Genomic DNA, 72089 nt, shown 5'->3' with positions numbered 1-72089 from the left:
AAGTTGTTTGAGCTTTGTATAAGAGAAGGTAGCTTTGTTTTTGGACACTTATATGAGTTTGATGTTATCTTAAAACAATTTGATGTTGCAAGGACTTAATTTCAATGAAGAGGTTAAGTCTATCTTCTTTTTATGCTCTCTACTTTCCTCATGGGGTACTTTTTGCACAACCATAAGTAGCTCTACACCTAAGGGAAAGTTTGTTCTACAATGATGTAGTTGGTAGTTTGCTCACTGAAGAGATTCACAGGAAATCTTTTGAGCATGCTTATGTTGCACAGTCTTGCAAAGAGAGAGGTTGCACTTACGATCGTTCCAAGTCTAAGGATAGTAAGAATTATCGTAGCAAGTCTTGTGGTTCCATGTGCAATGTTGAGTGCTACTATTGCCACAAGAAAGGGAGTGTGAAGAATGATTGTTGCACTGCACAAAGAGACAAGAAATATCAAGAGAGTAAGAAGTTTAACAATGATGCAAATGGCATGACAAAGCTTGAATTCATGTTTCTGAGTGGCCTAAGACTCATGATGTTTCTAACACAACTCATACCTCGTACATCTAGGTTCTTACATTGGATTTCACTGTAGTTTCCCTTGTAACACAAGATGCTAGCTATGCATAGAATTGGATGATATCTTTTGGTGCAAGTTTCTATGTCATATCATATAGGAATTGGTTTTCCTCTTATGCAAAGGGCTATCGGGGTATAGTCAAATTTAGTGATTCCATGTGCTTGAGATTGTTAGTCGTGTGGAAACATAAAGTTGGTACTTCCGAGTGGCATGGAAATTATGCTAAATAATATCAGATATGTTCCTAAGTTAGCTAAGAGTTTGATCTATGTTGGATAGCTAGATGACTTGGATACACTACAATGTTTGGGAATAGCTCTTGGATGATCAAAAAGGGAAATATTGTGGTTCTCAAAGGTATAAAAACATGGCACTTTGTACTCCATGCATGTATCTTTTGCAAAAGATGATTTTATTTCTATAGCAAGTTGTTGTCTACTAAATTGTGGCATAGCCAGCTAGGCCATATGAGCCAAAAGGGAATGAAACCTCTAGCACATTTTGGGTATTTGCCAATGTTAGAGTTTGAGTGACTTTTATTTGTGTGAACATTTTGTATGGCAAGCAAACTAGGACTCTTCCTTTTCCATTGAATAGGAGTGTTGAGCCATTAGAGCTTGTTCATAGTTACATATGTGTTCCTATGTTGACCAAGTCTCTAGGAGAAGCCACTTACTTCGTAACATTCATAGATTACTCTACTTGCCAAAGGTGTGGATTTACCCTTTGAAACATAAGGATCGGGTTTTTTTCTATGTTTTAAAAATTCCTCGCACTTGTTGAGAATCAATCAGGCAAACTACGTATGGGCTTGAGTACTAATAGAAGTAGGAAATATGTCTTGAAAGACATGATAGACTTCTATTCAAAGAGAGAGATTCAACAGCAATTTACTATGCCATACACACCTACCCAGAATGGAGTTGCTAAGCATATAAATCACATGATTCAAAAGCATGTTAGTATTATGATTTCTATGGAAAATTTGATACAAGACTTTTGGGGATTGAAGTTGTTTTATCAGTAGTTCACATCTTTAACAAATCACCTAATATGCCATTAAAGATCCCAAAGGAGTAGTGGTCAAGCAAGAAACACACTATGACCATTTATGTGTCTTTGGTTGTGAGGCATATGCTCATGTGCCAAGGGAAGCTTAGAAACAAGCTTGCACCAAAGTCACACAAATGCATTATTGGAATAAAGGGCCAACATGGCCATGGCCTTGACCATGCACCCCCATCATCCTGACCCGCTAACAACTCACTTTATACTATCGGATAATATAGAACAATAAGGAGTGAGTGAGGAGAATCTCACTTTGCAACTCCATCAAACATATATTTTATCTTATCTCTCCACACTCTTCCCACATACATGCATCCCTGCTTCAGCTAATATTAAAGCTTTGGCTTTGGTGGTGCTCTCCTTTTTCAAATCACCTTTCTCTCCAATCAAAGCTAATTCTTGCATCCATAGGTGAATCACACATAGAGATAATTGAAATAAATTATATTCTCTAAATTGTGTGGTGTGCTGGAGAAAAATCTTCATAAGCAAGTGCATTGATGCTCAAAAAAAAAAGCACAGGTGAGTCTGAGAGTTGAGAATTTTGGTATGCATCCATATGAGCACTTTCAAGGTGAATTTTGGTTCCAATTGCTATGACAACATGCTCATCATCCCAAGAGTATTCTTAGGGGTCCTATAGTTTTATCCCACTTTCTACCCTCAAAATATCCATCTAAGTAGCACATCAAAATATGGCCTTTTGGTGGCTATTTTGGAGCCCAAACGAGCTTATACATCACCCGAGCAGCAGTCCAAGACAATTTCTTGGCACTGGTGGATACACACTCAAAGAGAGCTCACGGTATAAAATTAGGAGAGAAATACTATAGGTGGATTTTGTTATCGATTGAAAGACACTTTTTGACCAAGGCGTAGATTTCTACATCAACACTACAAGTGAAGTTACAATTTTCTTGAGGTTCATAGAGAGACACCACTATTGCTTTGTTTATGTATAGCTGATAGCTACATGCCATTTGATAGATTCTCTACAATTTTAAGAGACTCTTTGATTGGCCATATGCGTTCTTTGGCCGTATGTATGCCATGTATGGTTCTCTTCGAGAGATGAATTTCTAGCTTGTCAAAGCCATAGTCAGCTTCAAGTTATTGGCTTATAGGTACTATTGGTGATAGGTGCAGGTTTCCACATCTAGTTAGCAAGGTTTTGCATCATTTAATGTTTTCCAATGAGAGTATGCATATTGCATATTTCTTGAGACTATCTCTGTTGCTGGTGTCTATTGGATTGGAATAATTGCTTTTGCTTATAGGGCACTGATTGCTAAATATTTACTCTTGAACTCTTGAGCATTCCTCTCGATGTGGGCAGCTAGTTTGGCCTGTGCTTTAGCTAGGTGGTCTTTCAAATGCTAGATCTCATGATCCTTCTGAGCTTGAATGGACATATGCCCAGCCGTCATAATCTATCTATCATACTTGGCTTGGGCTAGATCATCTTTCACTGCATTCAGCTCCTCAAGAAAACCAGCTGATGTAGAAGCCGGAGTCAGTGCGTCATCTTGCATGGCCAATAATTGAGACAGGGTGTGTTTAACTACACCATATGGCTCTCCTAGCTTCGTATACTTTTGTTGTTATTTCTCCAATTGTTCCTCAAGTGCTTGCCTTTCCACCTGCATAATCCGACTATTCGCTACAATGTGTTCTTGGAGCATGTTGTAGTAATCGGCAACTTCTTTCTTTTCTTCTTTCATCTCTTCCTGTAGCTTGCTTTGACTTTCTTGTAAATTCTTAATTTGTTGATGCAGCCTTCTGTTCTCTTCTTTTGCCTCTTGGGCCTCCGTCTTGGCATCTTGAACACCCAACTCTAGTAGGATGGATATTTCTCTTTGACACTAGAATTGCAACTTGATAGTGTCAAGGTGTTGCTCCAAATCAAATTCGTTGATGAGCCGATCGGCATCTTCTATTATGGCTCAAGAGTGCCGCAATGTTGGGCCTTGCTCTTGAGTGTTTTGTTTTTGTGAAGTCCTAGCCTCTAGCTCTTTCTTTTTTTGTTGCTCTTTGGACATTCATTGTTGTTGGCCAAATTATGGATAGGATGTGTTTCAAAGTTCATTTTCTTGGAAATTTTGGCCGTGATTGATCTCTTTCTCTTGGTTGAGTCCAATCAATCTTTGTAGCTTCCTATTTTCCTTGATCATCTTGCTTTTTGCCTTGGTCTTTCTCTTTTGATAGGTTATAATCAATCTTCTCAGCCTCCTTGGTCGCTTGATTCTCATTAGTGGTCCCCTTCTTCTCTTGATAAATCTGACTTTCTTCAAGCTGCTTTGGTTTTGAAGGATCCTTCTCTTGATTTGCATCTTTCTTTTCAAATTATTCTTTGTTTTCTTCAGTAGATGGAATTGTTTTTGGCCTTGGAGAAAGGTGTTGCATGGTCTCCATGTATGTATCTTGAGGATCTCTAGCCATCTCCTCCCTTGGCGGTTCTTCAGTTGCTTTGTCTTGGCCCTTGGGGGGAATCTTGTGGAGATTCTAGTTTGTTGATCTTTGGCTTCTTTGACTCCTCCTCGGCTCTTTGCTTTGATTTTCTCTTGAGTATTTTATGAATGTGTTGCCGCATGGTGCCGGCAAGCTCCACTGCTTTGACTGCCTTCCCTTTCTTGTATTGCTTGATCTTTTCAAGAAGCTCGTCTTTCCTTTGCTCAAGGGTCTTGTCACAATCCTCATCATCTTCATTATCAGCTTTCAAACCCTCTTCATCCACTTTTTTCTTCTCCTCTGCAATATTCTTGTGTCTTTCCTCTCTCAACCTTTGAGCTTCCTCCATAGATCTTTGTGTCTGAGTGATGGGGATTTTCTCCTCGTACTTTCTTCTCTCTCACAAAGGGAACAATGATGTCATCTTCTTCTTCATCACCAATAGTAGACTTGAACTCAGATGGCGTGTCCTATTTCTTGGCTTGACCTCACCATTGAATTCCATGTCAGACTATGTTGCCTCGCTGTTTGTTACCTTTGCTTTAGAACTCTGGCCTCTTGTTCTTCTTTTGGTGGGATTAGATGAAGAACATTGTACTGCTCTACAGAGTGTTTAGATTTATGTAACAAATCAAGTTGCAATTTTGCGGGCGATAGCTGGTCGATCATTCCCAGAACTTGGTAATCAATTTGTGTCAACATTGGATTCGCATTCATATATGTCTTGTTGTGGTCGTTGCTCTTGAGGTTGGCTTCTACCAGGTTCTCCGAAATATAATTTTCAAGGTCACATCAGATTACTCTTATTCTATTTGAGAATTTTTCCATTAGATTATTGAGAGTTGGAGAAGTGCTTCAACCCTAGCTGTCTGCTGATTTTCACCCCAGTTAGAGTCTGTTTGGACCTCCCAAGTCCTCTGGAAAATTTGACCCATCTTTCAAGCATGTTTTGCATTATATATATATATATATATATATATTGGAGAAGCCCTCGAATCTATAGGTAGACTGGCATAGAGAGGGTCCATCCTTCCAAATATTGAAGGAGGGGACGCATGAGCAAACCATCAAAATTCTCTCTCTCTCTCTCTCTCTCTCTCTCTCTCTCTCTCTCTCTCTCTCTCTCTCTCTCTCTCTCTCTCTCTCTCTCTCTCTCTCACACACACACACACACACACACACACACACACAAATTGTCAGATGTCATCAATATCCAATTGTCATCAGTCTCTGAGTGTCATTATCTCTCTCTATTTTTGTCTCTTTATGTCTATCCTCTCTCTTTAAGATGCAAAATAGAGGGCATGTACCATTTTCACATTTCTCTCCCATTGTGTTACCCTTCTCTCTCTCCTCTCTCTCTCTCTCTCTCTCTCTCTCTCTCTCTCGTAGAGGTGGGAGCTAGTGGACGTTAGCGCCCACCTCTACATGAGAGAGAGAGAGAGAGAGAGAGAGAGAGAGAGAGAGAGAGAGAGAGGGGGGGGGGGGGGGGGGGGGGGGGGGGGGGGGGGGGGGGGGTAATACAATGGGAGAGTGTTAGTGACGGACATCTGTAGCATAGGTATCTAGAACTAACACAATGTCAATACTCAGAGAAATGATTCAGATGGGGCACGAAGACTCTTTGAGGTTGTCACAGTCCTCAAGAAGTGAACCTAACAAGCAAACGCAACAACTCAACAAGAAAACCACCACCTAATGATCAAAAAATATGTATATGTCCTTTCTCACCACTCTAGGTCATCACGCGATTTTGGCACTCAAACGAAACAACTCAACAAGCAAACCACCACCTAATGATCAAAAAATATGTATATGTCCTTTCTCACCACTCTAGGTCATCACGCGATTTTGGCACTCAAACGAAGTCGAAGTGTAACAAAACTTTAGAAGGAGATCTAAGACACCTAGGGGCACTATCCTACCAAGTTTCGTTGCAATCTGACAAGGTAACAAAATCACGATCCATTATGATCAAGGTCCTTGTCATAAAATCTAATATCTAACCAACCCAAATGATTTTCTCATATTTAATTGATCGCGTAATGTGGGAGAATAAACGGGAACAAGTGTTAAGATATAGATATGTGCTAATAGATCTATCTCAACACGGGGCCAATAGTAAAGGGGCCCAAATGGGAGATGGTCTATCAAGAGCAAGGCTAACCAATGGAGCATAAGACCTTAGGGTTAGCTTCATTGAAGACCTCCAATAATGTGTGTAAAAGTCCTTTGACCTTAGGTAAGCTAGGGCTGAGCTTGAGGTGGGAACCCGGCCCAAGCTCGAGGTGTTTGTCCTGCTTGAGGTGCTTGTCGTGCTTGAGGTGTTTGTCCTGCTTGAGGTGCTTGATTAAGGTGCTTGAGGTGCTTGACTTACTCCATGCTTGAGGTGCTTGACTTGCCGCTTGATTAAGGTGCTTGAGGTGCCTTGACATGCTTGCCTGAGATGCTTGTGGGAATACCCCCTAGTCCAAGTGCTTTGTCATGCTTGATGACTAAGGTGCTTGAGCTCCTAAAGTCAAAAGCATCCCTACAAGAGGGGGGGCGAGCCCTTTTCCTAGGGATTAGAGAGAGAACACACACTCACACTCACAAGGGAAGCCCCAGCTTGAAGAGGCAGCAAGGACACTTGTCAAGTTCCTCCTCATGTTGCCCTCATGGTGTGCCTGAAGCCTATTGGTTGGCCACCCAAGGGGTCCAATGATAATTTAGGATATTTAATTAATTGATTTTTCATTTATCAAGTCCTCTCTCTCAAAGGGGAAAGGGGGACACTTGTCCCAAGGCTACCCATGTTGCTTGTAATGGCTCCTGCTTGTGATTGGCTAGACGTGGAGGGGTCCAATGAGCTTCAAGCATGAGCTACAAGGGGGGGTCGACCCAAGCAAGCTAGGGGGGTGCTTAGGGTGTATACTCACCCACACACACTCACAAACACTCTCATTGTGTACTATGCAAAGTGCAAGAACTCCCTCTCCTTCTCCAAGCAAGTAGAGGTTGAGAGCCTACACCAACACTTTTGGCTATGGAGTGCAAATCCATCCAAGAGCCATGCTTCAATGCTTGAGCTTGCCATCTATTTCTTCTTCATTACTATGCTATTATGTATTCTAGCACAAGAGTTATGATAAGTGAGGAACTAGCTCTTTCTCGTATGAAATGTTTCTTCTTCCTCTTCCCTACCCTCATTCCCTGCTAGCTCTCTCCACCTTCGAAGGTGTTTGAGGTCTTGGGACTGAGGCTTGGTATAGTTAAAGCTTTCTTCAAGTTTAGGTTATGCTATGATGGTGATGCATGAAGCTTTCCATCTTCATTGCTTCACCTAGGTCACAAGGAACACAAAGAATGTATTGTAACAAGTCTCTCTTTATGGGAGAAATCATAATACAAATGCCTATTGGAGGGGGGACCGGCTCCACATAAATCCGGTCCTCAACTGTTGTCATGTTCTCTAAATTCTCTCTCTTGCAAAAGTATTGTCTATGCCAAGTTAACTAATTGCTATGATTATGTTGCTATCTTCAATTATGTCAACCCGCTATGCTCACAAAATCATTTCTTGAAAGTACTCTCATTAAATTCCGCTACTCTCAAATTGAATAGGCAAATTCCATTACAGTCCTAAACACTATAACAAAACTATCCAAAAAGGTCGCACTATGGTATAGGAACACTCTCCTATGGTCACAATGTCAAAAAATAATGATTTAAGTACTCAAATTTGAAGATTAGTCTCACTAACATGTAGTCACAAACCTCAACAAAACTGACAATACTTACACTTAAAGAGCAAAGAGAAAGGAAGACAATGCAAGTTTCAAAATTGAAATCTGATTACCCAATCATTAGTTGCGATGATTATAAGTTGGAGTTTCATAGTCGCTTGAGGGTATGAGGAGTGTACGTACAATAGAGCTTATTTTTCTTCAAAAGATAAGGCTCCCTTTAGCATTAATGTTATTGACTTTGATACCTAGGGCTTTCTAAATGGCCAGTGGCCGGCTCACATGGACCTTTACACATATCATAATAGAATTACATGTCTGACTAACCGTCCAGCTAAGGGGACACCCGCTCAATTAATCCGCCAACACAGAGAGAGAGAGAGAGAGAGAGAGAGAGAGAGAGAGAGAGAGAGAGAGAGAGAGAGAGAGAGAGAGAGAGAGAGAGAGAGAGAGAGAGAGAGAGAGAGAGAGAGAGAGATGTAGAAATGGTACATGCCCTCTATTTTGCATCAGAAAATATTTGATTGAGAGAGAGAGAGAGAGAGAGAGAGAGAGAGATTTTTTTGTAATGGTTTGCTTATGTGTCCCCTTCTGCAGTGTTTGGAAGGATGGACCCTCTCTACGCCAGTCTACCTATAGATTTGAGGGCTTTTCCACAATATATATATATATATATATATATATATATATATATATATATATATAGAGAGAGAGAGAGAGAGAGAGAGAGAGAGAGAGAGAGAGAAGGGGGTGTTGAAATTAGGGTTGCAGGGAAACACACACAGCTTGGAGAAGACAAAGAAAGCTCAAGACACACAACAGAGAGTGTATTACTTAGTGTGAAATGGAAAGATCAAATAGCCCTAGAGTGATGGGCGTGTATACAATGCGCGGGGGGAAAATCTCGTAGTGAGGGAAAAAAATGCCTCTGTGATCCTAAGTGTGTTCACATACATCACTACCACATGTGTATGGTAACAGGGGGAGGGCGGGAGCAGAGAGAGAGAGAGAGAGAGAGAGAGAGAGAGAGAGAGAGAGAGAGAGAGAGAGAGAGAGGGATTTAAAAAAAAGCTCGCTCTGAAAAGCTCACTCAAAAAAATCTTTTTGGAGCAAAGCGAGCTTTTTATTTAAAATTGGTCAGTTGAGCAATATCTAAAAAAAGCTCACTCCAACGCTCGCTCAAAACCTCAACTCATTGCAGAGAATTGTTTTGTTTACAAGAATCCATGCAAATGGATGATTAGTTGCAATGGGAGCAAACTGTGCAATGTAAGTATGACTCAATGTGAAGAATGTGGATTGGGAATTGGTCAAATTGCATGAGGGAAATAAAGTTGTACCTTGCAAATTGGTTTACATCGGGAGATTTGAAGCCTAAGTATAAGGCTAGACTCATAGCTAAATATTTCAAGCAGCAAAAATGTGTAGATTTTGACAAAATCTTTTCACCCATGGTCAAAATGGATACTTTTGTATGGTGCTTAGACTAGTACCTATTGAGGACTTGGAGTTGGTCCAAAGGGATGTAAAAACAACTTTCCTTCACAACTCCCTCCAAGAGGATGTATACATGAAATAAATTATGGAGTTTGTAAAGCCAAGTAGAGAAGAGCTTGTATTTAGACTCAGAAAAGCACTTTTTGGCTTGAACAAACGATATAGGCAATAGTATCCATACAGCTTGTGCTGAGGAAAGACATGAGAAGAGGAAGCTGCACAGTGAGGGTGGAGTCAAGCAGTGAACAGTCTCTCACTCACTCCTTATTCTATTGATAACAAAGAATAAAGTTAGTGTTAGTAGATGGGTGTGTGTGGGTTTTTTGGCCGGCCACTTGGCTATTATTCTAACAAGAATAATAACTTGGATTTGAAGTTCAAAGGAAAGAACATCTTGTTTGTCATGATTTATGGGCTCAACCCAACCTCCCATGCTTGGTACATCAAAGTGGCACCTTTCTCAAGTCACAAAACACTATCTTTTGTTAAACGGCCCCACAGCCACGAGTGTCATGAGCAGCAACCGACTAAGATCATCATCAAGAGCCTTCAAAAGCTAGCAGAGCAAACAACTTGTAAGATATTCCCAACATGGCTATGGAAAGGAAGCTCCAGCACTACAATGGATTAAGAGATCAAAGATGATCATGGAGACATGGTAGACATAAGCGGCATGATGATTGCAAGAAATTCTCGACATGCATGTACAAAGGAAGCTTCAACACTATAGTGGATTAAGAGATGATGATCAAGATCAAAGTAGAAATGAACGACATGAAGATGAAGATTGTGATCGACGTGAACGAAGGTCACTTAGAATGTATCGATTGTAGGATATGCCCAACATGGCAAGGGAAAGGAAGCTCCAACACCACAATGGATTAAAAGATGAGAGATGATGATGGAGACCGTAGTAGACATGCAAAATGAGAGTTTCTTGCTTTAAAAAATCCTTGGACTGCTTTGATATGAGAATATATGTCATAAAATCTAATATCTAACAATCCCAAATGATTTTCTCATATTAAATTGATCATTTAATGTGGGAGAATAAACAGGAACAAGGGTTAAGATATAGACTTGTGCTTCTAGATCTATCTCAACACGGGGCCAATGGTAAAGGGGCCCAAATGAGAGATGGTCTATCAAAGAGCAAGGCTAACCAATGGAACATAAGACCTTTGGGTTAGCTCCGTTGAAGACCTCCAATAGTAGGTGTAAAAGTCCTTTGACCTTAGGTAAGTTAGGCCTGAGCTTGAGGTAGGAACCCGGCCCAAGCTTAAGGTGCTTGAGGTGCTTGTCGTGCTTGATGTCTAAGGTGCTTGAGGTGCTTGATGACTGAGATGCTTGATGATTGAGATGCTTGAGGTGCTTGTCATACTTGAGATGCTAGGGTTGTACTTGAGGTGAGAACCCAGCCCAAGCTTGAGGGGCTTAAGGGCCAAGCTTGTGGTGAGTACCAGGCCCAAGGTTAAGGGTCTTGAAGTGGCACAAAAGTCAATACCAATCCCTACAAGGAGAGGGCGAGCCCTGCATGAGGGGGGATGAGAGAGAACACACACACACACCCATACAAGGCATGCCTAGTACAAAGAAAGCAAAAGAGACACTTGTCAAGTTCATCCTCATGTTGGCAAGGGGTCCAATGATAATTTAGGACATTTAATTAATTGTCTTTGCATTTATCAAGTCCCCTCTCTCAAAGGGGAAAGGGGGACACTTGTCCCAAGGCTACCCTTGTTGCTTGTAATGCCTCTTGCTTGTGATTGGCTAGGCCTGGGGGGGTCCAATGAGCTTCAAGCATGAGCTACAAGGGGGGGGGTCGACCAAAGCAAGCTAGGGGGTTGCTTGAGGGGAATACTCTCCCACACACACTCTCATTGTGTGAAGTCCAAAAGTGCAAGAGCTCCCTTTTCTTCCCAAGAAAGTATAGGTTGAGAGCCTACACCAACACTCTTGGCTATGGAGTGCAAATCCAACCAAGAGCCATGCTTCAATGCTTAAGCTTTCCATCTTCTCCAGCTATTATGTATGCTATCAAGAAGAATGATGATAAGTGAGGAACTAGTTCTTTCTCCTATGAAATGTTTCTTCTTCCTCTTCCCTACCCTCATTCCATTATTACCAAAGTAAACTACACCATGGTTGCTTCACGCATCAATTCCATCAAGGGGCTAGACGGAATGTCAAGCCCATGGAAAAAAAAGACAAAAATGATGCAAAGGGGAAAACCCATGCCAAACTTCTTCCCAAGGCACTTCCAACAACAATCGGTCCAAGGAGAAGGAAGTTTACAAAGGCAAAAACAAACTCTCCTAAAGAGCTTGAAGCTTTTTGCAAGGACCATAAGTGTTTCAAGTGTGGGGAGCAAGGACATGGCTATCGTTCTTTCCCCAAGAAGAATGCTTGCAATGAGACTCCTAGGGCTTCCACCATCAAAGCAAGGATGTTCATTTGCAAAGGATCGTCACTTTCCTATGCTTGGGGAAAGGTAAGAGAGCATGATTCCTTCATCTTGTTTGACCTTGGCTCTACTCACAACTTCATATCAATGGAGTTGGCCACCAAGTTGGGCATTCAAGCTTTCAAGATGGGAGATATGGTAATGGCTGACACAACTTTCAAGGGACAGCAAGCCTCTATTACTCCCTTGATTGGGAAGTTGAGGCTTCATGTCCAAAGCTATGTCGACAAAGAAGACTTTCATCTCTCCTCTCCAGCATGAGGATGCTATCCTAGGGGCGCCATGGTTTGATCGCATGGCTGCCAATATGAAGTTCCCTAAAAGGAGAATCTACTTCACCTATAGGGGTAAGAACATGCATATAGATGCTAGTGAGCGTGGTTGCACTATTCCACTTGTAAATCCTCCTGCTTTTGATAAATCAATAAAGAGCTCAGTTTGTGTACATGATTTTTGTCAAAGAGTCTCTAAAAGATCCTAATGTTTCATCAAATGTAAATGGTAGGAATCAAGAAGAGTTAGACTTGTCTAATTTTCTAAAAGGATTCCAAGATGTGTTCATCGATGATATCCCTATGGACTTACCTCCAAAACGAGGGGATGATGAGCATCGCTTTTAGTTGTTCTACATTCCCTAAACACATGGAAGCACTACCTATTGGGGACTCCATTTATTCTACACACTGACCACCAAAGTCTCAAGTATTTCATGACGCAAACCAGGCTTTCCGAAAAACAAATGAGGTGGGAAAATTTTCTTTCACAATTTAATTTCCATATTGCACACATTACTGGTAAACACAATCAAGTGGGCGATGCACTTTCACGACGACCAAAGTTAATGCGGTGTCTATAGCTACTCACAATGAACTATCATCTATGATAGATGAGTATGCTATTGACCCTTACTTTAGAGACATAATGCCAGCCCTTGCTTGGGGAAGAAAGAGGAACCATTCACCTTGAAGAATGGTTATCTTCTCCACAGCAATAGGCTATGTGTTACCTATTCCCTTCGTGAGAAAGTTATGTATGAATCCCATGCTCCTCCCTATGCGAGGCATAGAGGTATTCAACCTACTCTTCGAGGAGTAGAGACGTATTTCTATTGGCCTACCATGAAAGTGGACATACAAGAGTATGTTTCAAAATGCATAGTATGCCAAAAGACCAAATATGATAGAGGGAAGCAAGCTGGATTACTCCAACCATTGCCTATCCCAAATTCACCATGGGAGAGTATATCCATGGATTTCATCTTTGGATTGCCCAAGTCTATCCATGGGAATACGGGAATATGGACAATAGTCGACAGGTTTAGCAAGCAAGCACACTTTATTCCTATCAAAAATACTATTAAGGCACACCAAATGGCAACTCTCTTCATATCACAGATTTTCAAACACCATGGATTACCAACATCCATCGTGTCAAATAGAGATCTTAGAATGACCAGTGTCGTGCAGCTCCGCTGCCATGAAGAGAAAAGAGCAGAGGAATGCAAGCTAAGCTTCTTTGAAGCCTACACATTAAGTGAGCAGTGATCAGGGCTTGATAACAGGCCAAGCTTAATGATTAATGTATGCCAGATGTGGGTTAAAAGGGCCAACAGATGCCTCAATGATGCCAAAAATGAGTATGCTTGAAGTGGGTACAAATGGAGATTATGATCTAAAACTGTAGTGCTTGAAGTGCTCTACCAGCCTGTCTTTACGGCTCGTCGATAGGAGCTACAGTGAAGAAGTTATGGCAGTTTAAAGTTCAAGTCGATTGCAGATCCGTACCGGATTGGGCAATTGTAGCTAAGATGATAGAATCGAAATGAATGTATGGACCTGAAGTGCTCACTCTGAGGAGCACGTCGGTCTTTTCAGATCAATGATAGGAGTCTCGGTCGCCAAGATATTGGCCGATGAAGATTCACCGGGGGCCGGTTTTGTACCAGTCCAGTCTGCTCGTCGGAGTGCCATCTGGGAGTTTTTGGCTCTCGATCAGGTTTTGGAATGCAATGATTGCGGGGAAATGCCAACACGGCTATGGCTTGCTCAAGAAAAATGAGCTACTAGGCAATGCTTGGCTGATGTGTATACTAAATGTGATGCCGTTACAAAAGCACAAAAAGTTTCTTGAGCTCTTTGTCCGAAATATTATCTGCTGCAGTGCATTGATAGCAGCTACATGTACGTCAAATGTGGTGTACGTCTCATTAAGTACAAAAACTGCTTGAAGAGCTTCATGTGATCTCTTGGAAAGCATTGATTGCGGGATTGAGCCCAAGGGGAGAGAATCCCTGATGAGACTGTTGGCAAGGATTGCTCGAAAGAGATGTCGTGTTTGGCAGTGCTTTGGCCGACATGTATGCTAAATGTGATGCCCTTACTAGGGCCGCCCGCCCATAACCTTAAGAGAATAAGGGCCGCCCAAATAATAAAAAGGGTTTTAGTATGAAGCCAAAAGAAAAAATGCATGGCGAGTAAGGGCTGGCAGCGAGCAGAAGACGAAGGAGGAGAAGAAGCGCTCATGGCGGCCAGGGAAAAACTCGGACGAGTGCGCCACTGAAGCAAAAATCACTTAGCATCTCCTTGCGCAGAGATTCGGCACTGCTGTCAGCAAATTTCACGCTGCTCCGGAATCTGACCTGCCACGTCATGGAGCCGGTTCATGCCACGTCAGTGATGCCGGCCGCTACTGAGAGAAGCTATTAAAAGATGGGTTTTTAGGGCATAAGAAGTAGAGATGATAAGAAAGGTGAGAAGATTGGCAAGAAGCTTGAATGAGGAAGGAGCGGAGGAGGAAGGCAATTCGAAGCCAAGAAGGAATCTCCAAGCCAAGGAAGCAAGGGCGAGCTTCTCTCTTGATCGGCAATCCAAGCTAAGGTAGGGCGAGTCCAAGCTAAGGAAGGGCGAGCCTCTCTCGAGATCCAATCCGAAGGTGCTTCGGCTCGTCCTCGGCACACAAACAAGGACAAGCCCTCTCTCTTAATTCCTAATCTAAGCAAGGCGAGGAGAAACGAGGAGGATAAGCAAGGGAGATCTCTCTCTCTCTCTATGTCGACCTCAAGGAGGATACTTGAAAGCACTCGAAGGATTTACGGGACGAGCAAGAAAGCAACAAGGGTATCAAGCAGGGGATTTTGCCGGATACTTACGTACTAATCAGCTTATAAAGACTCTAATGGCAAGCATAAGTGGAAATTTTACAGTTTTGATCTAATTTGAGAGCATTAAAGTCTCCTAACTCCATCAGTGCCGTTAACGGTAACCATTTGTAATCGAAATCCACTTTGGCTAATCATTAGCAGTTTAAACCATTTCGGTTGTAAATTTTAAGTATTAAAGTGTTGACAGAATCTTTTGCCTTGTGTCGTGCATCTTGTCTCTCTTTCACACCTCCCACAGCCAGAGGCCGCCTGCATGGCTCACGTAGCGAACACATATCCCCCGACACCAGATAATTTCTAGAAGGGTCTCTTTGAAAATCTAGGAACAAGATTGAATTTATTTTCGGCCTATCACCCACAAATGGATGGCCAAAGTGAGATAGCCAATCTTATGATACTCGATCTACTAAAAGCTTATGTTACAGAAGTAGATCAACGCTCACAATGGGAAAAGTACTTACCTCGTGTAGAGTATGCCTACAATAATACTGTACATACTTCTACGGGAAAAGCGCCTTCTGAGATCATTGAGGTAAGACCAAAAAGTCCCTTGCTACTCAAAGTACATGGGAAGATCTTCGTTGTTGATGAGTATAGCCGTGACCTACAAGAATCTTTCAAAAGATTAAGAAGGCTATATCCATCTCTCAACAAAGGCTAAAAGCTGTTGCTGACAAGCACAGAAGAGCCTTAACGTTCAAAGAAAATGATTGGGTCTTACTTAAGTTTCCTAAGGCTCCATTAAGGCAATCGACGGGCAAAAATCCTACGGGCCATCAAAATATTATGCTAAGCTAGCAAAAAGATACTATAGTCCTTTCCAAATCTTGAAGCCCATCAATGCGATGGCTTACCAACTCAAGTTACCCAACCATTGGCTCATACACAATGCCCTTAAGCCCTACAAAGGAGAGCCACCAATTGAACCGATTATCGAAGACCCTCCCAAAGTTGAAGACCAAGAGGAGGCGCTACAACCCGAAGCTATCCTTCGGCATGAAGACAAGGTACTATGACATGGTAAAATTATCCGACGGTATCTTATTAAGTTCAAAAATTATCCTTTTGAAGATGCTAGATGGATGCAAGGAATACAGCTTAAGGATAGTATGAACCTTGTCAATGCTTACAATTCTACATTAGAGTAATCAAATGTATAGATTTCTTTTAAATGACCCATGTTTTTGTCTTATGAGACTAGTTCTCTTTTTAATTATGCACAAATTTAAATAGTATGCATGCTTAGACTCATGTTTGTGATGACGACGTCTCGCAAACACCAAGAAGAATTTGTCACTCTACTTTGGGAGAATGAAATGGAGTAAAGAGCAGACATGCTTGCAGCAGCTATGTCTCCCAAACACCAAATGGATTCGTCATCCATCTTGGAAAGATGTCGTAGGGTAAAAAGGGATCCTCTACCCGCTAAGTAAGATTCACCAATGACTAAGGTTTTATCTCCTCTACCTCATAGTCGAGGAGGACTATGATTTCAAGAGAGAGGTAATGTCATAAAATCTAATATCTAACCAACCTAAATGATTTTATCATATTAAAGTGATCGTTTAATGTCGGAGAATAAACGGGAACAAGGGTTAAGATATAGACTTGTGCTTATACATCTATCTCAACACGGGGACAATGGTAAAGGGGTCCAAATGAGAGATGGTCTATCAAAGAGCAAGGCTAACCAATGGAGCATAAGACCTTAGGGCTAGCTTCATTGAAGACCTCCAATAGTTAGTGTAAAAGTCCTTTGACATTAGGTAAGCTAGGGTTGAGCTTGAGGTGGGAACCCGGCCCAAGCTTAAGGTGCTTGAGGTGCTTGATGATTGAGGTGCTTGAGATTCTTGATGGTTGAGATGCTTGAGGTGCTTGTCATGCTTGAGATGGTAGGGTTGTACTTGAGGTGAGAACCCAGCCCAAGCTTGAGGGGCTTAAGGGCCAAGCTTGTGGTGAGAAGTAGGCCCAAGGTTGAGGGGCTTGAGGTGGCACAAAAGTCAATACCAATCCCTACAAGGAGGGGGCGATCCCTACATTAGGGGGATGAGAGAGAACACACACACACCCACACAAGGCATGCCTAGTATAAAGAAAGCAAAAGGGACGCTTGTCAAGTTCCTCCTCATGTTGGCCTCATGGTGTGCCTGAAGCCTATTGCTTGGCCACCTAAGGGGTCCAATGATAATTTAGGAGATTTAATTAATTGTCTTTGCAATTATCAAGTCCTCTCTCTCAAAGGGGAAAGGGGGACACTTGTCCCAAGGCTACCCTTGTTGCTTGTAATGCCTCTTTCTTGTGATTGGCTAGGCCTGGTGGAGGGGTCCAATGAGCTTCAAGCATGAGCTACAAGGGGGGGTCGACCAAAGCAAGCTAGGGGGTTGCTTGAGGGGTATACTCTCCCACACAGACTCTCATTGTGTGAAGTGCAAAAGTGCAAGAGCTCCCTTTCCTTCTCCAAGCAAGTAGAGGCTGAGAGCCTACACCAACACTCTTGGCTATGGAGAGCAAATCCAACCAAGAGCCATGCTTCAATGCTTAAGCTTGTTGTCTTCTCCATCTTCATTACTATGCTATCAAGAAGAGTGATGATAAGTGAGGAACTAATTCTTTCTTTTATGAAATGTTTCTTCTTTCTCTTCCCTACCCTCATTCCCTGCTAGCTCTCTCCACCCTCGAAGGTGTTTGAGGTCTTGGGACTGAGGCTTGGGATAGTTAAAGCTTTCCATCTTCCATTGCATCACCTAGGTCACAAGGAACACAAAGATTGTATTGTAACAAGTCTTTCTTAACGGGAGAAATCATAATACAAATGCTTATTGGAGGGGGGATCGGCTCCACATAAATCCGGTCCTCAATTGTTGTCATGTTCTAAATTCCCTCTCTTACACAAGACTAATTGCTATGTCTATGTTGTTATCTTCAATTATGTTCACCCGCTATGGTCACAAAGTAATTTCTCAAAAGTACTCTCATTAATTTTCGCTGCTCTCAAGTTAATAGGCCAATTCCATTACAATATACCCAACAAGGCTGTCGGGGAAGCTCTGGATGCATTGATGGCAGGGATATGCGCAACATGGGCTGTGGAAAGGAAGCTCTTAGTGGTTTCAACCAAATGTGAAGTGAGGGTTTCTTGCTAGGCTATGGAAAGGAAGCTCTTGGTTGTTTTAGCCAGATGTGAAGTGAGACTTCTTACCACACAAAGTCCTAGGAGCACTCTCCTATGGGAGGATATGCACAACAAGGCTGGTCCAGGAAGCTCCAACAAAGTAAAGGCTTGATATGTATGCCCATTGTGACACCCTTAGAAAAGCACGAAAATTATTGATGAGCCTTCTGTGTAGAGTTTCCTAAACTTGGAGCCATTGATTGCAAGATATACCCAGGATGGTTGTGGAAAGGAAACTCTTGGCTACCATATCCAAAGTGAGGATTTCTTGGCATGCTATGGAAAGAAATCTCTTGGCTACTTCAACATGTGAAAAAGTGAGGATTTCTTGCCATGATATGGAAAGGAATCTCTTGACTATTGTTAGACAAAGCCCTTGAAGTGCTCTTATGGGAAGGAATGCCTAGCAAGGTTAGCTTTGACAAAGTGAATGTAAGTGCGCAAGTTTGCGTTGGGAAAATAGGGAGCTTAGTGTGTATGGACATAGAAGGCATTTCGGGTATCTAGTTACACTCGTAAGTACTTGTGGGACGTACCGATTTGCGACAGGATCATGATGATGCCACTATTTCTAAAAACTTGAAGGTTATGGATAGTTTTTCACGCATTGTAGATCCAAAAGAAAAGTGACCCTCCTATACTAGAGGAGGAATAGATGCAATCCTTCAAAACACTGGAGGAGTGGCATATCATAACCCTTCAACACTTCAAGGAGACAACAAGATACAAGGGAAGAGCCCTCACGGAGATGACGACCACACATACGTTCTCTATGGCTTATAGTGACTGCATGAGGTGATGCCACATCCTTGCTACTACATATGGTTTTTTCTTTTTCTTTTTTTGTGGGCACAAGCATGCGAGCATGTAGTGCATTGATCACAGTTTTCTTAACCTATTATGTCTATAAATTTTTTAATGCTACAAACATATGCTAAGTGCTATTTTATTTTTTTTTAGAGGTTTAGAAGATTGATTACTTGCATACACGCACTTTGAGATCAATTTTTGATACAAAATACAAGTACATTACTACACTTCCATTGGAACGTATTCAATCATGATTTACTTCATTAGCCTAACTTGAATTGAAGAGTTCCCTACATAGTCATCGTAGTACACTAGTTTTAAACACTTTATCCTTATTACTAGATACTTAAAGTGTACACCATTCTGTCTCATTGTCCAAATTCAACCTCTAGAAGACGTTAATAAAGCTCTCTCTCTCTCTCTCTCTCTCTCTCTCTCTCTCTCTCACACACACACACAAGCATGCATGCACAGACACACGAGCAAGACATTCCTCTTGTTTAACTATATTCTTGTAGGCTTGAAAGAGGATAATCGGAAATTTAAACCATCTCTAGGCTTAAGCTGAGGTAAACATTTTCCGAACACAAGAGTGTGCAAGCCATAAGTGAATGAGAGTGAAAGTAGTGAATGAGGGCTAATATAACATAATGTGGGTATGTGGGTTGTAAAAGATGAGCAGGGTGTACAATCCTCAAAAGGGCTAAATCACAGGAGAACCATCATCGACCGCTGGGGGCGGATCTCATCAATCTCCTCCATGGTCAGTAGTCTGACTCGCCGGTGTGCATGTCGGGCCAAAGTGACCCGAATCCTCTGATGCAGCCTTCGACGGTGCTATGTATTCCTCCACAATCAAGTCAGGACCTCCCTATCTCGGTCGCTCAATCAATCAACGTGCCTCTGGTATAAGGAGAATGTGAGCTTTGTTGTGGTAGTTGCTCCTCCAGCTGCCCAGTGTCCGCTCTAAAGAAGTTTGTGATCCATCTCTAAGACTTGCTAGCCTCTACTCTCATCAGACTCTCTCTGTCTCCGCAACTCGTGAAAAAGCAGTCCTAGACATCTCTAGTCCTCAGACCCCATGACTCTAGAGAGTGGTCCAAAGCCCTCTCTGAACAAGTAGTGAAAGCGGCCTCGTATCTCATAGAAAGTTGGGTAGTGGCACGTTTAGTGCAACTCTGTCTCCGGCTCCATGTGACATAGGGACATGTCCTGGCCTCTGCTGGTACTTCGCTGTATCTACCAATCTCAACCCGAAGCTTGTGTGAAGATGTGCGCATCTGGCCAATAGCACATCGTATAAGTGGGTGTCCATGTATCTGGGCCTCGTCACAAAACCATTCTCAGTAAGGTGGAGAAGATGCTCTCTATAGAAAGCCATCTTCATGCCCAGTTCATGTGTTGGTTGTATCCAAGTCCTCCTGCTATCTAGCTAAGTCACATCCTTGCGGATGAGCGTGGTGATCTCGGAATGTGAGTCAAAGAGGGTGCACCCAATGAGTACTAGAAAAGGGCCAATTTGTCCATGCTAAACTCATGTCCCTAAAACCATGATGTCATCTCCCCATACCAGCATGATGTATCTCCCTGCATAGCTAACTGCGAGAGGAATCCAAGTTGTTAGACGGGCATATCTATCTCTGGGGAGGTCCCATAAGCGGTGTATAAAGGAGACTGATCTGGCGAGAGCCCTCAACCACTAGTGGGGGGACAACTAGCTCTACTCGAGTAATGTCATGTGGTATTGAAGCCTTGGCTCTAATAAGCCGCGAGATCATAGAGATCAGAGGTTTCTCCATGCCTCCATCCATCAGTGCGACCCAACCTCCCATGATGGTCCAAAGAGGGACCCCATATCTGAACTCCATAGAGAAATGCGGAAGCCACCAGAGTGTCAAAAGGCCAAAGCTTCGTCTAAGGCTCCTAAAAATGAATCTGTGAACACGTCCTCTCCAATCCCCCAATACTGCATAGGCCCCGTTCAATCTGGTCTCTATTACTCTCCTCAATGAAAATGATGGTCCACTAAAGACCACTCCAAGGTACCGATAAGCATCTGTACACTCCACTGTCTCATGGCCATATGTGAATGCAAGTGGTGCTCTCCTAATCCATTGTGGGGTGATTTTAAACACCATAACCTTGGTTTTACCAAGGTTGACAGACAAACCACTGTCCTCAGCAAACATATGCAATGCATCCAAGTGATGTTGCTTCCTCTCCGTAGAGTCGGAGATCAACACAATACCATTAGCATATAACATGTCCCTGCCAGTTGTGCCCCTCTTCACCATCTCTTTAAATATAACCAGAAACCCCACCTACATACATACCAAATAGAGTAGGAGAGAGCAGGCAACCCTGCTTCGCCACGATAGTGAAGTGAACCAATGTAGATAGCCCCTCTGGAGTGCGTACATGCCCCACTATTGACCTATATAATGCCATGATTCCCCAAATCAGCTCTGTGGGTACTCCCATATCCTGTAGTCTGCACATCAATCTAGCTATGGGCACTGTGTCAAATGCTTTGTGAAAATCCATAAAGCTACAATAGATCCGTCTCCCATGTGATATGCCCTCCTCAATAATGGCTCTGAGTGTCAAAATGTGGTCAAGAGTAGAGAAACCTCTCTTGCACCATGCTTACACAGCTGCGTGTATGCCCTCCCTCTTTGCCCATCTACTCAGTTGCTTCTCAAGAATGGATGCATACAACCGGGCCAATGTGTGTCCAATCATGATAGTGTGATAGTTCCCAAGATCCATAGGGTCTCCTAACTTGAAGATGGGTACAATAGTAGATAAACTCCAAGTATTAAGCAGGCCCTCACACATGGCATGGTTGAACATCGCTGCTAGAAGCTCTACGAGCAATTCCTAGCATGTGTAAAATGCTCATCCACTAGGCCATCATGAACATATGCTCTCCCAGTCCTCATCCTATCAATGGCCTTCGTCACCATCTCAGCAATGAAAAAAGCACGTGTGTGGGCATGGCTTGGGGGGTCAGGAAAAGGCGGTTGTCGAGGAACTGTGTACAGAGATGATGCATACTACCCCAAGCCTATGTAGAAGTAATGGCAAGAGAGGGGGAATGCTCATAAAAGAGTCACCATTCCTCACTTGAGTCCTGACTCAAGAATAACTGATATAGATCCTGGTCTAGTCGAGCTAGAAAAGGCCTCTTCTTCCGCCGCACTAGGCGTTGGAAAGCAAGCCGAGACTATTTGTAGTGATGTCCCCCAAAAGCACCTCCCTCTCAAGTTTGGCTCTCATCTCGCGGCACTCTTCATCATACCAGCTATTCTGGGACATGCTCCTAGAACGTCGTCTTTGCTAAGGTGGGTGTGTGGGTCTGCCTCTACTGCTGCATCATGCAAAGTTTGTGTCAGTAGTAAGCTCCTCCAAAGGTTGCCATGGCTCCTCATTGCACATGCGTCTATAGATCTCGTCTATGTAGACAAAGTCCATCTCTCGTGTAAAGGTGTAGTTAGTAGGGGTTGTTACCCGAGGCATGTGTGCTACACTGAACTCGAAAGAGATGGTCATCGATACAAGGGCATGATCTATTGACATCCCAACAGGCTTGGGTCCAACTGAGAGGTCCTAGATACTAGGGAAAGCTCGATTGTGCCATGACATAATCCACTGTGTTGGCTCCATGTCTTGTGTGGAAAGCATGTAAAACCTCCCGCATCGAGAAATCTCTATAAGCTAGTCAAGATGGCCAGTCCATGTACAAACCCCATATCTATCAAGTATCGTCCATACTCAGCATGCTCCACATCTTGTGATAATAAGATAGGCCGATCTCTGCAATATCCAGCTCCCTCAACATCTCTTGTGAAGTATCGTAAACTATTGTTTGATGTTGGGCAGTCCTAGCATTGAAGTCCCCTAAGATGATGATGTCACCATCTAGTGAGAACTCCCATATGTCATCATCCAAAATAGAAAAGAGGGTTGTCCTCTGGGTGGTGCATTTACTAATGTACTCGAAGGAAAGTAGCAAATAGCAATGTAGAATATATGTCTTGTCTCTACCCTCAATCTCATCCACAGGTACCTAGCATGCTCATCCTTGCAAGCTGTATGTACCAATGGTTGCAACACCTCCCTAAATAAAATTGCCACTCCCGTCGAGCCCCGTCCTTTGTGCTTTCATCGAGTCTCCTGTCTGCAAGATGTCTCTCATCTGTATCCGTTGACATGTGGCATAGATTGCCCAAGGGCCTAATGTGTCTCAAAGTTGAAGATGATGTCCCTCCGCGTGAAACTATCCTCAAAAGCACCCACATCAAGGCGTAGGGATCCATTACAATTCCAAGTAGCAATTGAGTGTGGTCCCATTGGTCTCGCACGTCATGCGGGGCGTCGCTCCAATGTCACCACTCTTCCACCCCGATTAAAAGCAATCTTTTCATATTTTCCTTGCCACCCTAATATCCGGCATTACCTCCTACGTATGGGGGATCTGCGAGAGGTTGAGGTCAACTCCGAGGAAGATACCCGTCTGCTGGCCTCTTCCTCCAAAAGTCATCCTTCGCTTCCATGGAGGAAAAACGAAGGATAAGTGCTCAAGGTTTCCCCATTGGTGCCATTTTTCTTATTGCCCACTCTCCAAGCTCTAGTATGCGTCGGCTCATTAACCCCCATCATGGTCATGAGTTATTTTACTTCCTCATCCACATTATCTTTGTCTTTAAGGCCACAAATTCTTACAAGTAAGGCACACATGTCTCTTTTGCTCCTCTTCTAGACTCCAGTTAACAATGGAAGGTGTGGACGTTGTTACTTTGCCTCTCCCTTTCTTGGCAACCTCGATCCATTTCGTCCACTTTCTGTTGAGTCTGTGATAACATCCACCCAAGAAGTTATCATTTCTTTGTGTTGTTCCTCCCTCTCTTTGATGGCCCGCACTTGCTCTTTAATCATGTGGTTCTACAATTACTGAGGGTTGAAGCTCCCTTGTGATTGCACCTCCACAAGCTCCTTCTTAAGCAATGCAATCTTCGCATCTTTGGCAATTTTTGACTTCAAGTGTGTTTATCTTGCTTTCTTGGGTCTACACGCGTTCTTCAAGCGTCTTTTTTGTACCTAGGACTAGGATGTTGCGATTAATTTCTTCTTCGCATTTTTGAAAGGTCTATAGGGGTCATCCTTGTCAACTTGCTTCTTCATGTTCGAGAACCACAATGGGAGAGGGAGAGGTAGAGAGGAAAAAAGAGTAGAGACCGTACTATGCAAAAGCTCACCAAGCTACTATCATTTTGCCACTTTCCACCCGGCATCAACCATTCCTTTGGAGGAATCACCTCGTTGGGAGTACATATTACAAGGGGATGGTCCCAAACGACCATTGTCATTCGCAAAGTCAAGGGCCAGTCAATGTCAACCACAGCTGACTTGGAAGGTTGTGATCGCACAGCCCACCTGGTGTTTCTGGGGGCAGACATGGTGTAGGGAATGGTCGTCCACTGACCATTCCCTGACAGAAAGGGCGACCACATGGCGACCGCGGGAGCCATGGTGGGAGCACTTTCTGAAGGGAATGGTCGGTGGATCCACTGACCATTCCAGGCCGTCACTGTCGGGCAGAGGGCGGCCAGTAGGGCGACAATGGAGCGCTGCAACCCGATACAGTTGGCACATGAATGGTGAGAGTGGAACACTGCAGCCTGATAGAGTGGAGCACGTGAACCTAGGGCGACAATGGAGCTCGATACAATGGAGCCCGATACAGTACGGCGGAGCACTGCAGCCCGATACAGTGGACACGTGAATGTTAAAGTGGAGCACTGCAGGTAGCGATACACTGCAAACGCCCGCATGGATTCCAGGTGCTGATGTGGCGGCTGCACATCGACAGAGGGGAAGATTACGCATGCAGAATTTCCACCTCCCAGCTTATTCTGACTGCTGAGTTGTTCGGCGTCGATTGGATGCAGCCCCACCGTATTCCAGCTGCTAAGGTGTCTCTCATCCAGCACCTCTACCCCTTCATTCCGCTCAGGAATGGCGACTTAATGGAGGGCTGAGATCTGCAGGACTGTGACGGATTGGTCACAAGGCATCAATGCCTTCCTGGCGTAAAAAAGTTGTACTACAGAAAGATTGTAGAATGAAGGGCTCAACATTGCTGACCCCTGAACCCCGACTGTGACGGGGTAGGAAACGGTCCAGGGTCATTTTCCGTAATATGTGGGACCCCATGGCAACCGACAAAGGACCAAAGCCATCATGGGAGTACATATTGCAAGGGAGGGGGGCCAAAAAATATTCTGCATGTTGTGCTGTCACATACATTTGTAGAGGGCGAAGAGGGCATTTACATAATTTTGTACAAGGCCTCCATTTACCTTCCTGCTGCTCGTGTCACATGCAGATGAACTGTACGCCTGCACACTTTCCAGCTGCTGACTTGGCAATCATCCATGCTACTGTGATGGGAGTTACTGTCAAGAATGGCCATGAATTATATAGCCAGAGATCTCCTGCCCCCCTCACTGAGAACCTTGTCGGTACGTACATCTTGTTATGGGCCATCTCATCATCCATTTTACCAACCATAATGAGTATTCATCAGAATAGTCGACTAATCACTGTAGGTTACTGTGTCTCCCTGAAAGCATGTATAAATCTTCATAAGACCCATGCTTGATAAGGTTGCAATCCTTATATCCTGTCATTATCATCCCACTTAAACAGAATATTATTGGAGTTATCAACAACACTCAGCTCTTTGAGAGAATCGCTCAATTTTGATGATGATGAAGTCCTCGAAGACTCATCGTCTCTTTTATTCCTCTGGTGAATTATGGAAATCCACAATACTAGCGGGAGCACTTATCTAAAAGGGAAGCCTTGCTCTACATTCAAACATTACACTATTCAAGGGATGGACCGAGGAGATGATTGGCGAAGCCCCACCGTAATCTACTCAAACCAAGGTGTGCATATTAAGTTGGCCAGTTGTATATAAAACTGCAGGATTCCTCTGGTGCAGTGTAGACTTCATCAGATTACTATCAAATGAACGGAGTGGCAGTCAGGTAGTCTCAATTCAGCACCTGCACCAGGCCACCACATACAAAACATCTTGCTGGATAGAACACTTCTCAGGAAGTCTCTCTACATGGACTGCACCGTCCAACCTTGTCGTTGTAGAAGCGACTTGGGATTAAACACTGGAGAAGAAAACAGCAATTATCCCCTTATTTAAACAAAAATACAGAAATTTTTCCAAACTAAACTAATATCGTTTCAGATCCAAATTACAGACAACACTCACCTGGAAAATACATCTCAATGTGCAGCTCCACTGCTAAATCTTATTATAAAAATTGTACAATATAGAGTAAGGGCGTAACACTTGAGGGACGCAATAAATAAAACGATATGTATAAATATCTGATAACCTAGCTTTGTTGATGGCCAGCACTCTTCAATCCTCTGTAAACTTTTGTTTGATATTTGAAAGAGAGCAAAATGGAGCCTGAAGTTACAAAACTGACAAGGCACTCTTTGCTAAGACCTTTCTCAATTTAAAAATTGGTTATGCTTTCAGCCAAAATTGATCATCTCAATGCTACCATCCTGCAAACTCTTGCCCTATAAAGAATTCTCAAAATTGACTCTGCCATAGGCTTCTATCCTTTTGATCATGACTAAAATGCTTACATTTTTCACCAGAGCTTAACCAGCATCGTGCCTTCTTCACCAGAGGCTAACCGGCATCATGCCTAAGAGTTCACCTGGAGCCCACCCATACCTTTTGCAACTGTTGTGACCTCTTCATGAGGTTTCATTGCAGGAAACAGCAACACTTCCTACAGTCCAAGAGATAGCCACCAAAGGTTATAAATGGTAGGTCATAATTTTTTTTAGTACACCACTGAGATGCCAAAACAGACGGAAATCCACCTTGATATTCTGAGAGTCTGTAAGAAGCATGGCCAGTCTGTCAATTCCCATACCCCAACCGCCTGTTGGGGGCAAACCATATTCCAAGGCTGTACAAAAGGACTCGTCTACAGGCATCGCTTCATCATCACCAAGTTGTTTATTCTACAACAAACCAGTTAAATAATATTAGTATGACCTCCAGTCAGCAACTTTGAGAATCAAAATGGATGAAACATATCCATTCGGCAGATAAGATTGGTTTAATGTATGGGCTGCAACAGAGAAGGTTGAACTAAACTGCAACACCTTCAAAGAAGTTCTATGAATATGCACAAGACACCTGGTTTCTTCACAATACACAGGAAAACATAAAAGTCACCTCCAGGAAAAGCATACCTTCATTTGCTCCATGAACCGCTCACGCTGGACCACAGGGTCATTTAGTTCTGTGTACGCATTACAGACCTGCATTCAGCATACTATTTCAGCATGTATAGGAATAACCCCTAGCAAACAAGCTTTCGGAGAACATTGATGCTTGCCTCATGTCTATTCATAAATAGCTCGAAGCGTTCTGTGAGATCAGGTATAGACCTATGCCACTTCGCAAGCGGACTCATAATTCGAGGATGATTTATAATAAAAGCTGGGTTTACACATTGACACTCAAGGAAATGTCCAACTAGCTGAAAAGGGGACAAGAAAAGGCCTTGATCACAAATTGCATTGAGAGCAACCAAGGGGGAAGAAAAATTCGGTATAGAAACAGAAAGATGTCATAAGGTGGCTTAGGTGTAGAGAAGGAAACCTTGTCAAGGAGACGGGCTGTAGTTTGTGGAGAAGGACAATTTACTTCAAGCCTCTTACAAGCATCCTTGAGGTAGAGATTAGCTTCGTCTGATGAGAGATCTTTGGGTATAGTAAGACCACCAAACTCTCTGAGCCCTTCCATCATATCTATTCGCCTGTGGCAGGAGACATGGAACGTTCACAGTAAACAATCTTGAGAACTCTACATTTCGCTTACATTGAAGCTAGCAGGTGACATTACAATTTCTTTGGAAACTATCACCTGAAAGGAGGAGTAAAATCAATCACAATTGGATCCTTCTCGACTCCTTCTGAATGGTATGTCAACTTGTAACCACCAGTTATCTTCTTAACCATGCCTGTACAGACAAAGATTCTCGAGTCACAACAGCTCATTTTTGCACTCTAGTGTATAAATAGACCAAAAAAACAAACACCTGAAAGCATCTCCTCAGTCATTGTCATGAGATCATTATAGTCCGCATAGGCCATGTAAAATTCACAAGTGGTGAACTCTGGATTATGAGTAAGATCTATTCCCTCATTTCGGAACTGCTTTCCAATCTCATACACACGATCTAGGCCCCCTACCACGAGCTCCTTGAGGTACAACTCAGGCGCTACTCTCATGAAAAGTTGCATGTCCAACTCATTGTGGTGAGTTATGAAAGGTTTTGCAGTTGCTCCACCAGCAATCATATTCATCATAGGTGTCTCTACCTGTAATTCCAGCAAAAGATTTCAGTCTTATAAATTCAAAGTGGATACGAAAACTGCTGGACCCACAAATACATAAAGAGCATTACCAACACATCTTATAATATCTAACCTCAAGGAAACCTCGGTTGTCCAGAAACTCCCGGACATAGGATACTATTTGTGCCCTTGCTTTGAAAATCTGCCGAACCTCTGGGTTGATCATCAAGTCAAGATAGCGCTGCCGATACCTAGTCTCCTGCAAGTTACCACAAGAGTCTCTGTAAAGAGAAAAAAACACACAGTTCAATGAATGAAGCTGTCTCAAGGCAAGTTGCTTCTGACCTGGTCCTTCAAGATGTATCCATCTGGATGTCTGGGCTGACCAGGAGTCCAGTTCAAACCAGCTTTATCTTGTTGTGTATCCTACACAAGGTGAGTACTGAGTCACAATTTGGTTGAAAGAACATAAGAAGCTTCATTAAGCTTCTTTGTCCTTGCCCAAGAATATAAGCAGTCCACAAGAAGGCTTAGAGGAGATTCTTTTGTGCTTGCCAAGATATAAGAAGCCGTTAGCTATGAGAATTTAAGGGGTACCTTCTTAGCAGCAGGACCCTTTTGCCTTGGAAGCATATGTAGACATGGTGACAGCACTTGAAAATGAGTAGGAAATATGCTGAGTTCTCCTTTCTTGCTTTTGCCTGCACAAAAAGTCTTGAAAGTCAACAAACACCATCCATACTTAACGATTCACCAAATACTACATACCTAACTATCTTTGTTGTCCTAAAGGAAAACTGGATATTACAAAAAATGCTTCCTAAACCAGAGTATTTTGTCAAACTGAGAACTGACACATAGCCACACAAGCAGGGTTGAAGAGTACATCAACGCTTCCACTCTAAATTTGAGACCTGGCAGCCTGCACTGCCTAGCCCCCCTTCTCATCCACTTTGCATCAAGAGCCGAATAGTTCCTGTTCTTGACCAAATTATCATACGACCAGCTTACCCTTCTATTATCTTTCCTTTTGCGCTAGGACCTAGTGGTTGCTACTCTGGCTCCCTATCCTCTCAATTTAAGTCTTCAGAACTCTTTGATTTGTCATCACATGTTTCCTGTGATTCTTTGTTCGAACACTTAGCTAGAACGTGTCCAACTTCTCCACATCCATAGCATATACCCTCTTTGAGATAGTCTGAACGCTGCTCTACTGTCAATCTAGGCCCTGTGGATTTCTTCTTGTGCTTCTTGCCCTTCTTCTCCTCCTTAGAAGACTCTTTCTTAGATGACTTGCACAATGGCTCATCCGTTACATAAGTCAAGGAGTCTGAGTGCATGGAGAAACTATTCAAAGCATGTTCCATGAGCTACTGAATGCCCTTGGAGTTTTGTTTCAAACAGTATCACCGGATCTCTTTGGATAATCTGCAACAATACCTGGATACCATTACATCTGCTCCAGACAAGAGATCTTTCAAAAAGAAGCAACCGAAAAAAGGTATCCCAAAACGTTGACTATACGTAGCAAAGTGTCACAAGCTTGAACACTCATAGCGAGACATTGATAGCAGCACACGAATAGAAACTACAAATAACTAAATTGAACATGAATTGAGAGAGAGAGAGAGAGAGAGAGAGAGACAGAAATGAAATGTTATATGAGACCAATCTGTTACAAAATGGTGAATCTAATACCATGTCTGGGTACAAAAGAACTAGATACTACTACTAGAATCCATCCTCATCGAGAGAGTATGGCTCGAATCCTCTGTTGTAGTCTCCGTCAATGCTGTGTAGCCCCTCTCCTCAATCGTGGCCGTCTAGATCTCCGTAGCTCCAATGCTCGGTTGATGAGAGTGCAGGTAGTGGTCGAATGAGTGTGGGCTGAGCTCTGCAATGATGACTGCTCCTCTGGCTGTCCCAAATCTAGTGAAAAGAAATCTGTAATCTATCTCTGAGAGAGAGAGAGAGAGAGAGAGAGAGAGAGAGAGAGAGAGAGAGAGAGAGAGAGAGAGTCGACACGAAGCGGCGGAGTTCCGCTTCCAAATGCATTGGCACCCCTTCCAATATTTCTTTATTGATTGCCGATCACAAAGGTACAACTCCCGAGCGTCCAACTCTCCACGACTCTGCGTCTAGATGCTCCAAGAGAGTGGCCCCAAGGGTCCTTATAAACAATACAAGAGATGCCCAAGAGCAAAGCCCCGAAAGCTTCTCTTCCAAAAGTGTTGATCCCAAAAGTTGTGACCCCAAAAGCTTAGCACAAATCTACCATGCCACTTGTAGCAAACTTGGACGCCCCAAGTCGGAAATCTGGCACGACACACGAGAGAATCACTTAAAAACACACCACAAACTTAACCACAATTCAATTCAATCGACACGGCCCGGCGTAGTTCCGTACCCAAGGATATTGGCCCCAAAGACTTGCGCCCCTTTTGGTATTTACTTTTATATTCATGCTTGACCATAGTAAAAAGGCCGGAGGGTCCTCTCTGCTCTGTTGCTCGTCAGCAAAACTGAGCCAGAGAGTGGCCCTAGGTTCATATTTAAAGGGGCCCTTTGGGCTCTCAAAAAGCAGTACATGAAAAGCTTTAAACTCAAAAGCTTCAAGTCCCAAAAGCTGACGCTAGATTCTGTCAGTGCACTTCACGGAATTCCGTACAGATGTCACGTCATCAATCAGTGTGAAACGCGAAGCGTCCGTACAGTTGTCACATCAGCAAGTGATCTCTCTCTCTCTCTTTATGACTCTAGTGTCCCAGGGCCCCATCGGATGTGTCACAAGGCGGCACCATGTGCCAATAGAAAAGAACAGACTGAACAAACTTTTAGCACTTTAATAACAACTGAACTGAAAGAGAGAGACGACACGCGACGCGGAGTGGCGGAATGTAACAAACTGTTGACGTGTCAAAGCCTAAAGAATGGAGCCAACTTACAAATGCCGGCCGAGGGGCCTAAACCCTAAGATAAACAAGTAGCAGAAGAAGTCCACCCAACTTATGGGGACCCCGTCTGATGGGGCCCCAAGTGACATTAAGGATAAAAATAAGCAGGACCCGCACACATGCAAAAAAAAAAAAAAAAAAAAAACTGATGACGTGGCAGATTTTCGAAAATTGCACTGGCATGATAACGTGGCAAGCTGTACGGATTTCCGTAAATTACACTAGTAGCTTTTGGCATTGCTTTTTGGACCAGAAACTTTTGAGTTTTAAAGGCTTTTTATTGTAACTGCTTTTCAGGCCAAGAGCCTTAAAATATGAGGTTAGGGCTCATTCTCTGGCATGCTTCCAGGAGAAGGTGCAGAGTCTAGAGTACCGGCTTGTACTGTGTTGATGCAATATAAAGAAATACCGAAAGGGGCGCGAAGGTTTGGGGCCAATACTCTCTGGGGTGGAATTCCGCCACTCCATGTCGCGTGTCGTCTCTCTCTCTTTCAGTTCAGTTGTTATTAAAGTGCTAAAAGTCTGTTCATTCTGTTCTTTTCTATTGGCACGTGGTGCCCGTCTTGTGACAGTGGTATCAGAGCATCAGGCGTGTGCTTTTCTGAAAGCATACCGGTCCTACAAAAGAGCAGATAGAGCTATTGGAGCTTTATTTGAGGTATCTTCGTCCTCCAACCCGGACTTGCTTTTCTGAAAGCATACTGATCCTACAAAAGAGCAGACAGAGCTATTGGAGCTTTATTTGAGGTATCTTCGCCCTATTGGAGCTTTATTTGAGGTATCTTCGTCCTCCGACCCGGACTTGCTTTTCTGAAAGCATACCAGTCCTACCTGGACTTAATAGGCACTCCCACACTTACTTCATCGCGCATCAAGCGCGCTCCCGTCTTCACCGCTCATGTCTTACAAAGCATAAGCCATAAAGATCACTTGCAAGAGAAGTATCCAGATTTGTTTCAAGTCACTGTTTTTCTCAGAAGCAGTGCCATGCAGATGTTGATGTCCATAGCTACCAAGCCACACACTTCCAAGGACTTGGCAAGCTTTCAAGAAAAATTTTGCCCGAAGTTGTATGGTTTCTGACATCTTCCTTCGGAGTGCAACTTCTGGCAGAGTGGGGTATCCTGAAATGCTTGCCATGGAAACCCTAGCAGATTATAACTTGAAATTCCTCGACATCTCTTAGTAAATGTCTCTTCACGAGCAAATGACCTTGGAGATCCAGTGCGATTGCTATCTTGGGACTACCATCGCCGCCAAAGAAACACTATTTGTCCAAGAGCTGATGGACCATGTGCTCAGCTACGACCTTATGGAAGAAACCTAACCCTAATTCTTGGTGCAGGTTTCAAAATGGAAAGTCGGTCGACTTTTGGAGCTCGACTGATGTCGAGATTGCTTTTTTAATTTTGAAATCTGTTTGAGAACTTGTTTGGTGATCCTGTTTGGAATTTGTTTGAAATGGATGGTATCTGTTTTGAACCTGTCTTGGTGCCGATTTGAATTGTTTGACTCTGGTTTTAATACTGGTTTCAATGATTGGTGATTTTACTCCCGGGTGGAGAACAGGCCGATGCTTGGGGAGCGTTTGGTTGTATGCTTGAACCTCCAAGCGACACAGACTGCGGTCTAGGGAGCGTTTGGTTGTACAGTCCTCTGAGCTCATGGCCCGGAGCTTTTTAGGTTATTTGCAGGGGGAGTGACGAGGTAGTGGTTGAGTAGCTTCATACCGCAGACCGTTTGTCTCGGGGGAGGGCTCATCGGCGCTGTTTGTTGTGTCTTGTAACATGCATATGTAAGCTTTTGTGTTGCATGGTGATGTGCCAATTACTGAATATTCCTAATTGGATGAGATTGCCTGGATATGTAATCTTTTTAGTGCATCAAGACACTCGTGGAAGATCAGTACGGTCTAGGTGTGATGGCTAATTTTACTACGCCGGAATATCAAGAGTTCCGATCTGGACGAAAGGAGAAGCTAACTCCTTGATCAAAAGAGCAGAAAGGAGAAGCTAACTCCTTGATCAAAAGAGCAAAAAGGAGAAGCTAACTCCTTGATCAAAACAGCCGAAAGGAGAAGCTAACTCCTTGATCAAAAGAGCAGAGAGGAGAAGCTAACTCCTTAACAAACGGAGCAAACTCATCGTCCCTCGGAATGACCCTCGAAAATTTTTGAGCTAACCGCAAACGACTACTCTCTTTCAAGAAGGGGAGATGTAACAAATTGTTGACGTGTCAAAGCCTAAACCCTAAGGGGAACAAGTAACAGAAGAAGTCCACCCAACTTATGGGGACCCCGTCGGATGGGGCCCCTAGTGACATAAAGGATTAAAATAAAGCAGGACCGAAAAAAATAAAACTAATGACGTGGCAGATTTTCGAAAATTGCGCTAGCATGATGACGTGGTAGGCTGTACAATTTTCCATAAATAACGCTGGCAGCTTTTGGCATTGCTTTTTGGACTAGAAGCTTTTGAGTTTTAAAGGCTTTTTACTGTAACTGCTTTTCAAGCCAAGGGCCTTTAAATATGAGGTTAGGGCTCATTCTCTGGCATGCTTCCTTGCGAAGGTGCAACGTCTGGAGTACCGGCTTGTACTGTGTTGATGCAATATAAAGAAATACCGAAAGGGGCGCCAAGGTTTGGGGCCAATACTCTCTGGGGTGGAATCACTCCATGTCGCATGTCGTCTCTCTCTCTCTTTCAGTTCAGTTGTTATTGAAGTGCTAAAAGTCTATTCAATCTGTTCTTTTCTATTGGCACGTGGTGCCCATCTTGTGACACGGAATTCCACCCCAAAGAGTATTGGCCCCAAACCTTGGCGCCCCTTTCGGTATTTCTTTATATTGCATCAACACAGTACAAGCCGGAACTCAACGTTCTACACCTTCTACAGGAAGCATGCCAAAGAATGAGCCCTAACCTCATATTTAAAGGCCCTTGGCCTGAAAAGCAGTTACAGTGAAAAGCCTTCAAAACTCAAAAGCTTCTAGTCCAAAAGCAATGCCAAAAAGCTGCCAGCGCGTTTTACGAATGTCACGTGCACCTCTAACCCTATGTGGACGTGGACAAGCTACTTCATGACAAGGGTTCAGTTCAATTCGAAAATGAAGTGTTCTGGCACTTTTGTGAGTCTGTTCGCAGACCGTGCATGTCCAGGCACTTAGAGTAGATGCATATCCTCTGGTTGCACACAGCATGATCATCAGATTACCATCAGAACCCATCGGGAGCATCTTTACAGTGCACAGACCTATTTTTTCTATTTTAGCCATTTTTCACTTATTATTAATAAGTGACTTTGTTGGGAAACTGGGTAGGGCAATTTAGCCCAGTCAATATATAAAAAAACCTAGCGCTAGCAATTTTTGGCACAAGAGGCAACAAGGACCAAGTGTCCAACAGAGCACCTTCTTAGCAAGACCCCCGGGCAGACAATCTAGCGTTTTCAGCCAACAAGGACCAACGTTTTGCATTTGCAGGTCAGCCTGGCGGTAGCAGGAATCAGCAGAATCCATAGCGTTTTTGCATCAGGCATCCGACCAGCCTTAGCGTTTTTGGGACAGCAGAGCACCTAGCGTTTTGCAGATTCCCAGGGACAAAAGTACCCTTTGCATCGGCGTTTTACATTTTCGCAGCCCCCAAACCTCGCAGATCTCACCTTCCCACAGCAGATCCTCACCGCACGGCTAGATCCGCCAGTGTTAGCAGATTCAGCCCGCTATTTGCAGATTTCAGCATCTGCGTTTTCACTGCCTCGTCGTCGCATCGTCGTGATCGCCGTCGTCACCGACATAGAATTAAATTCCGTAGATACAAGGTTTGCAGAATTCAGCCATTAGCGTTTTCAGATTTCAGCCCGTCTCGTCGCCGTCCTCATCGTCGTCGACATCGTCGGCAAGTCCATTGCATTGTAGAGATTTGTGCAATCAATAGTAGACCGCTCTCACCATAGAGAGTGGGGCCTTCGGAGGAGGGTTCGACAACATTCTGGTGTCATATTCTTCTCTCTATCTCTCAGTCTCAACACCTTCATTCACAGTGTTTACCGCTTTGTTTGTGATCATTTGCACTCTCTCACTAAAGGAACGGAAGGCTCTCCCTTCCGTAAGTAAAAGAAACCCTTGAGCACAATTCGGAGCACTCATCTTGAGCAAAGTTCAACATTCATTTCCGCTACACCTTAAAACGGAATTCCGTACAACTGCCACGTCAACAGCCAATGCAAAACGCACAGCATCCGTACAGCTGCTATGTCATCAATTTTTGTGTGTGTGTGTGTGTGTCACAAAGTGATGACTGGCGGACAACAGAAACCCTAATTTCCGAAAATCGCGAAGGCTGAAAAAAAATAATAATAATAATGACGAGCGACGCGAATCTTGCTTTTTCTCTACGCCATGAGAAAGAGAGAGAACTTGCTTTTTTTATTAAAAAAAAGAGACTCTGAGAGAGAGAGAGAGAGAGAGAGAGAGAGAGAGAGAGAGAGAGAGAGAGAGAGAGAGAGAACTGATGCTTTTTATTTTTAAAAGCTTTTGGGGCTCTGCTTTTGGGCATCCCTTGTAATCTTTAAATTAGTGGTGAGGGCCTCACTTCTCAGGGCATCTGGACGCAGAGTCTGAGAGTGAAACCCTAGCCACTCTCTTGTACTTTGATTTGATTAATATAAAAAGAAATACCGAAAGGGGCGCCAATCTTTGGGGCCAATATCTCTAGGCACGGAACTCCGTCGGGCGCCAATGTACATCTATTGTGATCTGTGACTTATTTTGAAGTGGTTATTTGGTGCTGTCGCGGTTGATTCTTGACTTGGAGTGTCCAAGTCGGTTGCAGTGGTATCAGAGCACGGCCGATTTCTCTTCTATGAGAAATCCGATCCCCGAAAATTTTTTTCTACGGCACCTATGGCTTCACGCAAGGATCAATCGACTCCCTCTACATCTGGAGATGCGGACTGGGATCACAACGACGATTCAGACAAAGAGTATGGCCCGCCTCGGCCTACTCAGGCGGAGCAAAGAGAGATGAAGCGTCGTCAATTGATCGGCGATGCAACAAAGATGATGCTCAATTTTGCCAAGGACCCGAAGATGGCAAAATATATGAACCAGACCTCTTTGGAAGAGGTACAGACGGAGTGGCAGAGAACCACCCGAAATCCGCTCTCAAAAAACCTTCTGCCTCCAAGAAAAGGAATTGGAGAACGTGGTTGATGCACAGATTGCTCAGCTTTTCGACGTGCAAAAGAAAGGCAAAGCACGGCAAAAAAGCAGAAAGAAGGCACTGACTTCCCGGGATATTTGGGTCGCCGGTCGACATTTGACAAGGCAAAGAAACAGAAGAAGCGTGTCAAGTTTGAAGGCTTACCCAATTCTTCTTCTTCTTCTTTTGATAGTTCTTCTAGCTCTTCAGACTCGAGCGAAGAAGACAAAAAAAGCAAAAAAGCGAAGCAAGAAACAAAGCTTCGGAAAGGGCAAGAAAAAGGCAAAGAAGGCTACATCTCGCCCAAAAACTAACAGTTCTACTGAGGACTCGTCTACAGACAGCTCAAATTCCAATGACGGAAACTTTTATGCGAACAAGAACAACTTTTTTAAAAAAGCTAACCAGTATGACTCTCGAAGATAAAAGCAAGAAAGTCCGAGAGTTTAAGGTGTTAGGGAATAAAGGCCTAAGTGCCTTGTACTTATTAACTTATAAGTTAAAAGACTTATAAGTGAGGGGGCCCAAGTGTGAATGGCCCCCTAGTCACTTACTCATATACTCAAAGGTCAAGCCCAAAAGAAATATATCGTGACTTCTCCCAGATTACAACGAGAGTTCTCTCTCTCTCTCACGTTTTCTCTCTGCGTGAGCTTCTTCTGCGCCACTCTCCTCTTCTCCTTCACTCTCATTGCATAGAGTAGCAAGTGGGCTCTCTCTCCTGCTTCCCCACACATGGTATCAGAGCTTTAGGGTTTCCAAGAGAGCCATTTTCGCAACACAGATCAGAATTCTGTTCTTGCTCGCTGCGGGAAGGATATTCAACCGTTTTCGATCAACTCTGTCGCGAAGGGATCCTCTCACCGTGTAGAATCGACCTCCGGTGACAGTTTCCCCAAAATTAGGGTTTCAAAAACTGGCGAACAGCAGCCTATTTCTGCTGAAATTGACCAATTTCGGGGTCAATTTGATGCAATTTCATTAGGGCAAGTCTCACAGGTCAATCTTACAGGTGTTTCCACCAACGAGGCTCTGAAAATTCAGCAAAACAGGTGTTTACAGGTCTGATTTCTGCCCTAAAACAGGGAATTTCAGCAAGCAAATGATGTATACACCTTGTGGAAACCTTTGGTAAGGGTTTGGCAGTGAATGTACGCCGTTTTGGGGTGATTTCGCGTGAAATTTGCTCGCTGTTTTTCTGTAACAGCAAGCTGTTTTTTGCCCGATTACGCACATTTGGGCGTGTTTAGGTCGGCAAAACAGGGTTTCAGTGTTTGCAATCACTCAGAATGGCTTCTAGCAGTGAAAGTGGCAATTTGTTGCACATTCGCAAGCTTGAAGGTGCCCATAACTTTGCTATATGGAAGAAGCAATGTTATAATGTGATGTTGCAGAAGAAACAGGCGAAACCTATTAAGTTACAGGGTGTGAAACCGGTCGATATGGAGGTTGAAGAATGGGAAGAAGTGGACGAGTTGGCTCGCTCCACGATCATGCTTTCGGTGTCTGACAATTTACTCTTCAATGTAGAGAATGAGCAGACAGCATGGGGCATGTGGAAGCGTTTAGACGAGTTGTATGCACAGCAGAGTGCTGCCAGTAAAGTGTATTGGCTTAAGAAGCTTATGGATCTCCGCATGAAGGAGAGCACGCACATGTCAGTGCACCTCAATGAATTCAATTCTATTTTCAGCCAACTAACAGAGCTGAAATTCACGATTGATGAGGAGTTCAAAGCTACTTTTCTGCTATGCACATTGCCCGAGAGTTGGGATGTATTCCGGACAGCTCTTAGTAACTCAAGTGCGTCACTTAAGTATGCACATGTAGAGAGTTCTCTCTTGATGGAAGAGATGAACAGGAAGAACACCACAGGTGGGTCTTCTAATGCATTGCACTTGAGAGGCAGGTCTCAACAGAGGGAGAAATCTGACAGTAAGGACAGGGCACGCAGCAAATCTCGTAGGAAAGATGTTGTGTGTCATCATTGTGGAAAGAAAGGGCATTATAAACGGGAATGCTATGAGTGGAAGAAAGAGAAGAACAAGAATGCTGAAACTGATGCAAAGGACAAGGGAAATGCCAAGAAGAGCACTGTATTGATTGAGGAAATCAATGTTGCTAGTAGTTGCGACAGTGACAGCAGCACTGATGTACTCAATGCCTCTTCTGTGGATGCACATACCCTTGCTATGGGTTCTGATGTGGACATGCATACTTGGATTCTTGATTCAGGTGCCTCCTTTCATGTAACACCTCATAGGGATTGGTTTACACAGTACTCAGATGAGGTGCAGGGCACTGTTTATTTGGGAGATAACTATGCATGTGACATTGCCGGTATTGGCAGTGTCCAGTTTTCCTTTGCTGATGGTATGACTTTTGTTTTGCACAAAGTGCGCCATGTGCCACAACTCAAGAAGAGTTTGATTAGTACAGGGCAGCTAGATGATGCAGGCTATCACACCACTTTTGGTGATAGCAAGTGGAAAATTTGTAAAGGGGCCCGGATTGTAGCCAAGGGTTGTAAATCGGACACTTTGTATCCTTTGCATGTATCTAGTGTGCGTGACCATGTTGTCGCCGTAACCGAGCAGCCAAGTGTTTCTTTGTGGCATGGCCGGTTGGGGGACATGAGTAAAAGAGGAATGGAAACTCTGTCTCGTTGTGGTTATTTGCCGTGTTTGAGGTATGCTGATTTTTCTCATTGTGAGCACTGTATTTATGGTAAGCACAGTCAAACACCGCACAAAAGGTCTCTTTCTTTGAAGTCTGACAGGTTAGACTTAGTGCATTCCGATGTATGTGAAATGCCACAATTGTCCTTAGGGGGAAAGAAATATTTTGTCTCGTTTATCGATGATGCTACACGTAAGGTGTGGGTGTATCCAATACGTGCTAAAAGCGATGTTTTGGATACTTTCAAGAAGTTTCTTGCGTTTGTTGAGAATCAAACTGACAAGAAGCTTAGGTCTTTGCGCTCAGACAATGGGGGGGAGTATGTATCAAAAGCATTTATTGACTTTTGTGCTACTAAAGGTATTAAAAGAGAGCTCACGGCTCCTTTTAATCCCTCTCAGAATGGAGTTGCAGAGAGGTTGAACCGGACTATCCAAGAGAAAGTTCGGAGTATGCTGTCACATGCTGCATTACCTCATGGTTTTTGGGCAGAAGCTGTACAAACAGCTATTCACTTGATTAATCGCTCACCTAGCAAGGCTTTGGGTGGAAAGGTGCCTGAGGAGGTGTGGTCTGGCAAGCCACCCTCATATGCACATTTAAGAGTGTTTGGTTGTGAGGCCTATGTTCACATCCGGAGTGAACTGCGCACCAAACTAGAACCAAAGTCTCATAAATGCATTTTCCTAGGATATGGTGAGAATGGTGAAATGGGGTATAGATTATGGGATCCCGCATTACGGAAAATCATACGCAGCAATGATGTCATCTTCAATGAGAATTGCATGCACAAACAGCCCACAAAGGTCGAGGAAGTGCGCCGGGTTGTTTTTCGTGAAGATGTTACATATGGACAGCCAAGAAGGCCCAATGTTCAGCAGCCTTTACATGCTGAAAATGGTGCTGAAAATCAGCCATTAGCTGCTAAAAATCAGCCCCAACAAGTTGCCATTGATGCACCACAGGTAGGGGAACAGGTTGATGCTCCTAGACCGCCCGTTGTTGCGATGCAACCGGCTGAACAGCCTGCTGTTTTTGATGGTTTACAGGCTGAAAATCCACCTGTTATGGATCATTGGGTGCGTAGGTCTACTCGGGTGACAAGGCCCCCCGATAGATATGAACCGTCTTTGGACTATGTCATGCTTACTGATTGTGGTGAGCCGTCTTGCTATAAAGAGGCTATGCAACGGGAAGACAGTAAGAAATGGTTCAAAGCAATGGTTTCGGAAATGCAGTCTTTGGAGAAAAACCATACATGGGACTTGGTTGATTTGCCTAAAGGGCATAAGGCTCTGCCATGTAAATGGGTTTACAAGACCAAGGTCACATCTGATGCTTCTTCTAAGTACAAGGCACGTTTGGTAGCTAAAGGGTACAAGCAAAAGCATGGTGTGGATTTTGATGAGATTTTTTCTCCAGTTGTAAAGCTTGCCACATTACGTCTTGTTTTAGGCCTGGTTGCTTCTGAAGATATGGAGTTAAAGCAAATGGATGTCAAAACAGCGTTTTTGCATGGCGATTTGCTTGAGATGATCTATATGATGCAGCCAGAAGGTTTTGTGTCAAAGGGGCAAGAGAAGAAAGTATGTAGACTCTTGAAGAGCTTGTATGGTTTGAAACAGTCTCCCCATGCATGGTATCACAAGTTTGATACATTCATGAGGTCTCAAGGATACAAAAGAAGTAATTCTGATCACTGTTTGTATATCAAAACGGCCAGTGATGGATCTCGTCTATTGCTGATTTTGTATGTTGATGACATGCTTATTGCAGGTAAAAATGTCACGGAGTTGGATGCATTACAGCAAAGCTTAAAGAATCGCTTTGACATGAAGGATCTTGGTGATGCTAATCATATTTTGGGCATGCGTATCTCTCGAGATAGACCCAACAGGCGTCTGTATCTATCTCAACGAGATTATGTTAATAAGGTGCTACATCGTTTTCATATGGATGGGGGAAAGGCACTTGGTACTCCGCTGCCTCCATATGTAAAACTGACTGCACATGACTGCCCAAACACAGATGATATGCGGGCTGAAATGGCCAAGATTCCTTATGCATCAGCCGTTGGCAGTTTGATGTATGCTATGGTTGCTACACGTCCGGACATTGCATTTGCGGTGGGAGTAGTAAGCAGGTACATGAGCAATCCTTGCAAAAAGCATTGGGAAGCAGTGAAGTGTATCTTGAGATACTTAAAAGGCACTAAAGACTTGTGCATTTGTTTTGGGAAGAGTGAGACATCTGTGCATGGCTTTATAGATGCAGATTTTGTTGGACATCCAGATTGCAGGAAGTCTACCTCTGGACATGTGTTTACATTCACAGGAGGTGCAGTTTCTTGGATTTCTAGACTGCAAAAATGTGTTGCTTTGTCTACCACTGAGGCTGAGTATGTGGCTGCCACTGAGGCATGCAAAGAAGCTTTGTGGCTCATGCGTTTGGTAGAAGAGCTTGGCATTAAGTCACCGGTTCCTGTGCTACACTGTGATAGTCAGAGTGCTATTATGCTTGCAAGGAATCCTGTTTTTCATGCCAAGACAAAGCACATAGAGGTGAAGTATCATTTTATCAGGAGTGTGCTTGATGACAAGAGCATTACACTTGTCAAGGTGCACACAGATGACAATCCTGCAGATCTTTTGACCAAGAGTCTTCCAGCAGAGCGGTTTGCATATTGCCGACAGATGATGGGTGTTGGATGAGTAAGTGCATGATCAGCTGATGTATCATAGTTAGTTGATTCTTTGATCTCCCAAGGTACATTGCCTTTAGGTGGGAGGTTGTTAGGGAATAAAGGCCTAAGTGCCTTGTACTTATTAACTTATAAGTTAAAAGACTTATAAGTGAGGGGGCCCAAGTGTGAATGGCCCCCTAGTCACTTACTCATATACTCAAAGGTCAAGCCCAAAAGAAATATATCGTGACTTCTCCCAAATTACAACGAGAGTTCTCTCTCTCTCTCACGTTTTCTCTCTGCGTGAGCTTCTTCTGCGCCACTCTCCTCTTCTCCTTCACTCTCATTGCATAGAGTAGCAAGTGGGCTCTCTCTCTTGCTTCCCCACATAAGGAAGGTGGCCACTCGATCAAGTTTGATACTTTTCAGGATACTCAGATGCTTCGAAGGCTTTGTCTTTTATACAGCAGTTTGACATCGCTTTCGCGGGAGGACGCTATTCAGAGCACTCCAAGATTCGGAGAGCTACCTCTTACCTTAAGGGGAATGCTCGTACTTGGTGGTCCACGCTTCTTTTAACAAGAGTGCGCCAGTTAAATGGCTGAAATTTAAGAAGCTTTTTATTTCTTCTTGGTTGACGCAAGAATATGAACGAGATGTACGAGCTGCTTGGAACCATCTTCGGATGACCAAGAAAGATACAATCAATGCTTACTGTGAAAGATTCTGGAGCTCTTTTCTACCCACCTCTTCATTCAAGAAGATCTCATTCAGAGAACAGATTGAGCGGTTTACCTTGGGTCTACCTACAGAGATCCGAGATCACTGCTTGGAACAGAAGTCAGCTTCTATTCAGGAGTTGATGAGTCATGAGAAGCGGGGCTTTGCCATTCACTCTGGCAGTCTGACCTACCCCACAGATGAGGCCATGATACAACGAGCCGAACAGACTTTTGGGAATGAAAGTAGAAAGAAAAAGAGCAACCCAGAGAAAAATGATGCACGACCCAAGCTTACTCCTGAGGAGAGAGCTCGCTTCATCAGAGGGGGGAAGTGCTTTGGATGCGGGGAACAGGGACATATCTCTGCGAAGTGGCCTAATAAGGCACGGAAAGAACAGAATGATAAAGACGACAACAGGTCTGAGAGTTCGAGAGCAGCTGAGGAATGTGGCAGAAAAGGCAGATAGAAAAGCAGAACTGGTACCACATAGCGTGGGACCTGCACTGAATCTAATGAATGAAAGTACAAACTTTGCCGCTTTTGGGGCAAAGTGAAGGATCGGGAAGCTCTTTTGAAGGAGCCAAGGCCAACTTCTTTTCACTTGGAATTGGTGGCTCGATTTGGAATTACGCCAGACAGACTGACGCCACAGGCAGAGGTAGTTCGACTGGCACCCGGATAGGATGTTGCCATTACACCGAGCATTGGCAAACTTTGTTTGCAATGACAGGGGTGTTCAGGGCACGTGAGTGACATTCTACTCAGGATCCCTTGGTACCACCAGAACTACGCCGTGGTTGACTACTGGGCCGAGAAATCGACTTTGATAAATGAAGGGCTTAGAGATTGTACTTGATGAACTTCAGTGTCTTACTCATTCTTTTGGGAGAGAACTGAACGATGGTTAAAGGTTGAATATGTTTTGACCTTATCAAAAGATTTTTCTCCACACTCATGCCGATTGCTTTTCAGAGGGCCTAAAGATCAGACCATTGATCTAATACCTGGAAGCACGCCACCGAATCGGCCACCTTACCGTGTGAGCCGAGTACAAAATGAAAAGATTATGAACCCAGTGAAATACCTCTTGGAAAAGGGTCTTGTCCAGCCTAGTACTTCACCGTATTGCTCTCCAGTGTTGTTGGTTTTGAAGAAAGACGGATCTTGAGTTTGATGATCATTGATCACTCGACTCTCGAGTCCAAACTCTTGAGTCTACGACTCTACCTACTACATACTACATACTACATAGCCCTTTGTACTTTTTGTTATCCTTGAGGCCTCAGGCTTGTCCTGAGTCCTTTAGGCTTTTTGACTCTTGAGCCCTTGTGGCATGCACTTCTCATTTTTTGTATTCGTCGATCATCGATGTTTTATTAGCACATTTCAGCCTATATGACTCGTGTTCTTTGGTCTATTTAGTGTAAATTTATGGTCAAAGTGATGCTCTATGTGTGTGGCATGTGTGTAGGTCAAAAAATGCCAAAAAAAACTTTTTTTTTTTGTCGTCCCGACCCCCGTCCCCGTTTCCTGACTTTTACCGTCCCGTCCCCGTTCCCGACCCCGACCCGCCATCCCATGTAACTATGACCCTAGCAGACAATACCATGAAGCCCTAGTGATTGGGAAATCGGGTCTTCAATGAAGGGGTAGATAGTAGCCTCAGATTTCAGGCTCAAAAAAATACGCGCGTCAGTGCGAGCACAGAATGAGATGGGATCCTTAGAACAACAGTAACTCTAAGGATTAAATTATTTTTACGGCCTTAGGATAAGTTAATTAAATTATTTTAAATGGTTTGTGCTGGACCAAATGGCGGACAAGTGCGAACAGGTAATGCCAGAGCAGTGTCGATACGGCATTGTGCTGGGATTAGCTAACATTTCACTAGGAGCATCTGTGTGTGCAGTTGTGAGTCACTTTGCAAATTTTATTAATAGCTTAGGGACTTTTAAAATGTGAAAGTTGAAAGGTTTTTAAGTTTTTAAGTAAGTGTGCCACTTGGCACACTTACCAATGCAAAGTGATTCTTTCACTCTCACTCTCACCCTCCCTCATTCACTAGCGTCCCCTCTTCTTGTTGGCTATATACGAGCACCCCCTCCCCCTCTTCACAAGTTGGCAATGCACCTACCCCCCCCCCCCCCAAATGTGAGCGTGCTCTACGCAACGGAGCTCTCCATTGAAGCTAGAGAATCAGCCCTTGTGGTGCATGAGGAGTCTTGGAGCTCCCATCACCTAGAACAAGATTTCTCTTTATCATAGGTTGCTGTGGGGGAAGATTCATCGCGAAAAACTAGAAGGAAACTCTTTTTCTTTCACGTCTAGCTCCTGCAAATTCTCTGTTTTCAGCCCCTAATCACCTCCATTAGGGTGAATTTCAGCAAAGCACTCATAGAATCTAGTTCTTCTCTACCTACACTACGCGTACACTAAGTTTGGTGCAATTCCATCGCGAAAAAGGTCTCTATTTCAGCATTGGAACGTGCTCGGGTAACATTTTCAGGTTATGTGCAAAAAATTACAGCAAGCATGTGTGCGTGCATTTTGCATGTTTCTCCCTTTTTTTTATTGCAGGAATGATTATGCATCAAGGGACACAGTTAGCAAAAGGTAGACTCATTTTTGAGAGCTTCCGTTGAGTTTTGTGGAAGATAGACTCTCGTTTTCGAGAGCTTCCCAAAATCTCATAGCAGAGGGAAAATCCTCTCAGTATTCAGAGAGTAGCTTTCGCACTCTCTCAATCAAAAGCAAAAAAGAAAGCTCTCTCTCTCCCTCTCTAATTCTCTTGAGTATTTGAAGTACAATTAAAAGTCAGTTTACGCTTCAATATTTTTGTGACATTGTTCAAGAAGAGATCCAAGATCCTCTCGCTAAGTCCATGTAAATGCTCTTGTGTAAGCAAGTGATCTGACGTGTCGAGGTCAAGTGGTAAGTGTCTGTCCACCCAAGATGGTGGTGTCTTCTCTAGGAATGTCGGAATCCCATATGCCATGAGCATGGCCATATCTCGTGTGAACTCCTCAGATGAGTGCATAGGTGTGTCCATAGCAAACCACAAGTCACCACCCCCTCTGGAGTGCGCAATTGCTGAATGGGTAGACAGCAGCCTCTTGGCTGTGTTTTTCACAGAGAATGAAGTAACCTTTTGCCAGGACACCATCCAATGGTGGTCGATGCGGTCTCTTAGTGACTGCTGCAGTACACGGTATCTTCGACATTGGCTTGATCATCTACTAGCGTATGATCCTTGGGAGATCCATTCATTCCAGCCATCAAAAACGCAACTGCGAGGTGATAAAACGCTACTGTCCAGCAATTTGCAGCGTGCTCGTACGCTCCCGGCAAGGTCCAGAGCAGTGCAGAGGGTCTAGGAGGGTGGGGAATCAATGTAGCTGTCACAAGACGGGCACCACGTGCCGATAGAAAAGAACAGACTGAACAGACTTTTAGCACTTCAATAACAACTGAATTGAGAGAGAGAGAGAGAGAGAGAGAGAGAGAGAGAGAGAGAGAGAGAGAGAGAGATGACACGCGACATGGAGTGGCAAAATACCACCCTAGAGAGTATTGGCCCCAAACCTTGGCGCCCCTTTCAGTATTTCTTTATATTGCATCAACATGGTACAAGCCAGTACTCCAGACTCTGCACCTTCTCCAGGAAGCATGACAAAGAATGAGCCCTAACCTCATATTTAAAGACCCTTGGCCTGAAAAGCAGTTACAATGAAAAGCCTTCAAAACTCAAAAGCTTCTGGTCCCAAAAGCAATGCCAAAAGCTGCCAACGTAATTTACGGAAATCCATTCCAAACACGATTACCAAACAAGTTCAAACAAAACTCAAACTTAAAAAGCAATCTCAACATCAGTCAAGCTCAAAAAAGTCGACTGACTTTCCATCCTGGAACCTGCACCAAAAATTAAGTTAAGTTCATCCCATAGGGTCGTAGCCGAGCACAGCATGGTCCGTCAGCTCTTGGTCAAATAGCAATTCCACTAAACCTCCAAGGTCATCTACTCGTGAAGAGACATATACTAGGAGATGTCGAGAAATTTCAAGTTACAATCTGCTAGGGTTTCCATGGCAAGCATTTCAAGATACCCCACTCTGCTAGAAGTTGCACTCCGAAGAAAGATATCAGAAACCATATAACTTCGGGCAAAAAAAAATCTTGAAAGCTTGCCAAGTCCTTGGAAGTGTGCGGCTTGGTAGCTATAGACATATGCATGGTACTGTCTCTGAGAAAAACAACAGCTCGAAACAAACCTTGGATCCTTCTCTTGCAAGTGATCTTAATGGCTTCTGCCCTGTAAGACATGAGCGGTGAAGGCGGGAGCGCGCCCGATGCGCAATGAAGTAAGGGTGGGAGCGGCTAATAAGTCTGGGTTGGAGGGTAAAGATACCTCAAATAAAATTCCATAGATCTGTCTGCTCTTTTGTAGGACCGGTATGCTTTCAGAAAAGCACACGCCTGATGCTCTGATACCACTGTCACAAGACGGGCACCACGTGCCGATAGAAAAGAACAGACTAAACAGATTTTCAGCACTTCAATAACAACAGAATTGAGAGAGAGAGAGAGAGAGAGAGAGAGAGAGAGAGAGAGAGAGAGAGAGAGAGAGACGACACGCAACATGGAGTGGCGGAATTCCACCCCAGAGAGTATTGGCCCCAAACCTTGGAGCCCCTTTCAGTATTTCTTTATATTGCATCAACACAGTACAAGCCTGTACTCCAGACTTTGCACCTTCTCCAGGAAGCATGCCAGAGAATGAGCCCTACCCTCATATTTAAAGGCCCTTGACCTGAAAAGCAGTTACAGTGAAAAGCCTTCAAAACTCAAAAGCTTCTGTTCCCAAAAGCAATGCCAAAAGCTGCTAGCGTAATTTACAAAAATTACGCGCAAAACACGGAAATCCATACAACCTGCCACGTCATCATGCCAGCGCAATTTTCGAAAATCTGCCGTACAGCTTTTCCTCTGTGTGTGGGGGTCCTCCTTTATAATCCTTTATGTCACTTGGGGCCCATCGGACAGGGTCCCCATAAGTTGGTAGGACTTCTTCTTCTGTTACTTGTTCTTCTTAGGGGTTAGGCCCCTCGGCCAGTATCTGCAAGTTGGCTCCATTCTTTAGGCCTTTGACACGTCAACAGTTTGTGACAGTAGCAACCCCGGGTGGGCTGGAAACAAAGAAAACAGAAGTGTTTAATGGTTGAAAACTGATGTAAACGAAGAGGATTGTCGCCGGCAAAGCACCGGATGCTGAGCCGGGTAGGAGGGCAAGATCCAAGATGGGTGTGGCCAAGCGCTGCCCTTCGCTGAAAACGCAGCCCTATTGTCTAGAAAACGCAAGAGCATGGCAGTGAGGGTCGAGGGGGTAGCCAGGAGAAAACAATGAGTCCTCCTAATTGCAAGAAAACAAGCACAATAGGATCATAGGGGCCCGAGAGGGAAAAAAATGCAGGTGTCTTTCCTGAAAACGCAGCCAGATGCTCCAAAGACATTGAAACTTGAACCTCCAAACGCTAGGGCTGAGGTGAAAACGCTGATGGGGTGTTGATGATCGCTGGCCTTGTGAAAAGCTTCCGTGATGGAAATGCTCTAAAGGCTGATTGCTTGTTGTGTGTGGGTTGATCGCTGAAGGATGTGCTCCCCAACACTGGCGTTGATGCCTGAAAACACTCCCTGGCTGATCCAGCCCTTGGGAGGAGAACCTCATGCGGGAAGATGATGCACCCAGACCATGAAGAGTTGTGCTGCTAATACCATGTGAGTGCGCGTGTGCAGAAGCGTAAGAGAGAGAGAGAGAGAGAGAGAGAGAGCACAAACGCTGGCATGGGGAAGAGGGGGCGATCAGCCCCCCATGACTACCAGAGCATAAGACATGTCGATACAATGTATGATGTCTGATTTGTGTACCCCCTTGGCCCCATATATACGAGTGCCCAAGGTGGGCGCCCAGCTCAAGTGGGCGGCCCGCCCCAAACTCGGGCGACCGGACAAGGTACAACCTAGACTATGGGTGGCCAACCCGAAGACACTAGCAGTACAAGGAAGTGCCCTAGACCTGTGTGAAGCAGCAGAGTGGTGTAAGTCTAACATAGCCAGTCACGGTTGTGGTGCTGTACTTCGGCAGCCCATTGAGCCCTCACCTCGGCCATTCTGCCCATCATCGCCGTCATCGAGATCTGAGTTTTCAGCCCTGCTTTACACCATAGATCTGCTGTGTTTTTAATCGCAGGTCTGCATTTTTGCATCCAGCATTCAGCTCTTCTTTCCTCTCACGTTAGGAGCGCAAATCAGCCCCAGATCTCCCCTTGGTAGCCATCTGCAATCCCACATCGAGAAGAATCCAAAGGTGCATCAAATCAGCCCCGGAGGTGCCTCTTTTTGAGGAGTTACCGCGGCGATTGTCATCATTCGAGTCAGTAGAGTCTGCATTGAGATATTGCATTGTGTGTACATTCCATTTACGCAATCTAAAGCAAATACCACATCAGCAACGGTGTGGGGGGCCCTTGAGAGGGTTGGTTGGGACCCCATCAGGTGTCGCTCCTCTCTTCTCTCTCTTTCTCTCTCCCTCTACACATCTCTATTGCATTCTCTCGGCCCCTCTCTTCAGGGGAACATAAAAGGAACCATCATTGAAACTAAAGGAATCACTACCGCAAGGAAAGAAGTAAAAGGATATGTGGAAGTGTAAAACTAGATCTTCACCATTTCCATTCCGCTGCACCTGACAAAAATGCCAAGGAGTGCTTGTATTGCGGGTACTTATACTGCAAGTACTTGGAATGCCTGGAGAGGAGTTTTGGCATCTCAAGTGAACTGCCCAATGTGATCCCAATATTTATTTTGGCCTTTAGGGATTTATTTCACTTATCTGTCAAAGTCTAATTTACTGAGGTGGCTATATAAGCAACCCTCGGTTATTCATTGCCCAGGTTCATTGGTTCAAGAGACTCTCTCTCTCTCTCTCTCTCTCTCTCTCTCTCTCTCTCTCTCTCTCTCTCTCTCTCTCTCTCTCTCTCTCTCTCTCTCTCTCTCTACGCTTCCGCATCGTCGATTTTGACATGGTATCAGAGCCTTGGTGGAGCAAGGCGACCCGTGAAGAGAATCGTCCTCCCCCGCCTTGCCGACGGCGTTCACCACCTCCCCCTCCTCTAGTAGCGTTTTGAAATGCTCATGAATGAGCGGCCTATCAGCACCGCTGTGTTGTTCTCGCCTCAGTGTTGACGTGTGGTACCGCTGCGGTAGTCACTACTAGTAGTGTTTTAAAATGTAAACTACATAAGACCACCGGCAGGTGAGCGCGCCTTTTTTTTACCCTACGACAAGGGTGTTTTCCAACGTTTTTGAACGCCCAACCCAGTGACCACCTCCCTCACCCCATCTCTACTCTGCGTTCTATGTTTTCAAGTGCCGAGGGCTGCTAGGCATCTTCCTCGCTAGCGTTTTGAAATGCACCTGACAGCGTCTCATTTCTTCTCCCCCTTGACGCGGTGACAGAAAGGTAAATTCAATTCTCTTGCCGGCGAGCAAAAGTATCCCTACCCTCCGTTTACGAATGCTCAAGGCTGAAGGCTTTTGACTCCCACTTGGGCAGTGGAGGTGACCTCCTTGGGTGACTGTCTTGAAGTTCTGGAGTACAAATTTGCGGAGCACGTTCCCTCCTTGCAAATTTGGAGAAAAGGGGGGTCTTCTAATCGGTTGTGGGAGGTGCGAAAACGGCTAAAGATTTGTCAGGGCCCTTTGGGAGGTGTGAAAGAGGATCGACCTAGGGTGAAGCAGCTTGGTGAAGTTTTGTGTGGCCATCTTTTAAGGAGTACAAGAAGGAAGCAGAAGCATTTCGAGATCTTGTACATACAACATAGCCCCCTCTTTGCTCGAGCGCCAACGACATCGACCAAAACCAACTATCAGCTATGAAAAGCAGATCAACCATCCAGTTAGAGGCCTATGCACATGCAAACTTCTCAAGGAAACCAACAATCGTTTGGCTCGAGATTGTGAAGCCAAAAGCAAATGGACTAGTTCGCTAGAGGACAGAGGCAAAGGCAAAGCTTGACAAGGACGGTAGTACCAGTACTCAATTAGCTGCCTCGGTACCCACAAGGTCCGAAAACCAATGTTATAAATGTGAGATGACGTTTTGTTTGGCTCAGAAGTTTGAAGCCAAAGACAAAAGCAAGAACTCACAAAGAGACAAAAACAAAGGCAAGCTAGACAAAGATTACGATTATAAAGATTTGACAAAGGAGATCGGCATGGCACACGTGGTGGCACCCACAGTGACCACGACACCAAACTTCTAGTCATGAGGCAGTTGTTGCTACCCCTAGCTTCAGCCAAAGAGAGGCTTGTAAGTGGCAGAGAAAGGTAAGCAATGCTCCCTATATACAATTTGGACCCTTATGTTCGAGTTCAAGTTCTCGGTGTTTGAACCTGTCACTCGGAGTTCAAGGCACATGCATTTGGCAAGGAACCAGTCAGAAGTATCTAAAACACTATGGATGCTGATCGGATAATGGACACGATGTGCTCCACAATTCATTATTTTGAAGTATTTTAGACGTGATGTGTTCACAGATCATGAAAGGATATTCTTGGACATAGTGTAGTCTACAGATCAAATTTTCTAAAAGGCAACCGATGCTCAAGATGGCATTCTTGTTAAGGTACAAAGTTGAGGGTAGCAAAACTAAGGTGTACCCAGTTGGTGTCCACTTCTGGGGTGTCCATGGTAGCTTCATCCACTTTGTCTCACTATTTATGTCTATTATGAGCTGCAGAGAGGTTTTGGCATCTCAAGTGAACTGCCCAATGTGATCCCAATATTTATTTTGACTTTTAGGGATTTATTTCACTTATTTATCAAAGTCTGAATAGGGTAATTTACCGAGGTAGCTATATAAGCAACCCTCAACCCCCATTGTATTGTATCAGTTATTCATTGCCAAGGTTAATTGGTTTAGGAGTCTCTCTCTCTCTCTCTCTCTCTCTCTCTCTCTCTCTCTCTCTCTCTCTCTCTCTCTCTCTCTCTCTCTCTCTCACATAAGTGTGGTAGATTGGTTATGACATTTCCCTCTTGAATAACAGGTTCTCTCTCTCTCACGTGCTTTCTCCCCTTGGTCTCTATGCTTCCGCATCGTCGACTTCGACAAGGTGACCCCATGGTCACCTATATAGGGATTATATGTTGGATCGAGCAGGTTGATTTGACATCCCATGCCTTTTAAATGTAAATAAAAGTCACTTATTGGTAAGTTGAAAACCTACTGATAAGAAGTCTCAGGTGCTTCTTATGCAATAAACTACCTAGGCTAGGTACTAACAATATTGTATGGAAACACTCCCCAATCCCTACACCTAGCAAACATTGGTTGTGCTCATGAGCAATCAGAGGGTATGCAACTACACTTAAGTGCCTGGTCATGAGCGTCCTGCATCCACGCTCACAAGGGGGCCAGAACACTTCCTAGGCTATGAACGTTGCAAAGGCATTTGTGAGACCGAATGGCATCCCCAAATACTCGTACAATTCGAATGATGTCCTGAATGCGGTCTTGTATACATCCCCACGAGCCGCTTTGATATGATGATAGCCACTTCACAAATCGATTATATTGCAACATGAAGAACCCTATAAGCTATCAAGTATATCGTCGAACCTAGGTATTGGAAACCTATTTTGATGGTGATTTTGTTAAGAGCCTGTAGTCAATGCACATTCTCCAAGATCCATTTTTCTTCAAAACAAGAAGCAACGAAGAACAAAAATGAGAGATACGTGGCTCAATTAGACTCATTTCCAAAAGTTACATGCATTACATGCATAAAATCACCTAAAAGGTCAAATTGGTTATGACTAGGCTAGTAGCCATTCAATTGTAAGGGATTCTAGCCTCATGAAGGAGCTTTCAAAACTTGAGGTCAAAGCGTGTCATCAAATAGTGGTATGGCAAAGTTGATCCATTTTTCTTTAAAACAAGAAGCAACGATGAACAAAAATGTGAGATACGTGGCTCAATTAGACTCGTTTCCAAAAGTTACATGCATAAAATCACCTAAAAGGTCAAATTGGTTATGACTAGGCTAGTAGCCATTCAATTGTAAGGGATTCTAGCGTCATGAAGGAGCTATCAAAACTCGAGGTCAAAGCGTGTCATCAAATAGTGGTATGGCAAAGTTGTTCCGGTGTGATGACATAGCTTTGATGTTTGATCAGCTGACCTTGACTTCCAAGTTACAGGCTACTAACATGGCATCCGTATGATTTGGGCAGCCCACGCAAATGATATTTAGAATCGCACATCTTTTTGGCAAATATCTTGAGCGAGAGCTTTTGAGCCATATACCAATTTTGTAAAGCTCAAATGCTTTTAATATACCTAGATGAATCCAGGATAAGCCCAGATTCACCCTTAAAGGAAAGTGCTTTTAGTATTTTTTTTAAAAGACCAAACCACAAGACCAACGTCAATGGGCATCCTTAGTGCACTCTCCCTAGGCACTCAAGCTAGCAATAATACTTTAATAAGTCAATTCCAATCTGACAAACAAAGAGGATACACTATTGAAAAAGCAGCAATAAAACAAAAATCCCCAACTACATTATCTTGCAAATGAAAGATAAAATGCCAACGTTTATACAAGTATCTAATCCTTTCTCTCTAGTCCTTCAAGACATGTAGGATTGCAAGTGGACAATCAAAACACAAATGGAAACATTTTGTTTCTTTCCAAACATTCCCCAACATTGAAGCTTGTATAAAATTGTTTGCTGCACCTCAGCACTTTCCTAGGGAGTTGATAATGTAGAGTCTAGGGAGTTGATAATGTTGAGTCTGAGGCAAAAGTCAAATTTACGTGCTATTGACAAACCTGGAAATCCTTGGACTCCTACGATATCACCGCGCTTGATGCTTGCATGAAGCTTCGCAAACTCAGGCTCGCGAAGACCAGAGTTTCTGCAAAAAAGGGACCATTAAATCACCCACACACAAAGTAAACCCCAAAACCATGGTGGAGCTTTGCTCATACTAGCAATTCCATATAATCAATTACTTACTTTGCATCTGCCATTACTTGAACCTTCATACCCTCTCCAATGAGATCATAAAATAATAGCTTAACCGATGAGCTCCTTTTGTTAAAAATTCTTCCTAGTACCATGAACATCAAGTTGTTAGGATACAGCCGAGCTGGCTAATTTGAAAAAATGAAGATAACTTTAAAGCTGTTAAAATACAAGCGATACTACAGCTGACTAATTATAATTGCCACATCGGATAATAAAATTATCTACTAGAGAAAACAAACATGCACACACCAGCCACAGATACAGTCCATTCTGGTTTGTGCTCCCCATCTGAAAGACCCGAAAATTGCTTCACATAGTCGGGAACACTAATGGACACAGCAAACTTGTGAGGGTAAGGGTTTTCCCCAGTGGCTTTAATAGCTCCTAAAACCTTCAACCTGTTCTCATAATAAAGCTGCCACGTGAACAGGGAGCACTTCAACTGGAGCCAACAAAAGGGAAAAGTTTGTGAACGACGACAACAGAACTATCATACTCTAGGATCGGCCTCGTCATCATCCTCATCAGGACTCCGAGTTCTCGTAACAGCTTCTCCTTCTGTAGCTGCCTGTATCCAAAAAAAAACTATGAGCAACTTGAACGCTTAAAAACTCCCCTTAACATAAAATGCTTCCTTGAGCAAATGTCTAACCAGACTATTTACTATCAGAACTTCACGTCAAAGACTGGTGCGACAATGTCGAAACAGGATTGCACTATGGTAAATATACACTCTCTATCTATTTTTAATACCTTCTTCCTTTTTTCCTCTTCCTTCAGCCTCCTCTCTTCCTCCTTGTGCTGCTGCTTCAACGCCTTCTTCAAAGCACTAGCAAAACGTGCGAAGTGGTCACATGTCACCCTACAAACGAGCACGCATTTCTCTCTCAGAACAAAGAAGCTTACTTTTTACTAACAGATTGCCCATCCGCAGTAGCTGCTGCTGAAGCCAGAGGCGCCCCAGGTGAAGGTGTCTCGGTCGCGGACTCTCCCATGCCTTGCACGAAAAGGCTTTAGCCAATAAACAGCCGCGAAAACGTTTTCGCGCTTAAGAAGTCTAGGGTTCGTCGTCGCTGCTGCTGCTCCTGTCGTCAACGAGAGTAAAAGTGCAGAGCACGTAAGTGAGTGTGAGTGCAGAGCACGTAAGTGGGTAAACAAAGTTTTAGGCGTTAAAGACAATCAACTGTTGCACACCCCCGGGAGAAATGGGATCGATGCTAAAGCGCGGGAATCTCGAGGCGAGTGGACGGCCACAACCTGTCCGTTGGGGGACGGATGTTCTAACCACGCGGGCATGTAGGTTTTGTTGGCATCCAAGGCACAAACGCGAAAAAGCAAACTCCGCCAAAAAAAGTAAACGCGATCTGACGGTACACGATGTTTTTGAATTTTGAGCCTACCTGCGTGTCGTTGATCCCACGGCTTGGTCTTCATTAAAGACCCCGTGGTCTTGAGTGATGAGGTTGCACATCCTAGAGAGTGAAAGTGCGTTCAAGACAATCAAAATGATCAACTGTTTTGCAAAAGAAGGTAATTCTCAATCACAAAGGGAAGGAAGGCACTTTACACCTTGGGTTATTTTATCGCAAGGAGGGATCATTGTTGCCAGATTTACATGCTTTTTCAGACTCGAATTGGGTTGGTTGTTATGACACTCGAGTGTCCATAAGTGGTTTTTGTTTCATGCTTGAAAGTTCATACATATCATGGTTGAGCAAGAAGCAACCTATTGTGGCCACTTCCATTTGTGAAGTTGAGTACATTCCAGTCTTCACAGCTACAGTTGCGTATGTATGGCTCAAACACCTTATGGCTGATTTGGGTGTTGGACAAGACAACGTCAACATCATCTACACTGACATTCAAAGCTCATTGGGAGTTGTAAGAAGCCCAGTTTTTCATGCTCGCACAAAGCACATTGAGGTGCATTATCAATATGTCAGAAAGAGACTCTCGACGGGAGAGATCAATTTGGCTTATGCGCCGACACTCGAAAAACTAGCATATTTGTTCACAAAGGTGTTGCCTCATCATAAGTTTAAAGCTTTCCGCAAAGCTTTGGGCTTGCTTCCCCTTGTGGATTATCATGCACTCAGGGCATGGCACTTCCCTATACACTTTATTCCAGCTCTTGTTCACCGCATCACTCCTAGAGGGGATTTGTTACCATATATATGTGGTAGTGATGTGTGTTCACACCTAATGCCGCCGAGGCATTTTTTTCCTGACTAGGAGGTTTTTTTCCTCGTGCATTGTATATACGCCCATCATTCTAGGGCTAACTTATCTTTCCATTGTGCACTAAGCAATATACTCTTTGTTGTGTGTCTTGGGCTACTTCATCTTCTTCAAGCCATGTGTGTTTCCTGCAACATTATTTCCAACATACTGCATGTACCTAATATCACAAAGAATTTGGTTTCTGTTTGGGACAGATGGTTGAGCAAGAGGTTTGCAAGTCAAGTTTAACTCTGATGGTCTCTTTATCGAAGAACATAAGAAGAATGGAAAGTTGGTTGCACAAGGAAAGAAAGTGGGCAGAATGTTTACGTTCAATTTAAATGTGCCCCAGGTGAATGCTGACGTATTTGCATTGGGTGCAAGAGTTGTTGCAAATATTGAGATCTAGCACAAACATATTGTTCATGTAAAGTTGTAAAGGCTAAAGACGATGCAAACTAAAGAGATGATTACATGTTTGTCAACCTTTAAGTTGCTGAAATGCAGAAAATTTGTGAGGCTTATTAGTTTGGAAAGCAAGCAAAAGCATCGTTTCCTCATGACAAGCATGTAAGCAAAAATGCATTGGATTTAATACATACAATGTCATAAAATCTAATATCTAACCAACCTAAATGATTTTTTCATATTAAACTGATCATTTAATGTGGGAGAATAAATGAGAACAAGGGTTAGGACATAGACATGTGCTTATGGATCTATTTCAACACGGAGCCAAGGTTAAGGGTCCAAATGAGAGATGGTATATCAAAGAGCAAAGCTAGCTAATGGAGCTTAAATACCTTAGGGTTAGCTTCATTAAAGACCTCCAAAGGTTAGTGTTTAAAGCCCTTAGACGATAGGCAAGCTAGGGTTGTGCTTGAGGTGGGAACCCGGCCTCGTTATAAGTGACACGGGGTGTCACTCGAGGGATCTACGGCGGGGAACCCTCTCGGTAGGGCGGGGGGGCTTTAGGCCGTCGGATCTACGCGACCAGAGGGGGCGGGTTTTTATATGCGCAAGCTCGCCGTCACTGCACGGATGCGTGATAGGCAGGTTGGATGAGGTGCGGGAGTGTGTGGGAGGAGGTGTGGGCTCGAGCAGGGAGCGGGAGGAAACGCGCCTAATTCTTTTACCCCACCCAGCCCATATCAACGGTGGGAATAACTCGGGCCGTTGATCCCTTGAGTGCACCCCGTGCTTTATTAACGAGGGGAACCCGGCCCAAGCTTGAGGTGCTTGTAGTGCTTGCTGACTAAGGTGCTTGTCGTGCTTGATGACTAAGGTGCTTGAGGTGCTAGGGATGAGCTTGAGGTGGAAACCTTCTCCATGCTTGATAGGGTTGTGCTTGAAGTGGGAACCTTCTTCAACCAGCATGAGGGGCTTAAGGTGTTCCAAAAGTCAACAAGGATCCCTACAAGGAGGGGAAAGAGAGAGAGAACGCACACACCCTCACACAAGTCAATCCTTGTCTAAAGAAGCAACAAGGACACTTGTCAAGTTCCTCTCCATGTTGCCCTCATCGTGTGCCTAAAGCCTATTGGTTGGCCTCTCAAGGGGTCCAATGATAATGTAGCTAATTAAATTAATTGTGTAAGCATTTATCAAGTCCTCTCTCTCAAAGGGGAAAGGGGGACACTTGTCCCAAGGCTAGCATGGTTGCTTGATATGCATTATGCATGTGATTGTCTAGGCTTAAAGGGGTCCAATGAGCTTCCACCGTGAGCTAGAAGAGGGGGTCGACCCAAGCAAGAAGGGGGCCTGCTTGCAAGATATACTCTCCCCCACACACACACTCTCTCTCTCTCATTGTGTGAAGTGCAAAGTGCGAGAGCTCCATCTCCTTCTCCAAGCTTGTTGAGAAGTTGAGAGCCTACATCAACCCTCTTGGCTATGGAGTGCAAATCATCCAACCAAGGACCATGCTCCAAAGCTTAAGCTTGCCATCTTCTTCATCATTATTATGTTATGCTATGCAAGAGGAGTGATGATAAGTGAGGAACTATCTCTTTCTCGTATGTTACTTCGTCTTCCTCTTCCCTACCCTCATTCCCAACTAGCTCTCGCCACCTTTGAAGGTGTTTGAGGCCTTGGGACTGAGACCGGAGATGGTTAATGCTTTTATAAAGTTTATGTTATGATTGTGATGCATGAAGCTTTCCATCTTCATTGCATCACCTAGGTCACAAGGAACACAAAGATTGTATTGTACCAAGTCTCTCTTGATGGGAGAATCTATAATACAAAAGCCTATTGGAGGGGGGACCGGCTCCACATAAATCCGGTCCTCAATTGTTGTCAGGTTCTCTAACTCTCTCTCTTGCAAAATTATTGTTCATGCTAAGTTATTTAAGTATAATGGTTATGTTTCTACCGCTAAATAAGTTCACCCTCTATGTTCTGAAAGTAGTCTCATGAAAATGCTCGCTGTAATTCTGTTAATTTCGCTATTCTCAAAGTTCATATGCCATTTTCCATTACAATGGTATCAGAGCTATTGATTTCTCTTTTCTTGCTCAAGAAGAGAGGTCCTTAAGTTGTCCATGAAAGGTTGGACATGTTCATTGCAATAGGGTAAGTGGGACAGGGATCTATTATCTTGGTTGAGAAGGACTTGGTTCAAGGTACACCTTTGGGAACTATAGTCTTAATAATGGAGTCTCTCGAAGCTTGCCTTTGGCTTAACCATTATTGAGCTACGTGCAAGCTCAAACCATAATCAACCGAGCAATGTTAGACTCTTTCCACTAGTCTTTCAATCAACAGACTCTAAACCACGGGTGTGGCTACTTGAGAACTAATTTTCAAAGGTAAAGAAGAGTAGCGACTAAGGTTTTTGAGGGTACCAAAGCACAAAGTAATCTATACATAAGTTTAATTAGCATGGCTGACAATAACCAAGAGAGTAGAATGAACATTGATAACTTCGATTTTGCACATGGAGGTGCTAATGATGATGCTCCCATCTTTGTTAATTACCTTATTACTAGGTTGCAACAACCTATGGGCAACCCTGCTTTGCAAGCCAAAGTTACTCAACAACTTCGTGCTTATGAGATTTCCCTTCCTCTCCAAGAGGAGAGAGAGCTAAGGAGGCCTCTTGATGAGACGCCCAAAAGAAGATTCTCACCCATAAGAGATAAGGAATCCAAAGAACGAGAAAGAAACAATTCCCTAAGTTCCTCTGAAGATGTGGTTCTACGAAGACGGCGGTCTAGACGGTCGCCAACTCCTCCCAAGAGGAACGGTCAACCCATAGTCCTTCTCGTCACTCCGAAAGGGAAGAGAGGAAACACCGGAAAAAAAAGGCAAGAAAGACGTCACCCTCTTCTCCTTCTTCTTCACCTTCCTCCTCTTCCGACGAAAGCAATAGCTATCCTCGTAGAGAATACAAGAGGAGAGGACATCTCAAATCTTACCTCGCATGGTGAAGGTCTCAAAAGCTGAAGAAGTTCAAAGAGAGAGGAAAGAGTATCTCTTTTTTTACCTATGATGGCACCTTTGGTGCTACCAACAAAGTATTGGCCTTCATCCAGCATTTTGATGGGGCCTTTGGGGAGACTAGGGCTTCATGGATTCCTCGAAGCTACACCATGTAGCTATGCACTTCCAGAAATCTGCTCGTGAATGGTGGGCTAGCCTTCATGGCAAAGGCGAAGCCCCAAAGACATGGAAAACTCTACAAGTTTCCATCATGAAGCAATTCCTTGCAAGAGATGAAAGGACAAAGTGCTTACTGAATGGCGAAGTTTGAAGCTGCTCTCCAATGAGTCTATCCACAAATATGTGGAAAAGTTTTGGGATTCACATCCCAAGGCTACTGTCTTTCAAAAGATAGACTTTGTCGAGCAAAAGCAATGATTCTGTGCGGGATTACCTGAAGAGATGGCCAAGTACGTCAACTCCCAACGACTTGGTTCTATCACCGAAGTAATCCACCACACTATGATTGCTTTGTGCATCGATTTTCAACAAGGGGCTAAAAGGAATGCCAAGCCCATGGAAAACAAAGATCGAAATGATGCAAAGGGGAAGAACAATGCCTAAAACTCTTTCCAAGGCAATTCCAACAACAACAACAATTGGTCCAAGGAGAAGGGAGTTTACAAAGGTAAAAATAAACTCTCTCCTGAAGAGCTAGAAGATTTTCTAAGGACCACAAATGATTCAAGTGCGGGGAGCAAGGACATGGCCGGTCTTGCCCCAAAAGAGATGCCCACAATGAGACTCCTAGAGCTTCTACGATCAAAGCTCCAAAAGAGGATTCTCATTGCAAAGGATCACCTCTCTCCTATGCTTGGGGAAAGGTAAGTGAGCATAATGCCTTCATCCTATTTGACCCTGGCTCTACTCACAACTTCATATCAACAGAGTTGGCCACTAAGTTGGGCATTCAAGCTTTCAAGATGGGAGATATTGTAGCTACCGATGGAGCTTTCAAGGGACAACAAGCTTCCGTTACTCCCTTGATTGGGAAGTTGAGGCTTCATGTCCAAAGCTACGTCAACAAAGAAGACTTTTTCATCTCTCCTCTTCAACATGAGGATGTTATCCTAGGGGCACCATGGTTCAACAGCATGGCTGCCAACATGAAGTTCCATGAAAGGAGAATCTACATCTATAGGAAAAAGAGCATGTATATAGATGCTAGTGAGTCTGGTGGTACTATACCACTTGTAAATTCACCTGCTTTTGATAGCCAATGAAAAGCTCAGTTTCTGCATACATGATTTTTGTCAAAGAGTCTCTAAATGATGCTAGTGTTTTAACAAAGCAAAGTGTTAGGAATCGAGAAGAATTAGATTTGTCTAATTTTTTGAATGGATATTAAGATGTGTTTATATATTTCCTTTAAACTTACCTCCAAAACGAGGGGATGATAACCATCGAATTGAGCTCCTACCAGGAATCTCACCGCCTAACCCCCACCTAACAAGCCTCCTTATCGAGTTTCCCAAGCTCAACAAGAGGAGATCATGAGACAAGTACAATAATCGGTAGACAAAGGCATGGTGAGGCCTAGCTCCTCTTCCTTTTGCTCTCCAATCCTTTTAGTGCAAAAGAAAGATGGTAAATACCACGTGTGTGGACTATCGAGCGCTAAACCATATCACTATCAAAAAGAGATTTCTCATACCATGGGTAGAAGATATGTTTGATAAGCAAGGTTTGACCTACTTCAGTAAGATTGACCTTAAAAACAGCTATCATCAAATAAGGATAGTGAATGAAGATATCATAAAGACCGTGTTTCATACAATGTTTGGTCTTTATGAATATTTAGTCATGCCTTTTGGCTTGACTAATGCACTGGCCACATTCAATTGTTTAATGGAGGAAATCTTTAGACCCTATCGCAAGTTCATTGGGTGTTCTTTGATGATATCATCATCTACTCCAAGTCCTTGGAGGAGCACAAGCAACATCTACATGTAATTTTTTAAGCTTCGAGGGAGAACAAGCTTTTTATCAATCAAAAGAAGAGCGAATTTTGTTAAGTATGGAGCCTGATTTACCCTTGTAATTTTCTGTGGTAAAAGCGCACATTTGTAACGCCCCCATTATGAGGAGAAGCCATCGTGCGTGAAGGAAAATCACTCACCGGAAACCAAAATTTTCACGGACAAGAATCAGGGGCAACTTTAGGGGCCTCGGGGGCGGAATATTCCTTTTCGCCGGAATATTATGGCCGGACGGCGGCCGAAAAGTGGTCGGAAAACAACCGGTCAGTTGGCTGGTGGCCAGTAGTCAATGGCTGCTGGCCGATGGTCGGAAGTCAATGGCCGGTGGCCGAATTCAAAAGCGGACTTGTCTTCTCAAGGGCGGCCACACATGGGCGGATTGGAGGGTCCGATTTGGACTTATTCGCACAAGGGCGGCTACACATGGCTACCTCTCATAAGAGAGCATTTTCACCTATAAAAGGAGGCCATTTCTACACACATTTCATAGGTGAAGTTGATGCAACAAGGTGAGTGTGAGGTGGTGAGAGTGAAGCAAGGCGAGAGCTCTATTAAGGGTTTAATCCCTTTGTAAACTACTTCTTCTTTTGAAGTGTTAAAGCCATTGAGTGGCTGCTTTCCCGTGGACGTAGCCCACGTTGGGTGAACCACGTATGTCGTGTGTACTCTCTCTCTCTCTACTCTATAATCTCTTTTGTGTGAAATCTATCTCTCTCCATTAAGTAATCTACTCAAAAATCTATTTAGCTACGTTTTATTTCCTAACAATTGGTATCAGAGCCAGGTTTGCTCGTAGCTAAATTATCTCAAGGAAAGGATTCCTTGAATTGAGTGGGAGTTATGGCGGAGGAAGGGAAGCTCAAGATTGAGAAGTTCAACGGCAAAAACTACCAACATTGGAAGATGCAGATTGAAGACTATCTCTACCAGAAGGACCTCTATTTGCCATTAGGCGGTCTTGCGAAGAAGCCCGCAACAATGGCAGATGAAGCATGGATTGTCCTTGATCGAAAGGCACTGGGAACAATCCGGTTAATCTTGGCGTCAACGGTGGCCTTCAATGTTTCGGAGATGAAGACCACGGAGGACTTGATGAAGTCACTTGACGACTTCTACGAGAAACCATTGGCATCCAATAAGGTATTTCTTATGAAGCGCTTGTTCAATCTAAAGATGGCAGAGAATGGTTCAGTTGCAGAACACCTAAATGACTTTAACACAAACATAAGTCAACTTCGATCGGTGAAAATAAACTTCGATGATGAAGTGCGAGCTCTCCTTATACTATCATCTCTACCGGATAGTTGGGACAGCCTTGTGATGGCTGTAAGTAATTCTATTTTTGGCACAAATACTCTTAAGTCTGATGATGTTGTGGGTGTTCTCCCAAGCGAGGAAATACGAAGGAGAAGCACAGGAGAATCATCAAGTGCTGCACTGTCAGTGGAAACAAGAGGAAGGCCTAAGGAGAGGTTCAAAAACCAAAAGGGTCGTGATCGCTCAATGCGAAGCAAGTCACGCACAAAGTCAGTTCTTGAATGTTGGAACTGCGGCAAGAAGGGCCACGTCAAGAAGGATTGCTTGTCCAAGAAGAAGGAGACAGAGTCTCAAGACAACAAGCCAACATCGGAGGCCAATGTGGCAGGTAAAGTAGAGCAAGATGCTCTAATTCTCTCATTAGACAATGTGTCTAATTCCTGGATAGTAGATTCTGGGGCTTCATTCCATGCAACACCACACAAGCAACATTTCCAACACTACACCAAAGGTAATTTTGGGTATGTATACTTGGGAGATGATGAAGCTTGTGAGATTGTCGGCAAAGGTACAGTTTCTGTCAAAACTACTAACGAAAATGAATGGAAGCTTAAAGATGTTAGGCATGTTCCTTCTCTTCGCAAAAGTTTAATCTCTACAGGACAATTGGACGATGAAGGTCACAACATTGCATTCGGAAACAAACGGTGGAAGATCGCAAAGGGATCTTTGGTGGTTGCCAAGGGAGAAAAGGTCGGTACACTTTACTTGTGTACTGTTAGCACGCAACCTTCAGCTTGTGCAGCAACTACAGAAGTTGGCAGTGCAGTGTGGCACTATCGGCTTGGGCATATGAGTGCCAAAGGAATGCAAATCCTTCAAACAAAGAAGCTTCTACCAGGTTTGAAAGAAGTGGACTTAGAGTTCTGTGAAGATTGTGTTTATGGTAAACAAAAGAGGGTAAAATTTCAAAAATCAGGAAATGAAAGAAAAAATAAAAAACTTGAGTTGGTTCATTCTGATGTTTGGGGTCCTGCAAGTACACCATCACTTGGTGGCTCATTGTACTATGTAACATTCATAGACAATGCGACTAGAAAAACATGGGTTTATGTTATGAAGAATAAATCCGATGTATTTTCCATATTTCAAAGGTGGAAAGCCTTTGTGGAGAATGAAACAGGTACCAAGGTTAAATGCCTCAGATCCGACAATGGAGGTGAATATTGCAGCCAAGCTTTTGTGCTAGCAATGGCATTCGGAGGCAAAGGACAACCCCAAGGACACCTCAACAAAATGGTATTTCGGAAAGGATAAACAGGACAATCATGGAGCGAGCACGAAGCATGCGGCTACATGCAGGCCTACCACTTGAGCTTTGGGAGGAAGCTGTAAGTATGTCTGTGTACTTAATCAATCGGTCACCCTCAATGGCATTGGATGGGGGAGTTCCAGAAGAGGCATGGACAGGTAAACCGGTGAATTATGCATTTCTCAAAGTGTTTATGTGTGAGGCTTTCATGCACATAGATATAAGCCTAAGATCAAAGCTAGATGCAAAGTCTAAAAAGTGTTTCTTCATTGGCTATGGAGAAGGTGACTTTGGGTATGGCCTATGGAATCCTGAAGATGGTAAAATCTTAAGGAGTAGGGATGTAATTTTTAACGAACAAAATATGTACAAAGATTACTTGGAAAGAAATCAAACAAAAGAAACAGGTGATGAGTACATAGAGCTTGAGGACGGGGAAGACTCAAGGACTGCAAACGGTGACAATGTGCAACAACGTCAACCAAATGAGGAGCCTCAACCTATTCCCCGAAGATCTACAAGAGCAAGTAGACCTCCAGAAAGGTTTGTTCCTTCCTTCAACCATCTCTTGATCTCAGATTCTGGAGAGCCGGAATCATATGAAGAAGCTATGCAACATGAATCCAAAGAAGAATGGATGAAGAGCATGCAAGTGGAGATGGACTCACTACATCGCAACCAAACATGGGAATTGGTTGAGTTGCCTAAAGGTAAGCGGGCACTTCAAAACAAATGGGTGTACAAGGTGAAGGAAGAAGAAGGTAGGAAGAAAAGGTACAAGTCTAGGCTTGTGGTAAAAGGGTTTTCTCAAAAGAAAGGTATTGACTTCAATGAAATATTTTCTCATGTTGTAAAAATGAACTCAATTAGGCTTGTCTTAAGCCTTGTGGTTGCTCATGATCTAAATCTCGAGCAAATGGATGTAAATACGGCATTCCCTCACGGTGACTTAGAGGAGGAAATCTACATGCTTCAACCAAAGGGGTATGAAGTAAAAGGTAAGGAGAAAATGGTTTGCAGATTAAAGAAGAGCTTGCATGGTTTAAAGCAAGCATCAAGACAATGGTACTTGAAGTTTGATCGATGGATGTTGGATCATGGATTCATAAGATGCAACTCGGATCACTGCGTCTACACGAAGAATTTGGGAGATGTGAAATTTATCATCCTAATGTTGTATGTTGATGACATGTTGATTGCAAGTGCTAACATGCAGGACATCAAAGACCTAAAAGAGGAACTGTCTAAATCTTTTTCAATGAAAGATTTAGGTGCTGCAAAGAGGATACTTGGTATGAAAATATCAAGGGACAGGACGAAGAAGACAATAAAGCTATGTCAAGAAGATTACATCAAGAAGGTACTAAAAAGGTTTGCAATGCAAAATGCAAAACCAGTTTCTACACCTTTGGCCGGTCACTTTAAACTAACAAAGGATATGTGTCCAAAGAGAAGGGCATGCCATAGCATATGAGAGTCGAAGGCTCAATGCCGATGAACGAATCTTGGGCATATACGAAAAAGAGCTTTTAGCTGTTGTACATGCCCTAGACACATGGAAGCACTATCTACTGAGGGCTCCATTTATTTTGCGAACGGACCACCAAAGTCTCAAGTACTTCATGACGCAAACCAAACTTTTCGACAAACAAACAAGGTGGGCAAATTTTCTTTCGCAATACACTTTGTCCTCTTGTTATTTCTTGACAAAATCGCGAGGCTGCGTTACATAAACTTCCTCAAATATATCACCATTCAAGAAGGCAGTAACAATGTCTGATTGATGTACATCCCAACAAAATGAGCTGCTAATGCACATAGAAACAAACAATAGTCATACAACAAGTGGGAGCAAAAGTTTCTTCATAATCTATGCCTTTTGCAACAAGTCGAGCCTTATGGAGATCAACCTCACCATCCGTCTTGTGTTTCATCTTGTAAACCCACTTTGTACCAATGGTCTTTTAGCCAGGAGGCAAATCGCATAAAGTCCATGTGTCATTTTCTATAAGTGCATCACATTCTGATTGCATGACAACCATCCAATTTTTTGAATTCTATGCTTCATCAAAAGAGAGAGGTTTCTCAACATCATGTAAGCTAGACACAGCCAAAGCGTAACAATCTGATGCATAAGATGCATGCCCAGAGCCTGAACGAGTACGACTAGATAAAAGTGCATCCAATTTACTGTCACGCAATGTATGCACCAACCATTTTGGCATACCTCTAGCCTGCTCATTTTCAGCCCTTTCCTCATCAAGTACATCATTACATCTGCATCAGTAATAAGCCGATCTGTAACATTTTCCGAAACCCCAGTAGGCTGTACATTTGCCTCACTGGAATTTACATTCAAACTTCCACCACTGAAAAGAGGCAACAAAGTGTCATAAATGTCCTGTGAGCTTACATTGCTGTCTCTAGTACACGACAGCAAGGGCTAAACAGAATCTTTGACAAACACTACATCCTGTGAAACCAAATGTGGGACGCATGTCTAACCTCACCATCCTATCTTATTGCAGTATTAGTGAGAACCACGATTAAATTGTCAATCCATGGGATGAAGCTGACTCGACCAGTGCATAGAGGCTACAAGAGGATGCCAATCTCTCGGAAAAGAACTAACAAGTCGCATCTAACTCAGGCTACACTCAAGTGACTGAAATCACCAAAAGCCAATTGCTCATCGGCAAACAAATCACATCCGTTTTACAGCATCAAATGACATCCAAACGTAACGAAACTTCTAGGACAAATGACCTCTAGCCTGCTCATTTTCAGCCCTTTCCCCATCAAGTACATCATTACATCTGCATCAGTAATAAGCCGATTTGTAACATTTTTCGAAACCCCAGTAGGCTGTACATTTGCCTCACTGGAATTTACATTCAAACTTCCACCACTGAAAAGAGGCAACAAAGTGTCATAAATGTCCTGTGAGCTTACATTGCTGTCTCTAGTACATGACAGCAAGGGCTAAACAGAATCTTTGACAAACACTACATCCTGTGAAACCAAATGTGGGACGCATGTCTAACCTCACCATCCTATCTTATTGCAGTATTAGTGAGAACCACGATTAAATTGTCAATCCATGGGATGAAGCTGACTCGACTAGTGCATAGAGGCTACAAGAGGATGCCAATCTCTCGGAAAAGAACTAACAAGTCGCATCTAACTCAGGCTACACTCAAGTGACTGAAATCACCAAAAGCCAATTGCTCATCGGCAAACAAATCACATCCGTTTTACAGCATCAAATGACATCCAAACGTAACGAAACTTCTAGGACAAGTTTATAAGACCTAAGCACACATGCTTATGGTCTCAAACCCCACTTTAGAGTCAAGTTTCAAAATCGCGATTATTAACAGCAATGGATTTTTGACCTAGTCGTTTTTGACCCAGAATGCATCTAAATGCTTAGCAATGATGCCCTAATACCCCGCCTATGCTTAGTTTTTTATTTGAAAGTATAAATTCCTAGTTATGATGAGATTAGACCGCGGGTTCGGTGACGCCAAAAGCTATGAAATACTGTGAACTACTTATGTCAATGCATAGAGCTCTTACTTGTGGTTGCAATGCAACAAACGCGATTGCAATGTGACAACCGGAGAGGGAGTAGGAAGCGCGAGAAGGAGAGGAGTGAGCGCCGTTAGCTCACGCTGCGTTTCTATTATCCAAATATTATAAAAAAACTTACAAAAATTGGCTTTTATACCTTAGCCAAGGTTTTTGGGTGGTCAAAATTAATAATCTGGAGTTCTACCAAGGCTGGGTAATGACAGGTTGATACAATCTGAAAGCTTGTAGCCCCGGCTCATTAATTACAAAGTTTATCCGAGAAAATAGGAGTTACAATATTCTCGATTTATCAAAATAATAAGTGTTTTACAAAGAGAACTTCGAAAAATGGTGTTTGTGTTAGCTTGCTACTAACATTCCCCCCCTCCTCTCCTGTGTCGTCCCTTGGCACAGCTTTATGGGCTGAAATAGTCTTCGGGTTGACGGCTGGCGAGGCGGTCTTTAAGCGCATTCAGTGCCTTCTGGTATCTGATTTTTCTTTCTTTATCTGGCACTTGCAAAAATTGCATGGTCACTTTGTTCTTCAGCTCCACCGCTGAGTAGCCTACAAATCTAGATGTGAGGTTGCTGATCACTGGCGCAAAGATCTTCGTTCGCCAAGTGATGAATCCCGTGTAGAAAGCTTCCTTAAACGCCAACATATTATGTGATGGCAAGAACATACACCGAGCGTAGAAGCCATAGAGTACTTCTTCAGAAGGCTAACCACTGAGATCATAGCATAACCCTTTATTTCCCCCGAGGAATGACATCCACGGGGTGCCTGCTTGCTCTGGCTCATGAAAAACTTCAATACAAGTGAGCGACATTCGGCATATCTTGTATAACATTGTGCATGAGAGATCTAGTAGACTCTTGAAGAAAGACATGGTGCCCGCCCGTTAGGGTTTCCACCATGTATTCCTTTGTTGCTTGTCCTTTCTTAGGAGCTGGCAGTCTCGGGTAGTTCAGCCAGGTTAACCACTTCTTTGTCAGTGCCTCATGCTCTTGCCACGTCCTTGCTCTGGGTACAAGACAGAAAGTGGGATCTCTTTGCAGGGCTGCAGTGCTCTTGTGAACATAATCAAATACCTCGGATTCTTGTTCAACCAGCTTAACCTCCACTTTGGGTGGTCTTTATCTACGCCATCTTCTTGCATGTCTTTGTAGAGCCTCTCTTTTACCTGTAGTAGTTCCACTTTTATGAGAGGGTATGGTAGGGATTATTGATGTCATTGTGCATTGATTTGATTGGGAGTGAGTCGAGTGACATTGACAAAGTGTAGAACTCTCAACTCCCAATCCATCACGGCTTTCCACTGCTCATCCACCTCTTGGGTGATCTTTTCTTTCAGTGCGTCCTCTTCAGCTTTTGATAGTTGGACCATAGGCACCGTGTCTGCATCTGTAACATTTATTTAAAAATCCTCTTCATCACTCGGCTCTGCTGTGGACCATGTCTCCAACTCAGCAAATGAGACCGAGGATACATCTATCTGCGGTGGCTCTAAAGTGCCTGCCTCTTCCTGCGTATCCGGCTTTCCTTTCCTCAAGAGCTGGTTAACTCTCTTGAGCTTTGTTATTTCTTTTAGGAGCTCTTCTTCTCTCTGGACTCGCATCAAAGCCAGGTCCCTGTGCTGAGATTGCTCCAGCTTTAATTCTAACTCGAGGTCCTTGTTCTTTTTCTCTAGTGCCTTGTATACTTCATTTGTCCCTTTGATCGAGGCCACGGCTGGATTCTCTCTGATTTGCCGTAAGAAGATTGCTTGATCATTTATTCGTTGTTCAGAGTATTGTAAAGAGGCGTTGACAACATCCAACTGCACTTGAATTTTCTCAGCTGACAGGGTTGCCGTAAGAAGTTCATTTGTAACTTATGTCAGCAGCTGTTCATCTTTTGCTTTGCAAGCATCTGATAACTTGGTGAGTAGATCACCTAGCTCTTCCATTTCTTTTTGCTATCGATCTCTTGCTGGCTGATGTTGTTCAACTTCGGCTTTCATATCCTGCACTTGCCTCTGAAGATCGGTGATGACGTTCATTCTGTCTTCTAACTCTCCTCGAAGAGTGTCAATCACCATCTCGAGCTCTTTCACCTTTGTGCTGCGGCTAAGTGCTGCTGAACGGAGTTTGTCCGTCATATCCTGCATTTGCCTTGCATATTCATTTACTTGCAGTATAACCTCGTCATTAGAATGCCTCCTCCTGTCTTGCTAACTGATGTGATGTGCCTGCAGCCTCTTGTGTGTCCTTTTGTTGTGTCGTGGTTGTTGGTTCTTCTTGCGTGGAGGTAGAGGGTTGGTATTTTTCTTTGTCATCCTGAGGCCTTGTGGATGCCTCGACTGTTTCTTGTTGTGTGGAAGTAGAGGGTGTTTTGGCCTTCTCTTATTGTGCTGCAGTAGAGGGTGCTGGCTCATATTTTGTTGTCTCTTCTGGTGCAGGGCTCACTTCCTTTTTCGGATTAGGTTATTTCTGTTGTTGCTGCTCTTGTGTAGCAGTGGCCTCTTGCGCAGTGGTAGCCTCTTGTGCAGATGCATCTGTCTTTTGCTGTTCAGGCTGTTGAGTGGCTTTGCTGGCTTTCTCTTGTTCCGGCTCTGCTTCTTTGGTTGGCTCTTTTGCGGTGTCCTTACTTGCAAGTGATTTGGTGGGCTTGGCATAGGATGGTTCCTGTTGTTCCGTAGGCGGTGAAGTGGGTATGGGAGACTCATAGCCTTGTTCTTATGCTTCTTCTCTAGGTGTTTCCTCGCCTTGTCTCTGTTCCTTTGCCTCTTTGGCTTTTCTAGCCGCTTCTTCGACTTCTTTCAGCTTGAGGGCTTTAGGTTCTTGGTACATTTTTCTCCAAAGTCTTTGTCGGATCTTCAGCCTCTTTTTTGGTGTGATGCTTCCTTCTTGGGCCTTAAGTCCGCTAGGCACCCATTTCTCTGGGTCCTTCCCTTGTGCTTGTCGACTGCGCTGGTAGGCGTGTTTTTCTCTTTCAAAGCGAGCTTGTTTTTGCACTGGCTCTTCTTGGTGGGTGGCCATATCTTTTCTCTTCATTTCTTCTCTTTCGCTCTCTTCTCCTCGTTATCAGAGCTGTTGCTGATGTGCCTTTCCAGCGAGCTTTCAGTCAACTCTTCATCTGATTTATAAGATTTGTTTACTGACCTTGTAGCTCTAGGAGACGGTTGTGCTACCAATATCCATGTGTTTTGGTCAGGGACAGGTGGTCGGTTGTCGGCCATGCCAATGGCATGGTACGCAATCCTCGTCAAGACTTCTGGCGCACCCAAGTAAGTGATCTTGCCTTCTTTCTTGGTGCCCTTCAAGGTGGTCAGGACGTACTGAGCGTGGTCCACCGGTTGCATGGTTATTGACTTTAGAACTTGTGTGAATGTGGTGGAAACCGCGTGATTGGTGTAGTGTACCTTGGTGATCTTTTTGCAAAGAAGTGAAAGTGCTGATGGTATAATCTGGCTAGCTCCGTTTGCGATTTGGCGTAGTGTACCTTGGTGGCCTTTTTGCAAAGAAATGGAAGTGATGATGGTATAATTTGGCTGGCTCTTCCACCTGTTTGTGAATCAAATCTGCAAAGGTAGCTGCGGCTGTCTCTTTGATAAAAGTTCTTGCTATTTTCCTGTCTCTTGCTCTCATGGTCATTCCTTCTGTGGGCAGTCTGAGTGCTTCTGCCGCTATATCTTTAGTTATGACCACTTCAACCTTGTTTCCCTGAGTGTCATATATTTGTGATGTTGCATCTTCTTTAATTGTGGATAAAAGCTCGTAAGCTTTCTGAAAATCCACTCCGCAAGGCTCCGCTTGTAGAAGTCTCTAGTCCCAGCATGCGGGGTTGGCTTCTTTGGTCTCTGGCTTCGCGGCAACATCATATACTTCCTTCGGTAGGAGTTGCAACTCCACTTGATTTCCCTCTTCACTTTTGAATCTGTCGGTGAAGACTGTGGTATGATGCTCTTCTAGCTGTTCTTTGAAGAGATATACTGCCTTGGCTGCTTTGACTGAATCGGGGTCTAGTTGATATGCGGGCGGTTCCTACAACTTTTCCTTTTGGTTGAGCTTTTTCTTGGCCCTCTTTGCTGCTTGCATGGATCTTGTTCAGTGAATAGAGTGCAAAGTTAACAGATTTGTTGAAATTTTCTCTGAAATGTCCTTTAGTTTGAAATGTTGACAATTTTGGTCCAATTTGCTTCAAATCAATTTTTGAACAAGCATAGATGCATAAAAACATGCAAGGAACAAAACTGTAAAGTCAAAACAAATTTTCGCAACCAAAGTAAATAATCGCAATTATTTACAACTGAGAAAATTTCTCAACTTTTTACAAACTTCGCTTCATAGGCTTGAAGTATATACCAAATACATACTCTGAGTGAAATATGGACTCATTTAGATGCATAGGGTGAAAATGGTACCAGATTTTGGCTTTAGGTCTCTGAAACAGTAGATATAAAGGAAATTTGAGATTTTGAGCTCCAAATTGGTTCAAATTTGGCTAGTGGGCTTAACACATCATGTACTTTGGCTAAACTCCCCAATTTTGGCTAGAAATAAATAATCGCAATTATTAACTTTTCTACCAAAATCAACATTTTTTGGTACAATTTGGTTCTGAGCA

The 72089-nt window shown here is 43.7% G+C and overlaps 1 protein-coding gene across 1 annotated transcript; it reads right to left on the bottom strand.

Annotated features, from left to right (window-relative positions):
* Window positions 1-26218: 26218 nt before the first annotated feature.
* ATKRS-1 (lysyl-tRNA synthetase 1) lies at window positions 26219-54801 on the bottom strand. The gene is made up of 16 exons (XM_086506512.1): window positions 54563-54801; window positions 54410-54485; window positions 54153-54224; window positions 53906-54071; window positions 53645-53738; window positions 53458-53543; window positions 28928-29031; window positions 28676-28756; window positions 28464-28589; window positions 28072-28354; window positions 27897-27993; window positions 27633-27789; window positions 27367-27510; window positions 27221-27289; window positions 26843-26986; window positions 26219-26748 (listed from the first exon to the last, which is right to left on the bottom strand). The coding sequence occupies exons 1-16, from the start codon at window positions 54649-54651 to the stop codon at window positions 26662-26664; spliced, it is 1875 nt and encodes a 624-aa protein (XP_086362638.1). The 5' UTR covers window positions 54652-54801; the 3' UTR covers window positions 26219-26661.
* Between the last annotated feature and the right edge of the window lie 17288 nt (window positions 54802-72089).

This window comes from Adiantum capillus-veneris, chromosome 30 (assembly GCF_014529385.1).
Source record: "Adiantum capillus-veneris isolate H3 chromosome 30, ASM1452938v2, whole genome shotgun sequence".
NCBI classification, from domain to species: Eukaryota; Viridiplantae; Streptophyta; class Polypodiopsida; order Polypodiales; family Pteridaceae; genus Adiantum; species Adiantum capillus-veneris.
Note: the sequence above shows the minus strand (reverse complement) of the source record. Positions and strands in the feature narration are given on the sequence as shown.

Coding starts and splice junctions, on each gene's coding strand:
- ATKRS-1 (XM_086506512.1), bottom strand. CDS start 54,651: ATGGGAGAGTCCGCGACCGAGACACCTTCACCTGGGGCGCCTCTGGCT. Junction 27,994..28,071: donor GACTGAGGAGATGCTTTCAG/GTGTTTGTTTTT, acceptor TTGTCTGTACAG/GCATGGTTAAGAAGATAACT. Junction 27,511..27,632: donor CAGCCCGTCTCCTTGACAAG/GTTTCCTTCTCT, acceptor TCCCCTTTTCAG/CTAGTTGGACATTTCCTTGA.